The 60829-nt window shown below is 43.3% G+C and overlaps 2 protein-coding genes across 4 annotated transcripts in view; one reads left to right on the top strand and one right to left on the bottom strand.

Moving 5' to 3' along the window:
• Window positions 1-7249, top strand: part of RSPH14 (radial spoke head 14 homolog) — a 76334-nt gene extending 69085 nt beyond the window's left edge. For both annotated transcript variants that reach the window (XM_027661546.1, XM_027661545.1), the window contains exons 5-7: window positions 4317-4542; window positions 5790-5926; window positions 6920-7249. In XM_027661546.1, coding sequence (XP_027517347.1) covers window positions 4317-4542; window positions 5790-5926; window positions 6920-7179 — 623 coding nt within the window. In that variant the 3' untranslated portion in view covers window positions 7180-7249. The remainder of the gene's footprint in view (window positions 1-4316; window positions 4543-5789; window positions 5927-6919) is intronic.
• Window positions 7250-13134: 5885 nt separating this feature from the next.
• On the bottom strand, window positions 13135-41951 carry SLC5A1 (solute carrier family 5 member 1). 2 transcript variants are annotated; one of them, XM_027661646.1, is made up of 15 exons: window positions 40270-40611; window positions 38095-38166; window positions 30208-30312; window positions 27936-27995; window positions 27479-27583; window positions 22951-23056; window positions 22634-22714; window positions 21294-21514; window positions 20278-20413; window positions 19412-19519; window positions 18317-18467; window positions 17571-17739; window positions 16310-16525; window positions 15920-16022; window positions 13135-15138 (listed from the first exon to the last, which is right to left on the bottom strand). In XM_027661646.1, exons 1-15 carry the CDS (start codon window positions 40354-40356, stop codon window positions 14915-14917), a joined length of 1944 nt encoding a protein of 647 aa, XP_027517447.1. In that variant the 5' UTR covers window positions 40357-40611; the 3' UTR covers window positions 13135-14914. The 2 variants fall into 2 exon arrangements, with proteins under 2 accessions (XP_027517447.1, XP_027517448.1); XM_027661647.1 differs by lacking the exon at window positions 40270-40611 and adding an exon at window positions 41859-41951 and having other exon boundaries at window positions 14915-15138.
• Between the last annotated feature and the right edge of the window lie 18878 nt (window positions 41952-60829).

Genomic DNA, 60829 nt, shown 5'->3' with positions numbered 1-60829 from the left:
TCAACAGAATTCACTTCTTTAGGTAGAAGGGTGGATAAACCTGATGGATTTTAGGCAGGTGAGTTCAGATTCATTGAATGTGGTCTGCTCTGCTCCAGACTTACCAGAAAGTTCAGCCCAGTTTTATAGTATTTATAGTATTATATTTAATCTACTCCCTGACACAGCCATAATGCTGGAAGCACTGAGACTCAAATTGCTGAATCTTAACATTAAATTAGCTACTACAAGGTTCTCAAACTGTGCTCTTGTGACTGGTGACTCAGAGATCTTCTCAGCGAGTCTAAAGAATAAACGAATGTTTTTCCATTTAAACAGTTGTGAGCAAGGAGTCACTGGGGAGGGTGCTCCAGAGGAGCTCCTGTGCTCACCTGGCCCCTCGGAGGGGACCGTTACACCAGCACTCACCAGTGTAATAAACACTCTGCTCCCTCTAAAGCAGTGATAAACCACTGCAGTGTGAGCAAGAGACCTGGTAGATCCAGGAATTTTGTCCGGATCATCTGGCTGCTCCCAGTGGGTGAGCTCCCCCGGGGCTGTCACAGCTGGGTGTGTTGGTGGCAGTTTTCCTTCCCATTTCCTCTTTCCTGTCTGGCCCTGCTTTTCTTTTCCTTGTGTGCTCCTTCCTAAGCAGAAATGCCTTTACTGAGCATTGCAAGTCATCATGTGACTATCACAGAGAGACACCCAAGATGCCAACAGAGATTCATATTCTATACAATCTGTGTTTCCATATTATTTCACTGTTATATATAAACCAAATATCCCTTTGTGGCCACACATGAGGCAAATGCTTCAGACTAAAACAACAATTTGGAGTTGAAAACCAGCATTTTTAAGGAAAGGGATTTGTAATGTGATTTAATTGATTTATGTAATTGAAAACCAAAACAAAACACCACTGTTATGTACTATAAATGACTCCTTTGTCTTCTACAAAATTTAACTTGTTTACATGCCCTGCAGCCATCCTGAGAGAATAGAATAAACGGCAACTCCTCTTTGGGCCTATTTGAACAAAGAATCAGGAAAGGGAGGATGAGAGTGGCCAGAGGGTTATGAGAAGAGATGAGTGCTCAGATAAAAAGCAGCCCAAGGGAAGATTACAAGTTCTCAGAAAAGCAGATCAATAATGACGTTAACTATGCAGCTGCAAATGCAACTATTTGCATTTTGAAAACAATTTTCCCAACTACTTCACTGTGCCCAGAGTATCCAGAACACTCTCTGCAACAGATAAAACTCCTTTGAAAGGACAGTACTTTAATGGAAAGTCAAGATCCTGAGGAAGTCACTGTATTTTTCAGTACAGGACTGGAGAGCCCAGCTCACCTTCCCCTCCTACTGCTCACTAGGGTGGAAGGATCTGAGACTGCTCGAATTTACAAGTGACTCCCAAACAAGTTGCCACTGATTTTGTCTCCTCCCTTTTCCCTCTCTAGACCTTTCACCCTGTGGTTCCCCTGGGAAAACCATGACGAATTTCCACGTGGAAATTTCAGTCCCAGTGTTAGGTAGTCTCTTTTTGTTGTTGTTGATGGCCTTTCCTCTCTGCCCTCTTTCTCTTCACCACATTGAGACTCTTGACAAGGTCAAACAATTCATCTTTGTTTCTATATTTATATCTGGGAAGCTCCCTCTAGTAGCACGACATTTCAGCTGGGACAGCTTTACAAAAACAGTAGGTAAGACAGCTGATGGTACAGAGACCTGGCCTGGGAAAATAAAATGTGGTTTTGAAGAAATGAGAACATCCCAAGTGTTCATATAAAATGAGCACCACCACCTACACTAGGATCTGATCCCAGAATAAATAGTACTTCATGGCTGCCCAAAATAAAAGCAGCCCTGGCTAGGACAAGGTATTAGTGGGATCATTTAGAAGATGAGTGAAACACAGACACAAAGAAGTGAAACCTGAATGCATCCTGTCTAGATGATGATATAGCCGAGAGAATTGAGAGAATTTAGCAAGGAAGTCCTGAAAGAGAGGGAATTGCAGGAAACTAAAAAGAAAAATGGAGATGATGGGTTAAAAAATGCTTATTAAGTATTTGAAAACAAGTACAAAAAATAGAAAAGAGAAACGTACATCTGCCAGCACAAGAAAGGGAGAGAGAATGGGATAGCAATGGTGACAGACAGAGGGAAAGCAAAGTTAAATCAAGCAGTGGCTTCTCTGAGCTCAGCCCGAGTGTGGCTGCTGTGTGCACCAAGGGTTTGCTTTTGGAATGATGTGATTCAATGCCTGTGGTGTGACACTGCCCCAAGACTGGTATGCATGTGAATTAAAGCTACACAAAGGTGCTTGCTACAGGCAATGTCAGCTTAAGTCTATCACCTCCAATTCTTGACTCTTCCTCTGAAATTGTACCTCCCAAATTATGATTTTATATTGATTTCCACAGCAAATTTAGAAGTGCACATGATGACTGTGTGAGCAGTCTGGGGATCCCAATTTCACACACTCAGGCCATAGAGTTTCTTTTTGTGAAGAGCTTTGGGAGGAGTTTTAAAAGTTGCCTTGGAAAAATCTTGTCTTTCACAGGCTTTTTCAAAAGACTGTGGGAAGGGTGGCTAAAGCAATTCTGGGTATAATTTATAGCCATCTAAGTCTGCTTTAATCTGCTTCCCTGGGAGCAGTTCACTACTGGCTAAGTAGGGAGTGGGTTCCTTAGTGCCTGGGATTCCATAATGCATGGAGCATTTCCAGACATATTCTTACTGTTGTCTAAGCCCCCAAAACCTTCCTGTCCCTATAACCCACAATCCAAACAGCAGCAATCCTTGCCAAGGGGTGAATGCTGAGGATGGAGTGAGCTGTGCAAGCTGTGCCTCCTTCTCAGGGACCTCTCCCAGAGCAACAGTGCCGGTGTCCTGGATCACGTCCTTCCATGGGGACGGTACAAACAGGCTGGAGCTGATCTTGGACAAATTTCTCCTTTTGTTCCTCCAGGGAACATGCACATGGGGTCAGTTGGGTTTTTTTTTTCACTGTGAAATTGTCAACTCCCCCATGCAGTGACACACAGAGCCACAGCTTCAAAGAACATCTTTTCACTTTCCTTTCCTGCCTTGCCTTTCTGGCACAAGGAGAAATCCTTGTCTGTAAAATGTTGTTAGCCTTCAAGAGTGAATTGTCTGAAACTGGTTTTCCTTATTTATTTGAATTCTTACAGCAACTGCCCTCCAAATGCTGCCCAGGTAGTAAAGCTGTAATAATATCAGCCCAAGCCATTTCTTTGCTTTGGCATTCATAAAGTGGATCCTAGTAAGTCATGAACATAAGAAGTTTCTCAGTGTCAGAAAAACCGCAGAAATATGTACAACAAAATAACCTTCAGATTAGAATCATGTTTTCCACCTGATTGTCAATTTGAGGGATTTCTCCCATGCACAACCAAGGGTCATTAAAATCTCCTTCCCTCTTGTCTCCATTGTGGAGATTCATTTGAAAATACCTTGACGACTCCTATCCACAAAACTTCCTTATCTAACTGTATATGAATCACTTTGAAAGGAGCCACATTTCTCTTAGCAACCAAAGAATCAGTCTTAGCAACAAGACAGCTGGAGAATTTTGTGTTCACATAGTTACTCGTGGACAGTACGTTCTGTTTTCCCCTGGCATTGCTGTTTCAGTGTTGACTTAGTTAAGGGTAAGAAATGGTACAAATCAGGCTCTTGCTCACAGCAAAGACATCACTTGCAGGGCAGATGATGATCTCTCTACCTTTGATGCTGTCTTTGAGGAGCCAGTGCAAGAGCACTGACTGGAAAGTTGAGAATTTAAATTTTTGCTGTGACAGAATTACTACAAAGAAATACATGAGGGACCTGCCAGTTCCCAAAATCTTGACTTCCCCCCACAGAAACCACAGTGGAGAATCAAAGCATGAGTTCTAAAGGCTCACACTGCAGCCTCTCTCAGCATCTGTTCATGCTGAGAGCAGTTGGAAAGGCTGGATAGAAGATGACTTTCTTATATATATATATTTCCTATATTTTCTTTCCAAGGATAATTTGGGGATAAATATTATAGTGAGAGAAACTGGGAACATCAGAGCAATTGCCATGTTGGTTATTACCTGAGCTCAAGATTTACAGGAGTGTTGGGGAAGCTTCTCTGAGGAAACAATGCTAAGATGACATTTAAGAATAGGGCAATGTTGGAGTATTTTCCATTTCTCAATCCCACATCTGTGTAAGGAAGTGAGTTACCATCTGTACTTTGATCCTATTGAGAAATTCCAGGTGCAGGTACAACAGTCAGTGCACTCAGCCCTCACCCACCTTCCTTCCCTGTCTCCTCCCAGGGGCTGCTGGTGTCCTGCAGGCTGGTTTGATTCCCCCCCTGGTACTGAAATTGCAGACTGAGCTGGATGAGGTCCTGGAGCTCATCCTGAGCACCCTCTCCAGCTGCCTGCGCATGGAGGTTTCGGAAGCCCTGGCAACTGGTGCCATTTCTGCCCTGAAGGAAAAGCTCACACACCCCTCAGCAGCCATCAGAAGCAAAGCAGCTCAGGTCCTGCTAGAAATCAGGTAAAGGAAAACAAACCTGTCCATAATGCCAAAGCCCAAGAAAGTCCTCATTTCAGGAGTAAATCCATGCCATTAGTTTACACTGTGTTCCACTGCACATCAAAGCTGCCACATTTCACACATAAAGCACTATCAGCCTGAATGCACCCATAGATAGAAGGCTTCTAAATATCCTAACTGATATAAATCACTCAAAAAAGCAGATGCTGATCAGTCATTCCTTCTCCTTCTGTTTGTTTGCAGTATTGGCAGTGGAATCAGAATTTTTTTCCTGGTACAGCACTGCTGAGAAAAAAATCTTGCATGAAAAATCTTGTAAAAATAGGATTCTGACCACTGTGGAGGTAGAGAGAAGCTCCCTTGCGTTTTTGGACAACACTCTCAGAAAATTAAAGGTCCTGGGAAACTCTCACTGTGATTGAGGACAGAAATAGTTTTCTGACACAGGCTGCTGTGTACGTCAGGGATGGATCAGAAAAAGCAATCTTTATATTAAATTTGTGTATCAGAGAGTGGATGAAAGGAACAACTTAAGTCCACTGCAACCAGAAAATGTAATAAAAGTGTTCAACAGATGTCTAGTTTAAAGAGGCCTGCAGATGATGTAGTTTATATATCAACTGGCACAAAACATTTGCTCATGTCCTGTAACAAAGCGAGGTCTTAGAGGTAATTATCATGAGTCAGAGAAAGAAAGTCAAATGCACCTGGAGTATGGATATCAACTACATTCTAGGACCCTGCAGGAGCTGGGCCACATTAAATACTCCCCTTATTAAAGAGGCTGGAAACAAAGGGAGAAAATTGACCTGGGAGAAAAATGAATTGCAGACCCCTGATTTATCAGGTTTTAAAATCTGTATAAGGTTCAACAGCCAGGTTTCTAACTCACTGCCATTGGGACCACCAGCATCCTTAATCTTACATCCTGTTCCATGCTGCTGCCCATCAGTCTCCAGTGTTCATAAAGAGTTTTAAAAAAAAAAAAATCCAAATATCACCCAAAAATAACCTAAAAAATGGTGAAGCCCATGCACCTGGGTTACTGTGGTATCATCAGGGCTGTACCACATGTAGGTTCAACAGCCACCAGGCACAAACACACACCCCTTTAGTTCCCAGCTGGAACAGTCACTCCAAAGGGAGCAAACAGGAGTGTGCAGTGCTGGTGGCACAAACAGGCTGGGGTGGCTGCATGGTCTGCAGGCACAGTTCAAAAAAGCAACGTAACCATCTTTTCTACACAGTTCTCATCCAGAGGGAAAACTTCCGGTGTGTGAAGAAGAGGTTATCCCTGTGCTGGTGAGCCTGCTGGGAGACACGGATCCTGCAGTCCAAGCTAGTGCAACAGGAGCACTGATGTTTGCTCTTGTCACTCCTCAGGGTGAGAGTCAGAGGCAGTTCTGCTGGGAAACCTTCTGGAAATCCAATTCTAAGGAAACTCAGTAACAAAACATTTGCCTCCCCTATCCCCCAGTCCTTGGTTCCTGACAGTGTTAAAGCTCCTCAAGAAACTGTAAGATCAGGACATTTCTTCATATGTCTTGAACAACTACTGTTACTTCCCCACAGTGCCAGGGGGGAACAGGATATTTCACATATCATTCCCTTGAAGTAGGTCGAGAAGTTTTATCTCCCCCGCCTGCATCATTTCCCTCCAGAGTGCTGCTCCAGAGGGGGAACATTTCCCATTCAAGTCCAGAGCACACAGATCCACATACCTGGAGCTGTGCTGAATCACCAGCACTCAGCACAGGAGCGCTGCTTTCTGGAAACATTTTGTGGTTCCAGGCAGCTTCTCTCTCACAGCTGGGAGAGCAATGAATATTAATAAGGTCTGCAGCTCTCCCAAGTAACTTACATGACACTGAAAATACTAACTGCTAAATTCTCACTGTGATGAATGAGTAATTAGACATAAAAGACTCTTAATAACAGCAGTTGTGTTCCAGTCCTTCTCTGCAACCCTTCCTCTGGCTACCGGAGACAACACGGGAATGGATCTCAGTGTTTGAAGTGTCTTTAAAAATGCAAGAATGGGGCACGTTCTTTAGGGCATCTAACACACCCCACTCACCCCCCCCCCCCCTCCAAAAAATAGTTTATTCTATCATTTGATGCCTCATCTATTCATGGATAATTTGTCGCAAATGAAATCTTAACGTGCAAGGCAGATAAAGTGAACTGGGCAAGATCTTTTTTCTTAAATATAAACAGCTAGGAGCCAGCCTTGGTCTTCAGAAGAAGGGCACGTCCTGCCTCTGTGCACTGCACCCCCGGGGCTGTTCAGAGCTGTAGCGGGGCAGGGAGTGCCGAGTGTCAGTCCAAAAGGATGTTGATCAGATGTCACAACCAAAGCCGCTTTCTTTCTCTGCAGGGAGAGCCTCAGCCATGGCAGCTGCAGCCATCCCACCTCTGCTGAAGTTGGTTGCTGAGGAAACCAGCACAGCCCGTCTGAACGCGATCAAAGCCCTCACGTTGCTGGCTGAGCTCCCCGAGGGCCGAGAGACGCTCCTGGATCACACGGGCACATTTCAGGAGTGTCTGGATGATCCCCGGGAGGTCGTGAAAAGAGCTGCCCAAACCGCCATCCGAGCCATCGAGTGGAAACCTTTCTGCAGCCGCGATCTTTTCTAGAGATCTGTTGCCCTCTGTTGTTGTCTGGCTGTAAGAGGTGCTCGATTATATGAGACCTTCAGAACCAAAACTCTCTTCCTCACTTACTCCTGAGCAGTTCCCTCTGAAAAGTCATTTGCCAACAGATTCACATCTATATTGCAGGTCAGAAAGCAGAATAATGGGGAAAAAGAAAAGTTAGGAAGTCTGGAATTCTCCACTAGGAGTTATTGCCTGAGTTACCAAGATTTTCCTGATATAAGAAACCAGCCCTTTCTGTTTTCTTCATAATGTTCTCTACTTCTTTTTTTTTTTGAAACCTCAGCCTCTCAACCATTAATCAATAACTAATTACATCAGAGAGGTTCCTAATTAACCCCTCCAGCAGTCTTGCCTGTGCTGAGGAATTGATCTGACACAGGAATTTACATGACTTTTGCATCAAACATTTGTTGAACGTGAGATTAGAACCACTTAGAACATCAAGCCAGAAAAAGCAATGGCAATGTCATAGAAGGGCTTCCCCGAGAGAATTAGGAGAAAGGCTTCACTTCCAAGGGTAGCCCTTGGTAAAGCTGTGCTGGGGCCACAGCCCAGGGCCTCTGACAGGAGGGGGGTCTGGCCCTAGCTGGCATTGGTTAGGGCATGGAACAAAAGCACCTCTGGGGTTGTGCTGGTAGTTGGCATTCTGTAGTTCTGTAGACCTGTAATCTGACCTTTGAGTACCCAAATTAACAAGTATAATGGAAAGGTGTTCTGCCAGAACTGAAGAGTTTTGCTATCATGTCTCACTTTTTAGGGAGAAAGATGGGACAAGAGGAAAACTGATCTTACTGTCCTGATCTAATCCAACAGGACCTGGGCAAGATGATCTCCAGAGGTCCCTTCCAACCTCACATATTCTGTGATTAACAGCTGTCTAAACAGAGGTGAGGAGATAAACAGGACAGAACTGAAAATGTCAAGTCCTACTTTGAAAAAAAGTGTTTCTTTGGTTTTTTTTTTTAAATCAACAGTTTTTTAAAAACCTTTTACTTCGTAGAACTGAGGGTAGCATACAAAATTCATGCTGTTTGTGAAAACAAGACCTGACCAACCAGACTTACATTGTCTGGAGGAAATAAGGTGGTAGTTCCTGTGGTTAGAGCTGAAGGACAGTGGAATTAGTGGGAAGTTCAGTAGCATTTTATTCACTCTGAATTCAAAGCCAGTCACTACAGATGTGGCACCTTTCTGCCTCCAGTTCCAAGGGTGTAATTGAAGAGGCATCAACAGGAGTCCTGGGCAAAGAAATAACCCAAGTGAGCAGAGCAAGCCTGGCCATTCTCAGCGACCAAGGATGGTGAGACAGTGCAGCTGACTCCACTTCACAGCAAGTCCCATTTGTTTTCACTCAGGTTTTGGTCTCACATGGTATTTTTACATCTAGAAGTTGCCACGTTGTAGCTACAAAGGGGCTGCACCAGGTCTCTAAAGGGGTTATTTGTCAGGGGTGTTGTTCCATTGGAAGCCACAGTCACAGAGCAAACTGCATTAGCCTTACAGAGGGTAAACTCCTCCTGTAGGAGTGATTACAGTTAAAATGGTTCTCCTCCATAGCCTAACCAAAGGGCAAATTTCCTCTCCTATAAAGATGTGATTTTAAAGTATTGAGTCAGTTGGATTCATTCCCTCTGGGCAGGATCTTGGAGGAACTCTGCCTTTTAAACACATAAGGCACTCATACGTAATACATATTGGTGCCAGAGTGCATCCAACTCAATAGGAGAAGCCAGGCAGCTTAATCACATGCTAAAGGACTGGAGCAGCACAGTGGAGGCTCAGCTGCTCTTACAGAACTGCTGCAGGAGAATGCAGTGACAATCACCATTTTAGCTCAGTTCCAACCTCGTCACAGCCTTCCCCAGTCATTCAGGTATTCACCCTTCAATGAGTTCCCAAAATAATCAGCTTTTTCAAATGTAGAAATAAGACCTCCACACTGAACTGCTCTCACCAGAAGAAATTCAGCCAACTTGGACCTTAAGTACTGCATTCCGAGCACGTGCCTGATCACTGCTTGAAAGACAATATAAACTGTTCCCAAAAAGGCTCTACTTGGGATCAATGTTCTTGTCTCACACACAGAAATGGAACTAAGCCTCAGTTGAACTCTGAGATACAGGCACTAGTGGTGCCCTCCCATGTGTCAGCTGCTGTCTCAGGCACTCTTTGCACAGCTACACCTGACATGACCCAGTACTTCAACCACAACAGGAATTCCCCGGGGCTTTAGAGAACATGCACTGCCTGTGGAAACACCAGAATGCAAAGTCTGCACATGGAACAGCCATAAACCACTACTAGTTGGGGTTTTCAGTTAAAAAGCTGTATTTACTGACAAAAGATTGCAGATCTAATAATTGAAAGTCACGTGCTCTGGTGGGGCCCAGCCTGCAGCAGGTCACTGGCCAGAGCACAGCACAACAACTGCCAAGGGGAGCAGAGTTAAACAGCCTGTGTGAAGCAAAGGATGCACAGAGAGCACAGCTAATGCAGAAATAATCCTAATTATTGCAGAACACTTTTGTAATCTGTGGTGTTTCTAGAGCTGCACTGTCTTGGTGTCCCAAGATGTGCTGTCTCCCACTGGGTCACTGAGCAGGACTGGCCAGCACAGCCTGTCCCAGCCTGGGAGACGAGGGGACAGGGCACAGAGCAGGGAGACATCACACTGATCCTGTAACCCTCTGTATATGCAACCTGAATTAGGGTACATTTTTACTCTACAATATCCTTTTTCCAGGTACATTAAAATGTAACACACAATTGCTCCCACAGTAATATGCTGATTCCTAAATCTCCCTCCTAAAATTAGTTTCTCAGACACAATTCAATATCTGAAATGTCCCTTCACATTCTTCATAAAGACCTTTGAGATCTCAGATGTACCTGAAAGTAGTCAAATAGATAAAACTCCAAACTAAATGTCCCAGTGTGGTCTTTTTTATCCTGGGAAAGATCCTTTTGAATTGCTTTATACACATCACAAATACTTATATTAACATCTCTGGATCTCACCCACTGTAATTAAACTCACTGTTTCAGAGGCAATGCTGTGTGGACAGCAGGTCTCTGGTGTCAGCAATGGTGCCCCCCCAGCTCTCTCCACTCCCGTGGCTTCAGCACCGAGGCAGGTTTGTAACATCACTGAAAGGGATTTGCCTTTTTAGCTTGAAGCCAACAATGATGAAGGCCCAGATATAATTAATGTGGTCCTGGGTCAATACTGGAATTAATTCAGTTACACTTGACATGGATTGAGCTTTCAAACAATTCTGCCCAACTATTCTCATCAACACCAGAAGGCAATTCAGCTGCATCCATGGGACACGAAACCTTCCTGAGTGAGCCTTGTGTCCCACTCAGGTAGGGCTCATTTTGAATTTTTTCTAACAGCTTCCAGAAGGTTAAGGATGTTATGGTGCTTTGTTCTTGCAACCACAAACTCATTTCCCTGTCCCCTTTTCCTTTCACAAGGCCAAGGGTTGGAAGCCATTCGGTCCTGCTCTGGAAAATGGCAGCTTTTCATTCCATCTCTTCATGTTCCAGAGCAAGGAGTAATTTGATTCCCATCACTACATTTTCTATTAAAAAAAAAAATAAATCATAGAGTGAGAGATCTGTCTAAGGACAAAATAGTCTGGGCAAGTCAGATTCGGCTAATTATATTAAACCAAAAGGGCAGAGTGTCTTCTCTGTGGCTACACACAAAGCTAACATGCTCAAAGCACAGAACCTATTTTTAGCAAGACAAAATTTGCAATTTGAATGAATAAAAACCATCTTAATAATTTGTTATAAAGATACTTTGCATCTAAGCCACATTTTTAAAGTTATAGGCTCTGATACCGTAAATAACAAAACTGCACAGAGCAGCCACGAGCTCACATTGCCCTCAGCCTGAGGCACCTCAGGCCCCTTGGTGCTGCTCCAGGCAGGCACAGGGCTCTGGCCTCGGGCACTGCCAGGTGAGCACAGGGTGGGCACAGCAGCTCCAGGGAATTTTCTTTTTCACAGCTGCCCATAGTAGGTGACAAGACGAGCATTCAGGGCTTTTTGCATTTCCCCTCTTTCTCAGTGGTGTATTGCCCTCTTAGCAGATCTGGGCCCCTGGATTTTCAGTCCAGCACAAGGGCAGCTCTCTCTGATCACTGCTCCCTTCCTTGCTCCCCAGAGAACACTGCAGGAGCAGGACACAGGCACCTGCAGCTGGGACATGAGGTCATTAAATAAATTAAAACACTCACAGCCCTGCTGTGACCCCACAGCCTGGGACCAGCCTTTCCCTGTGCAGCCTATCCCCAGGAATGTCAGCTTGAAACCCTCCTCTGGCTCAACACTTCAAACAACTCAAGTGCTCTTCAAACACAGTGACCTGGGCTCCAGAGCTCTCCTCCCAGATGCCAGTCCCCCCTGGTAACACATGGATTTATCATTTACCTTTGCTCCTCAGTTTTGTGTCAGCTTTTCCTTCACACAAACACTCCTGGGTTTGCCAGCTTAGGAAGTGCAGTGAGGATGGAGGCCATCAGCAATCCTGGCTGCAGCTGGGGCTCTGATCACCAGCATCACCTGCAGAGCTCAGCCTCGTGCCATGTCCCAGTTCCCCAGGGACAGATCCTTCGGTTAAAACCAGACCGTGGTTACTGCAGAGGTATTCCAAGCTAAGGCACAGACCTTCCCTCCCCCAGCATTTCAGTAACAAAGAGGAATAAACCCAGATTCTGAGTTCCAAGAACAGAGTGTTCTCATGATCATTAACACTAAACATTTGTGAGATACTTGGATACATTTTTATGGGTGATACAGAAAAATTAAAACATAAATGAACAGTGATTACCCTTTTCCAGGACTTGGCCTAAGAACTACGTAGTAATTCTTAAATGGAAGATATTGTTTAGTGTGTGTTCTTTACAGAGCAGTATCCTAACTGACTGACAGTGCTACCAGGGGAATTTTATGTTTTATTATGTGTAGTTAATTTTAAATAATTCTGTATATCTAACTAAAGTCCTCCAAAATAAGCTGTAACCCTGTACCTTACCTGACAGGATAAGCTGGGATGTCTCAAGATCCCCTGAGGCAGAGCTGTGTTATGCTGTACATGCCATCCATGTACTTTGTGCTGTTGAGCCAGAGGTTTATTTGGAGTCTCACCACTACCCAGAAGTATTTCAAATGTACAGTCAAATGTGGGAGACAACCCTGTGCTCAGGGTTCCCACCTCTAGAGCATGAGAATGCCCAGGACAGCCTCAGCTACTCCTGGGTTTAGTGTGAGTGTCCTAACCACAGCTGGGACATGGACAGAGCTGCCCTGAGAACTGAAGAAAAGCCACTTTATTCCTCAAAGTCATGAAACTGTCTTTGAATGCAACAGCTACAGACCTGAGGGGGCATTTCATGCTAAGCTGAACATGAAAATTTTATCAGCTGTTCACAATATCAGGCAATTTTTCTATGGAATTCTACAAAATGAGAGGAGTCAGCAGCAGCTGTCAAACTTTATGGAAACATTTGAACTCTTCCTTCTACAACATCCAGTTTTCAGACTGGAATGAAATCAGGTTGCTGAGGACGTACAGGGGACATTGCTGGGAAACTGTGGGTTAGATTTTCAAGATTCTGTAGTCCTGGGAAAGAAAATGAAGTGATGGTGCCTGATTAACCAGGAGGTCATCCAAAGGCTGCTCAGCCTGCCAGGAAATCACTTGTGTTATTTGTCTTTATCCAAATAGCTTTATAATTTCACCATTCTTTTTCTTTTTGTAGCAAAGGATGACAAGGAGTGATCTGGGCAATCCTCAGTGAAGTCCTCCTTGTTTGTTTTTCATCCATTACTATTACCCAGAGCCAAAATCTAGACACCAAATGAAGTTTCTCTGTCTTCCATCATATCATATAAAAATCCCATGACTTTGTGGACACCAAACACTTAAAAATATACAAGTACTTTAATACATACAACTCTTCATAGTTCACTAAATATAATTAATTCCATGGTCTTGAAAATACTCTATTATTGTGTTAAGTGTAAGAAAAAAAGGCTTGCACTGGTATTTCTGTAGCATTGATTAGATCTGGCCTGTGCAAAACCCTTCAGGGTACTGCAGGGACTGTGCTGAAGAGCAGCAATTCTAGTGAAGAGCAGCAGTTCTGGAATCCAGAGCATTTTGGGTTAGATTCAAATGAAGCAGAGATGCTGTGAGAGGATTATGAAGTGAGAGTGATTAGAGCTGCAGGAGGCAGCAGCAGTGGCGTGGCACATGTAGGGACTGCACTGCCTTCCCTTTCAGCTGCACTTGTTCCAGTCAGGACCATCCTCTGAAATGCTTTGGGACAATGCAACAAGGAACAGGGAACTGTGGTGCAGCTTGACTAAGCAAACCAACATCTTCTTGTTACACTTGATTCCCCAGGAAGCTGAATGAGATGAAAAGAATATTGCTTTTTGCTTTGAAGTGTTAAATCTGCCTTTTCCTGTGTCCCCAGCTGGTACCAAACTTATCAAGTGCAGACAATCAGCCTGGTTTAGCTGATATCCCACAGCTGTGACTATTCTCCTCCATGAACTGCTAACTCATGCTGCCAGCCAGCAGGAATTCTAGTTCTCAGTGAAATCTTCAGAGAAGGATTTATAGCTTTGCAGAAAAGCAGCACAGAGCCCTCAAATGCATTTGCAAAATGCAGCTCAGCATTCTGTGGGTGTGGGGTTTGTAGCATAGTCCAGAGAGAGAGAGGCAATACACTGACACCAACCTCACAGTAATGAGGTCCTTGACATCCCAGGGTGGGAACTGATCAGTAAGAAATATATATATATATATATATATACACATACACACATAAATATATTTTTAAATATATATAATATATATAGTGCATGTATATAATGTATTGTCTGTGTATATATAATATATGTATTTTGTATAAAAAGCTTCACATTCAAGTATAGGTACATATTAAAATATCAAGAGAGGAGGACCTTTAGAAGTTAAGCTTAAACAGAGGATCTGTTGGAAGCAGAATTCTTATTAGGATCATCGAGAGAGGTGGTCCCCAATTACAAAATGCCATCAATTCAGAGGTTAGTGTTCCACTGATGACTGAGAAACACAACCCAATGGAAAGGGAGAAAAAAGAGAAAGAAGTGATAATGGAAAATTAGATATAGTGTCAAATATATTGATACACATATAAATCCTTTACTTCAAATATCCCATGTTCGGAGGGACAAAAGTGATGTTTTAATTGGAATTTGTAATACAGTCCCTCAGTGGTTGTAGGTTTTTTGTAATCAAATTATCATAGTCTAAGGAAAAAGAAATTTGAGAGATCAGAAGAAGGGCTGAAAATCAAAATAGCATCATCAACCCTAAAAGGTAGTTCACAAACCCCAATATGAAATATGGCTCACGCAGCCTTGTTCTGAACCTAAAATATGAAATGTATTATGAACAGAGAGAATAATGGATGAGAATTCTGAACCTCAGTTAGCCCTGCATTGGTTCAATGTCTAAACAGAAATTCTCTCTCTTGAAATCCCAGTGGCCTTCGTCTTCAGATTGTTGAAATCATGATCATAAAATCAGCGAGTGAATCACCCAGACTTTTTACCAGTGTGGATGATGAAAACATTAAGTGTGTCTAACTGTGTAAATCTACAAGCCATCAGTTTCCTTGGCAGTGCAGCAGTGTGGGGGCTGGGAGCAGAGTTATGCAAAGTAGGCGTGGCAGAACACAGCCACAGTCAGCAGGATGATGCCATTGACATTCACAATATTTCTCCACAGGGGAACTTCGCTTGTGTCCATCAGCTTCTTCTTCAGGGCCTCCTCTTCCTCCTTGCTCAGTTTGGGGCCTTTCTCCTGGTCCAAGCCACAGAACCAGTTGTAGGCTTTCTTTACACATCCAGGTTCCTCTTGGCTTTCCTCGTTAACTGGAAGGAACAACACTCTGGTCATGGCACATACAAGGATCACGGCACACGCTGGGGCTGAGGGCAATCCTATATCAACAGAGCAGTTCTGATGTATGGCCACAGTTAATGGAAACACATTGGTACAAAACAGTACAGGGATCAAGTTAATACTGTGTTTTCACAGCTCACCTGGAAATGTTCCACATGTTCCACGGGAGCCTTTTGCAGAAATCACTTGGGCCTTTTGCAGCCCAGAGACTGTGCCTGATATTGGAGAAGCAGACCAGGCTGCAAAGCTTAAGCTCAATTTTTTCAATAATTTCTACACTTTTAATTAAAAGACGAATAAATGAATTTTATGAGGATATTGATTAAAAGAAACTTGGAAGCAGAACCAAAACCCAGTAAAGAGAACTGGTGGTTTTGCAGTTTGCTTTCATGGTGTCTTCAACTACAACCCACTGTTTCCAGGTGAATTCTCTTGGAATGCTGGAGGCACACACACTGCTGCCAATGCCTCTGACCTAAAGCACTGCCATTGGTTTAGCCCTAGAGCTGCCACCCAGCTACCCTGGAGAGCAAGGGCTTCTCCCTTCAAACCCCCTTCACTTCTGATTTACACTGAGTGTGACAGATTGGTAACGGCAGCTCACAAATCATTGAAATACAGGGAGGGCTGAGGTTTTGTTGTTGAGAGGGAGGATGTCTTTTGGATATCAAGTATGTTAATGTTTCTTCAGGGATTTTCACTCCTGATACTCAAATACATTGGCAGAATCTGTAGATATTCAACAGTTACCTGATTCCTCATCTTTTTCATCAGCCTTGTCCTGCTCCTCATCTGCATCAATATCAATCCGTTCCTCTTTGCTGTGCCGCAGGGACCAGCACAGGCGGTAAAGCTGCCACGGAACAAAAGGACTTTAGTGGATCTACACAGAGACAAACCAGCCTGGCCAGCACATGGACCAGCTGTAAGAGCACGGCACCCCAGTGTCTGTCTCAGGTAATTAGGAGTCACTGAAGATTTGTGACAGATAAAGGAAGACAATTTCCTTGGCTTTCTTACAAGAACTGTGTGCTGCAGGCAGCTGAAATGTGGAGAGGTAGTACACCAAGTACCAGGGCTTAAAACTAGTGGTTTCATTGTGTTCCACTTCTTGAGCAGCAGGACTGCAGTAATACTCACATGTACATCAGGAATGGGCTTAGTCACGAAGGAGACTCCCAGGATGACGATGGCGGTAACCCCGAACAGAATCAGTGCAAAGTAAAGGTAGTGAATCCCACAGATGATGAAGGGGCAGTTGGAAGGGCTCGCACAGCTGCCAGTTCCATAGATAAACTCTGTAATCATCCTGCTCAATCCAACCAGCAGCCCAATAATGAGGCCCCAGAAGGCACCCTGCAGACAAGGGTGTGACAAGAAGTATCAAAACGAGTAATTCCAGGCATGGAAATAAGCTCTCCATAAGTTGCTGAAGTAAACGTGGAGGTAGTTGTATGTTATGTTGGCTTTGGTACAGGGGTACCTTCCATGACCTTATTTATAGCTCAGTGCATTAGTACAGATGAAAGGGGCAATGAACAGCAGCTCAGAGAAAGAACATGGAGGACACCCTATCCAGCCCAGTTCTCAAAGTCCAGCTGTCTCCACACATCCTCTCCTACAGGACAGGCTCCAGCCACAGACTGCACACCCCAAGGGCTGCTCTCATGTCCTTTTACCTTAGAGGGCTAAATCCCTGACAGCTCTGGCACGATGGAACCAGCCAGCAGTGTGTGTCATCCTGCCCAAAATATGTGTCTGGTTTATCTTCTAACAGCCCTGTTAGTAATTAGTTAAAAGCTAATTCTCAGTACTGTTGGTGGATGTTTTGCTGCCTGGTGTACAGCACTCCAGCCAAAGCATAACAGACACAGAGACCTTTGTCTGGGCACAAATTGAAATATGGGAAATTCTCTTTAAACATAACCTTTTTTTTTGTTGTTTTACTGTAAGGGTGATTGACCATTGGAACAGGCTGCCTACAGACACTGTGGAGTCTCCATTCCTGGAGATATGAAAAACTCAACTGGACAGGACAGGTAAAAGGTGATTTGTTTGGTAGAGCAGTTTGGTGACCAATACCCTAAAAGATTACTTCTAAAGAATAGATTTTCATAAATTATCCATTTTATACTCTTCTTGGCAAAGTGATAGGTAACCTAAGCTTCAGAGCTATCTAGGAATTCCTGGGTGACTGTTTATCTATCAGACTACCAAAGAACTTTCTCAAACTCATCTCTGAAGCCTCAGGCCCTGGGTTATGGAGACACAGAATCCCTGGGCCATACCAGGATCAAAATAAACAGGAAGAAGTTGCTCATAAAAGACAGTAAACCAAAAAGAGCAGTTCTCCCAATGCCCAAGGAACATGCAGCATTCCCGCTTCCCGGTGGGCACTTACCGGCTCATTGACACGCTTGCAGAAGATGCCAAGCAGGAAAACAGCAGAAATGGGAGGTCCCAGGTAGCTGGTAATGGACTGCATGTAGTCAAAGAGCTGCCCACTCTGAGCTGACTGAACCACGGGAACCCAGGCAATGCTGATGCCAATTAAGAGTAACATAAATGCCCTGTAAACACAGCCAGACATTCAATTAGCCATCTGTTTAGAAGTATCTATGATCTATGAGAAAGAAAAAAAACCCTAGCAATTAATCAATAATTTACATGTTCATTTTGTATTTCAGCTAGTGAAATCAATTATAATGGCCAATTAGCACTGAACAAACAATAGAAATCCAAGCTGGGTATTGTGTAGGTCAAATATCCATCAGCACACAGCAAAACATGCAATCAAAACATAGAAAATCACTTTTTTTCCTGTGTTTGTTATATCCAGAGTCAAATCAATAGCATATCAACTAGAACTAGTTCACTGATGCTGCAGCATGAAGCCTGGGAAGATAATTAAAAGGAATTCCCTTTGAATAGTAGTGGGAAGCACTGAGAATTAGTTTGGCTACTTCATGGACAGTCGATTCCATTGGGATCAGTCTGTTTTCCCAAAAGGGGCCGGTGCAGTGGGACGGCAGCTCTGGCCACAGGAGGCCACTGCAGCTCTGCCAGGCAGGCTCCGCCCGGCCCTTGGGAGCTGGGAGAAGGCAGCCGGGAACCGTCGGTGCTGCGGGGAAGGGCGGCCGCGCTCACCTGCCAGCCAACATCATCTCCTTCTCAGACGCTCGGGTCCGGATTTTGGTGTAAATGTCCACAGTGAACAAAGTACTGGCACTGTTAAAAATGGAAGTCAGGGAGCTCATGAGGGAGGCCAACATGACTGACAGCATCAGACCCCGCAGACCTGGAACACAGACAAAAGGGAACTGGGATGAGCATTTCGTGAAGAGCCTCAGGACCTCCCCATCCACGGAGCTTGGCTGCCCCTTCCCAGCCAGCTCTGAGCGTGTGGGGCAGATTCCCGTGCCTGACACAAACCCCTGCCTGACACTTCCCTGCAAAGCAAGCAGAGCAATGTCTGCTGAGCTGGGAAAAGCTATTTAAAGCAGTGACAGGGAAACCCTCGAGCTTTTAGCACATAGGTACTTCTTTAGTGAATGCTGTCTGATTAAATGCTGGAATAAAAAGAAAATAGTACTAAGCAGACTTTTCCCAAGAGTTATAAAAATAATTTGTCTTGTTTACAGGTCAATGCTCATTTGCTTGCAGTATATTTGTGAACCAGGTGTTTGCCAAAAAAAATAAGTTTCCTTTACTATTTTTTAACCAGAGTAAGCCACTTTTCCAGGTGGTGTGGTCTGGTCACACAGTGTGGGGAAGTACTGCATACACTGCTATGAACAACAGTCACCATAAAGTGCTAAAGCTGTCAGAAAAGTGCCATGGTCTGCATAGGAACATAACCTGTCTCTTTGGCCTTCTGAGCCAGCACCCACCTCTGTGGGGTTGGTAGGAGACTGCAGGTGTGGGCCTGCAACTCAGAGGTCCTGCCACAGAGAGTCTTTGATAAATCACTGGTAAAGCAGGTAACTTTTCACCTTTACAGAAAGGGAGCTCAATACTCATCACTCAGTATTTTCCAGCTGAGAACTGACACTGTCAGTGTGGAGCTATTCTCCACCCACAGCTTCAGCTAAAACAGACAGCCCCTCTGCTTAAGAGTACATCGTTCTAGCAACAATTTTGGAACTAAATACAGGTCTTGGACTCCTCTAGCACTTGTTTTTACAGTCTGGCAGTTTCCCCTTTCCTAAAACAAAGAAACAACAAATACAGACAGTGTCTTACCATTTGGCATGAGCTCCACTACCATTTTTGGATAAGCAATATTTGTGCAGCCCACTGCAGTGCCACAGTACTGCTTACAGATTTCAGGCACAACACAAGCCACCACATCTGAGGAGAGGATAACGAGGCAGTTAGACAAGGTCATGTAAACAACAGATTGCTCCCAAATTAGTAGAGCTTCTAAAATGTATCTCTGTGTCGAACCACCAGATTGACATGTTTGGTATCATCCTTGGTTTGCTGGCAGGCAGGAAGGTGATTCTAAGCCTCTTTCCTTCCTTTCCTCTCTAAAGGAATACTGAAAAGTGCTGCAGGTCAAAATAAAATCAGCACTAATTGGTCAGAGCAGGACTGAACAACACAAGGAGAGCAAGGAGAAAAACAAGCAGAGGAACACAAAGCCCACTCCCTCCGACCTGAAGCTCTCTCCTCTGCCTGCTGCCAAACCCAGCCCGACCCTCTGCTGGTCAGAGATGGGCAAAGGGCATTTCTCCACACTGCCCTTGAGACTGGCCATGGCCCAGATCCTGCAGTCTGGGACTGATGGTCCTGTCCCTCTGAATGCCAGCGGGAGTATCCAACCTGGACAGTATTTCCCACTCATTCAGTCAGAGTGGGGCTGTAACAGTCGGACAGCTGGAGAGGGACACTAAAATGAACAGCAATAACAACAGTGGAAATCTGGGATCAGGGAAAACAGCAAGACTTGTGGCTTCTTACAGTGCAGTTAGTTTTTGTGCATACAGGTGCCTGGACAATTTGGGTGACAGATGACAATCTAACAGGTATTTTGGAAAGGACAGAGAGGTTGGCAATGAAAGGTAGGCAGCAAGAAGAAATGTGCATTTCTGTGTCCATGTGCATACCTGTGTACAAAATTCGGCTGATCATTCCAGGCATCACTATGATAAACATGGGCAAGAGTTTGAGGTATCCACACATGATACAACCAGCCTTCACATGGGACATGTTCTTGCCAGAGAGACATCTTTGGACAATAACCTGTCAGTGAGACATGGCAATTATAACATTTCCCTGATCACACCATGCCACTTTCCAGATACAAGGTGCTCCTTAACCTCTATGACAGCAAAAAAGCCTATTTAGCATTTCTGCCACCAGGAAAAATAAAAACTACATGAAAATCAAAGTATATATTTGAAATAAGTAAAGCAAAATATCACTTATCCAGTGTATAAGAGCTCAGACTTTTCTCACAAGAAAAGCAGACAGACTAAAAAGGCAGAAAGGAATAGCCTGAGCAATGGATACAGTTACATTGGGGGGTTGTTATTTTGTTTAGAAATGGTGAAGATATCTTTCTGACAGTTCAGGATGCAGACAGATCACTTGCTAGGGCTGGTGCAGGAGCACACTTTTCTCTACTCATGTCAGTGTGATCTCTTGGGGAAACTGGACAGTAGGTTTTAGGGAGAAGGAAGGAAGATTGGGGAAGTATCTCCAGGCTGAAAGACCTTACATATAAAGAACATCTCTCCAAGACTGTGCATGCAAAGATAAAAGCTGTACAAATAGGAAACAAATTTGTCTTACTGAAAGGGGAACCCTCTAATAAAGGTCATTTGGTGCGTGGTTTCCTAATCAAATGTTCACAGCACAAACTCTCTGTGTTTGCACACATGGTCACATACAAGAAATGAGAAAGGAGGAGGATGTGCTGGGCACAGGTGTGTAGGAAGACTTGAAAAAACACCCTTTCCATTTTATCACATGTCAGAGGGGTTTAGAAACCAGGAACTGGAAAGTCACTGACCAGTCTTGAACTAACGGCCAGTTCTGTGGCCCAGCTTTGCATTACAGGGGAAAAGTCACACTGCAGTTGTGTGCTGGGCATTCCCAAGGCATCCTGCCACCACATTACCTGATCTGTGCACCAGTACCACAGGGCCAGGACACTGAGGCCAAAGACAAGCCCTGGCCACGGCAGGTCTCCAGTGACGGGGTCTCGGAAGATGTGGAAGGCGTCCTGCCGGGGGGTGTAGCACTCAGGATCAATGTCAGTGCCCCCATAGGAGGTGTTGGATGGAATTGCTTCCATGTACTTCTGCACGAAAGCCTCATACCCTCCCACTTCCTTAAAGGCTGCAAAATAGAAAATCAAATAAAAAATAAAAGTAGCGCTAAAGGATTTATTACTGAAATCTCAAATGGAGCTTGAGAACGTGAGAAAAACCTCCTTAATATGTATGTAAAAATTCCAACCTGCTGACATGGGCAGTGTCAGGAAACACACACAGGGGTTTGGAAGTATTCCCACAACAAGAACCAAAGTGACCTTTCCTGTCAGGTTTCTGCAGAGCTCATAAATGCTGGGTTGGGCTCTGGTGTCTCTTTATCAGGCCTTGCCAAGAGGTGAATTGAAGATACATTTTTTCCACGCCTGCTGACCTAGGGAGAACCTAAGGCAGGGTCTTCCCAGGTTAGGTCAGTCTGATGTTATTTCTGTTGTAACAGTGGTGGAATAATTTAAATTCAACAAAAGACCTCACCAGGGGAAAACCAAGCACTGAGTAACTAGAAAGATAAGAAAGGACACCACAAATTCATCCCTTATCACTACTTCTTTCTTTCTTATGACCCCCTCCTAAATTCAGTTTAACGGCATCATTTCTGTTTTAAAATGCATATGGTCTTCTGGACATACACATTGTCCCACCCATAAACATTCCATTTGTGTCTCTTGTCCGCCTGGTGCTAAAGTGACACCCACGGATCAGCTGCAAAGCTTCCTTAAAATGCTCAGGTGTTTGGGTTGTTTAACACAAGCTGGAAACAGGAAGATTCATGCAATGTGACCAACAGCTCTTCACTTTGAATCAGGAATTTTCATGCCTTAGCATCTGAATGTCTATGAAACTATAATCTTATTAAAACAAGATACTCTCTGAACTTCTCGAGAGTATCATCATCATCTGCAAACAACTCACTTTCACCTCATTAGCCATCACAAGTCCTGTGGTGTCATGGGATGCTGTTTATTACCCTAAGCACACCTGTGCTTAGGAAACAGTGACTCAGTGACTAAAGGGCTTTGGCAATGTGCCTGTTTTTGGCAACATGCCTGTTTTCTTCCCTGATAAATAGATATATGAACTGAAACCTGCCAGTTAAGGTACCAGTTTCACACTGCAGGATTCATTTCCACAGCCGCTGCAGGATTTGTGATTGAACACTCCAGTTTAGTTCATCTGATTTACTTACCAAATCCCATGAGAACAAAGGATCCCACTACCATGATGAATGTTTGTAAGGTGTCTGTGTAAATCACAGCTGCGAGGCCACCTGTTGGCAAAGAAAAGTCAGGACAGATAAGTCAGGACAAATAAGTCAACCCTGTGCAAATGCCTCAGTGGAATTTTTTTTTTTTACACTTTTCCCACCACCTCTCTCTTTCAAAGACCTCTGTAAATAATTCCCCTTCCAGGTTTCCATTTCTCCTCTCCTCCCCATCTTCCCTCTTCTCTTTTTTGCTGACTCCCCCAACTTCTTTGCTGTATCAGACTGCTTGGTAAACTCACCTGTGATGGTGTAAAGAGCAGTAATAGAAAGCAGGATAATTATGGCCACATACAGATTCAGCCCTATGGCCAGCTGGATAAATACAGCTCCAGAGAATATATCAGCCTGGAAAACAAAAAATCACAGATGAAGCAACATTTAAATTCCTGATAATGACATATTACACAGCCATGATGAGGGCACTGAAATACACAACTGTGCCCCTGATAGTCCTGCACACACAAATCAAAAAGAAAACAGAAGCCATTTCCATACACCTGCCAGTCTCCCCTCAGGGCTGTGGGAGTTCCAGTACAAGGGGTGTGACACTTCTCAAAGTGTTTCCAGACCTTTCTGAACAGATTGTTTTCACAGACAGAGTCACCTTGCTGCTCTGTGCTTTGGGACTGACAGACAGCTTAGTAAAAAACTGCTTAAAACTGAGGCCACATTCACTGCCCTGTGCAGGGATGGACTGTGAGACACCTCCAGGACACAGCACAGTTCTCTTCAGTCAGTGCTACTGCACAAGTCTCTTCCTTCCCTTTCCTGCTCACACACATGCGCTGTAGCTTGTCCTGCTGGTTCAGGACAAATGGTGCATTTGCATTAAAGGCAAACATCTTGTATTGTCTCTATTTTTAAGTTCCTGTCAGAAGAACTGACATCAGTTGACTAAGGGAAGAGACCTTGAGCTCTTGTGTAAGAAAGGAATTGTTCAGGTTTCAGAGTAACACAGGGATGTTAATCACATTAAATCAGTTCCTGATTTAGAGATAATTTGCATGAGTGTTTTTTATACAAGTTTGCAATCAGACTAATCTGCCCCAGTGCACTTGTGATGCATTACTGTAAATTATGTTTTCATTAGAGGCTGCTCCTGAGCATCCAGTTCATGGGCTGCTCTCCAACCCCACCTGCCCACCTTGCTTTGTGTCCCTCACCACTGTAGGAGGGCTCTACCCTCAGTTAACCCTGCAGGTCCCGGTGGGGTTCAGGAGCCTGAAACAAAAGACCAACAATGGCTGTGCCCTGGGGCAAAGCCTCCCACGCAGGAGGGAGGTTCCTGAGGGCAGGCAGAGCCTGGGATCCCAGAGCAGGCACCAGCACTGCTGCTGCCTCAGCTGGGCACACACACTGTTCTCCAGCCTGGCTACTGGAAGATGCCACATGGAGAAACCCTCTTCATTCCAGAGACATGGAAACCTCACCCCTAGTTCCAGCTGAGGAACGAGGAAGAGGCCCCAACCTCTGCAGCCCCACTGCCCTGGCATGCAGGAAACAACTGTGGAGCAGAGTGTGAATCACAATCCCACTCCCAAGACTCTGCCTCTGGAGCAGATTTCTTATAGACTTTAGTTTGGAACCAGGAACCGGGACCTTCAGCTCTCCCCTCAGTGGCTGTCAGACCATATCCTTTGCCCCTTTCTCTACGGTAATTTTTTCCCTATCTCTTCATACCACAGGTCAGCCCATGTCCCAGACCTTTCTTTTGTTGTTCTTGGCTTTAGCCTACATATCATTAAATATTAATGGTCCTAAAATGACTCCCAGAAAGAAAGGTATAGTTAATTATTGAGCATCCTGAGTAATGTATGAGCTTCTTCAAACTGCTCAGTTATCTTCCAGCTCCACTGCTCCTCCTTTCCAGTTAGATTATTGCCTTCCAATACTTCCTTATTTCTCCATTTATGCTCTTTTGTAGACACTGTTAATCTTTATCTGACCTCTGAATAGAGTGACTTTTTCCTTTACATTGCAAGCTATCCCTGCAAAGGCACACAACCACACACCAGCTGAGTGAATCCAGCTGCAATTGGAATGTGGGAGTCAGGGCAGGGGCACCTACTCTTTAACTGTGCAGTCCTAGGAGGAGGTTTTCCTTCTCTTCCTCTTTCCAGTGGTAAGTCTACACCAAACATTTACTACTGGAATTATGCACAATGAATGGAAAGAAAATGCTGCAACAGATTTAGAAATTTCAGTTTACAATTTCTGATTTCTTCAAAAGCATTCAGACCTTAATTCCCTCTGGTCATGTCATAATTTAGTCTATTACTGTCCATCAAGATTTTATTTTTACTAGACCCTTCCCTTTGGTGTAATGTATCAGCAACTCTAGTGGCTAACAAGCCTCTGAAAGCTGCTGTGGGACTCCTCTCAACGTGTTGCACGCTTAGGAAGCACGGACAGGTGAGGCACCTGAGTGACAGAAATCCTCTGGGCTCAGAGAGCACATGTGTCCTGATCCCAAGGATGAACACCTCGCAGCATGGCCTTGGCTGGCAAGTGGCTGATTAGCCACAAAGCAAGGTAAGAAACCAACAAAAACCACAGCAAATGTGCAGGAAAAGAGAAATGGTGAGGACCTTGCAGAGGTGTGCAAAGGGACTCTGACCCTCACATGGTGGCACTGTGCCAGAAGGAGCAGGGCAGGAGTTCCATGACCTGGTGTGTGACACTGTTCACTGGAAAGTACCATAATCGTTACATTATTAAGTACAGGACACGACATTTTAACACATCCAGGAAGCAGCACACAAAACGACTTCCCCAGAAGGAAGATGCCACTCTCCTACAAGGCCAAGGGCAGTGAGTATCACTGCAGTCACACTGATGGGTGTGACCTCCTGTTCAGGGCAGGGCAGGGCAGAAACCCATCCTTTTCTATCACATCGCAGTGAGCCCCAAGGATCCCAGGGGAGTGTTTGCTAAGGCAGCAGTCAAGGAAGTAAAATGCAATGGACTGGGTATGTTTGGACACACAGTGTGTCTCTGGGAAGAGAGGGCTGTGCTATCTCCCTGTGGCAGGCACCTCTCCACACAGCACTCTTGGAGAAGTCCAGGATGGAACAGCCCTTCCCTTTCTGCTTCTGGAGCTGGTTCCTCGGGGACCACTGGGGAATGTCATTGCATAGCATGGCATAGCAAAACCTGCTCTGAGATCCCCTGACACCACCTGAAACCTCCAAGGACTGCCTGCTCTGCCCATTCTGAATAAGATACAGCAAGTAGATTAGTCCTGGGCAAATCCTGCACTGAATACAGTGACATAGAGACCTGTTTGTCCCTGCTGAACCTGAGCCTCAGTGTACATGGACAGACACTGTCAGAGTTGCTTGAGGCGGGGTGGGAACAAAAGAAACAAGAAATTGTGCACTAGATTTTCCTTTGCACAGCACAGAGACCCAGCTCCATGGCACCTCCACACACACACCTGGAACACATGGGGTGATGGGAAGCTGTGAGGGGTCAGTGGTAGAGTGGGACCCAAGGGGGATCCCTTGGCTATTGCTTTGTATCCTCATAACAAGGACCACAGGAGCAGGAGAGGGTGTGTTCAGCCTCATGACCACACTGAGAGCTTGAATGCAGAATCTGTCTTTCCTGGAAGGACACCAACTGAAATGGGGTAAAATCCCATAATCAGATACCTGGAATGGCCTAGGCTGGCACTCAAAGCCAGAGAGTCAGTTCAGAGCCCAGGGAGCACCTCAACACAAACACGTGTTCCCAGTGGGAATGTGAGTCACCAACGGGAGGAGTTTCTCTGTGCTGGAGCTGCCAGAACTCTGTGTTATACCTGGGACTTCTGATTATGATGGTTGAGCACACCTGCAGCAAACTGTGTAATCCTTTTGATACATCCGGAAATCCAGCTCTGAGTCCCACTCCACAGCACCAAGCTGTTTAATTTATAACCTCCCTAAGGATCAGTTATCACGAAGATGTGAGAATGAGAGCAAAAGGTCAATCTTTTAGCTTAAATTGCACTATTATCACTTAGCTCCCATTCAGAGGGCAAAGAGTAATCTGCCATGGCAATTTCTGCAAAACAACAGATTGAGGATTGCCTGAACTGTGGACTTCTTTACAGGCTTGGTAGTTTTAAGATATATGGGAAATAGCAGCTCCCTTCACTACTTCCCACAAACATATCCATGTACTTAATAAATATTAACTTCATAACACCTGAAACTTTACACCAATCATTTGCCCATTAAAAGAATCTCCACTTCTCTCCTTTCACCTCAGCTGTTACAATTTCCTGCTTCTGCATTTCCCACTCTTCTATTTTCTAATTCCTATTATTCTTTTTTGATCCATAGCCCTCTTGCTCTTTTCCCTCATCTGTATTACTGATGGCATGTTCAGTGCCATTATCGGTGGATAAATATGAAGCCTAAGGACAAAAATTCCTGCCATAGATTTCATGAATGCCTAAGATAACAGACTATAATACAAGTTTCCCTCCGCTTTGACATTTCTAGAGGAGAGCATAAGTAGAAGTGAACTCTAAAAAAGAAGGATAAAGCATCAAGAGACATTGTCAGGAAGGAAAAAACTTGGATGGCAGCACAGATCTGGCTACAGTGTCTCACTGGACAGAATAAAGGAAACACAAAATCATACTTTTACCATTGCTAATTCAACCAAGGCCTCCGAACCAGAAATAAATGACCAGTTGTGTGAGCAATATTGTAAATGGGGGTTTGTTTTCTTCAGATCAATGTAGGATAGAAGAAATGCTGTAGAAGTTTCACTTACTGAGATCTTTGTGAAAACATACAGGATCAGGGAAAGGACTGACAGGTAGACTTGGATCCGTTTCCCACCAAAACGCTTCTTCAGATACTCCGGCATTGTGACCACCTGGGGAGGGAGAGAAGGTTTCAGACCAGGGGGAACAGGTTCAGATCAAATCACAGGAAGATTTTTTGTACTCAGGTACTGTGAGAGTGGGGCACAAAAAGGGGGGGAGCTGCAAATGCAGTTGCAAGGAAGAGCAGCTCCAGGAATCAAGGGAGAACAAGGAGGAAGCACCAAGTACTCCTCAGCTCAGGTCTTGGAACAGAGAATCCTCATTTTTCAGTTGCACAGACATAATGTAGGCCTGTTCTGGCACACTCAGATCTCATGCCATTCATCATGGCTTTCCAATATTCCAGATCTGGTCTGCAAACATGAGCAGCAAAGACAAGTGTAAAGCACTGTTTGGACTTACCCCAGCTTTGATGTAGATGGGGACAAAGACCCATCCCAGAATCACCACAAATATCAGAGCCTGCAGCCAAGACAAGAACAGCTGAATTAGCCCCTCTCTCTAGACACCACTCCCAAAGACCAGTTATCAGACCCAGCAGAAGGTGGAGACCACTGAATCCACATAAACCCAGGTATTGCAGGGGAGTGAGGGAGGATCTGCTCTGTCCTTTGATTTACCAATGGCACCAGACTGTCCCAGCCCTCTTCAGAGCAAGCCCAGGGAGCCTGGTTTAACAGTGGTTAAAAGGCAACCAGCCCACAGGATTACTATTCTGGGAAATATTTAGGAAGGTGAACCCTGATACCTGGGACCTATTTGCAGCATTTTGATCCCAGAGCCACTAATGCAGGAACTTTCCCACTCCCAGTCAGCTCTGCTGCAGTGCTATGTCCCAACACCTGCAAATGGAGGTACTGTGGAGAGCAGCATTTCTTCTGATCATCATTTTGATCATTAATTACCTTCTGCACAGGGTCTCTGTGAGATGGATTGTTTTACAATGATCTCATACACTGTACAGGATGCACCACCTGCAATTTGTAAAATGTTTTGTATGTCCACACTCCCATTTAATGATATATTTTGTGTTACCGTGTGTGTTCTGTGAACTACAGATCTTCCAGGATTGCAGTGCCACAGTTTGCTGATGTAAATGTTTAGAATGCTGTCTGATATACAGCTGTGCATATGTAAATTGATAAGTACAGAACAAATTCCTGCTGTCAGAACTGCACTCAGTATTTATTCTGCCCACAGGGCTTAGAGGGCCTTTTAACTGTACCTTTTAAATTCTGCCCCTAGATAAAAACAGTAATATGGACAAGAAATACCTGGTTGGCTTCTGCTGTCATACTGATACAAATTAGAAATAATTTCAGTGGAACACAAGGATGGTAACAGTCAAATTTAGTGGTACTTTCAAGAGGAGAATCAGGTTATACAGTGAAGAGCAATACTTCCCCCGTGTCTGTTAACCTGCCCAGCACTCCCACTGTGTCACAAGTCAGGAATATGCAGAGTCTGCTCAAACACACACATGTACTGTTGCTGCTTCCTAAACAACAGTTGTTGTACCCTGTGTATTGATATGAGCACAGAAGGAATCTCCCAGGAGATTAAGTGTTAGAGGGAGAGATGTCTGAAAAAGGATAGGGGACCTAGAGATTTGTGTTCTGTTTTGTTTTGCTTTGTTTTGGTAGAAGAAGAAGGGGAGTAAGGTCTGTTACAAGCCTAATACAATCAAAAAGAGAAAGCTGACAGATTAACTGTGCACATCTCATACAGTTAATTTTAGGCTTTATCCTTCTCCTTAAACATCTGTATCATACCAGTACTTAGTATTTGCAACAACCATCTCCTTGCTAAGGAACACAAGCCAAACCCCTCAGGCTGGTGTGATTCTTTCACTGCTTAGAATTAAATGCAAGGGAAGTATCGACCTGTGCAGGCTCATTAAATCCTTTGTGTCATGGCCTAATCCCTTCCCCGAAGGTGAATTAAGCAGAACAAGGACATTATTACCCACACCCACAGAGCCTGAGAATACAAGGAAATGGGCTGAAGTAGCTGCTGTGAATCCCTGTGCCTCTGCAGTTAACACTGCCCCTGGTACTCCAGGCAGCTCATTTAAAGTCAGCTTGGATACCTCTACCCTGTAGTGCAACCCTGAGAAAAACACACATGTAATTAGAAAAGGAGAGAGTAAAGAGGAAAATGTTTTTGGAAAGCAGGTGCTTGCGAGGGATGCCCAAAATTTCTTAATAGCCTGTGAAGAAATCAAAGCCCCTTCAACAACTCCTACATAGCAAAATGCTGTAAAAATTATCATGGATTACAAACCTGATAAACTCTTCCCAGTATCCTGGAGTCTGAAAGGGTTCTTCATAAATAGAATCATAGAATCATGGACTTAAATCATAGAATCAAAATACTTTAAAAGAAATCAAAACATATGCACAGAGAAGAGAACCCACTGACTTATTTGGTTCAAATGCTCTCTAAAAAGCCTCATTCAACAGAAAAGAGTCATCTTTTTCCAGTGGCTTGGACAAGGTCCAAGGAGGACAGGCTAAACAGTAGATTATATTGGCTCTTACAGGTCTGTGCAGAAAACAAGTGTTGCCAAGCACAAACTCTGACAGTCTTAAATTATTGGGCAATGTTATTTTGGATAAGCTCTGCAGATAATCCTCACATCCCAAATACATCCACTCACATAAATGGCACTTACATTCCATTCATACCCTCCGATGGCAATCCCGCTAGCTGCTGCTGTTCCTGCTATTCCCACAAAGTGCCCACTGCCAATGTTGCTGGCAAACAGAGAAGCACCAATCTGCAAACAGAAAGAACAATAGTTGGCAAATAGGTCCTATTATGGTAACTTTAAAAAAAAAATAATCTTCATTTGGCACTTTGTACTCTTGCCTATCTGTGGTCAGAATGTGATGATGAGAATGACTGACAACGAACTTCCCTGACAACTTTCAAGATTTCCACTTACTGTCCCCCTGAAACCTGGGACTCCAGCCATCATATACATCTACAACAGTGAGAAAAAATGGGATGTTGCATGAAACATCTTCCAGTTGAGTCAAAAAGGGTATTACACCAATACTTGCAAAACTTGTCTAATTGACATTTGGATGATACCCAGACAATCAAGGGAGAAGACTGTGATCTGTCTTGTTCAAGGAGGAAAAGACAAATGCATTCCCCCTGTCAAACTGGTTTCATATAGTGCAGTCTGTGGATCTAAACATGCCACCAGGGAGAGCTATATTGGTTCACTTTAGCCAAAAGATATTCAATTACTGAATTAAATTCTGAAAGCTGCATGGCAGAAATACCTGCTGAGAAAGTGCTCCTGGAAGTTACAACCAACTGCAAATCAAGGACTTATATTTAAGAAGTGCTGGATCTCTAAGACCCTCAATTATTTCACTGATCAAACAAACAGAACAGTGGGGAGAACACGGGAATTGATGAACAGGGAGAGATTAAAACAAGGAAAGGTTCCTGTTGGATTACAGACAGGCAGGAGCCATTCACAAAGATCTAATTCTTAATTAAGTAGCTCAAACAATAGAAAAGATGAAAAGGAATGAGCTTCATTTCCTCAAACTGAAAACATTAAAGGCAGCAGAAATACCCAGTGATGATTTACAGGGTCAAGTGCTGAAGGATGCAGGGTGAGAACTTGAGCATGAAAAGAGGTTGGATTGGGTATGGTGGGCAGAGGACATGGGAGCAGCTCCGAGATGAAAAGATGCGAGGGAACATTTTTTTATTCATTTTTGTTTTTACCTTATGTCCTCTGAAAGCCACCAAAAAAAAAGAAGAAAAAGAAACAGAGTTAAAAAGAAAAGAAAATCTTGCAGAAAGTAGGCAAGAGAACCTCTGTGACCAGCTTCTAATGCTCTCATTTGAATCATGGAATATCCCGAGTGGGAAGGGACCCTCGAGGATCATCCAGTCCAACTCCTGGCCCTGCACAGGACACTCCAATAATCCCACCCTGTTCCTGAGGGCATTGTCCAAACACTCCTGGAGCTCTGGCAGCCTTGGGGCTGTGCCCACTGCCTGGGGAGCCTGTTCAGTGCCAACCACCCTCTGAGGGAAGAACCTTCTCCTGAGATCCAACCTAAACCTGCCCTGACACAGCTCCAGCCATTCCCTCCTGTCCTAATGCAGTTCTCCCATGTTGCAAGATTCCAAGGTGCTTAAAAATGGGTTTTTAGATATAGGAACACAGGACCTGCAACCAGCACGTTCTCCTCATGTAATTGCCAAGTACAGGTAGTTAGAATGGAGTAATTTTACAAAAGGGAGAAGTATTCCTTGTCTCCAGCTCACTGGGAGATTTTTAGGGTCCTTAAATACATATAAAAGGAATAGTTACAACTCTCCAGGTCTGCAGTGGCTGAAGTGAGTGCTTTGAGCAGCAGCAAATATTACATCAATGTTTCTGAGAGCACAGGAACGATGACCTGAGTTTCAGAAGGATAAAGGATTTCATCATAGAAATCCAACTCTGAAGAGCAGATTTATTCTGTAGAGCTGTGCCACAGCCAGAAATAGAAACCATGCTCTTCAACTCCCAATCCTGATCTCTAATAACAAATAGATTATCCTCCCCCATTGAATATATGCAACATACAATTACAATTCAGAGGATTCCACTCGTTCTTTTCCACTTTCTTCTCCTTTCCTCAGTTTGATCTCCTGGTTTCTCCTAGTCTTTTTGCAGAAATGCTGTTCTTTTGCTATCACGGGAAATTTACGTCTCTAAGTTCACTTGGTTCTGGGTTTGGGGTTTTATACATATTTCTAGAAGTCAGTTGTGCCCTACAGGACTGTAACCAGTTTGTCATATGACATATTTCTACAGGAATGATAAGTGTTGCAACAAACATTGGCAAACAAGAGACCTCTGTCTCTTCTAACCTCTTTGTGACAGCAACAGTGTTTTCCCAGCAATGATGGTGAAGGAACAAATACCATTTATACCAGGCATTAGCACTGTTGTCCAGTGCTTTCTTTGGAGATGAATAATTAAACTTAAATCTAGGTTACTAGAAATGCAATCACCAGAAAATATTAACCACATTAATCTCTGAATTTATTTAATGTGTTCCCTCTCCTGTTTCAAAAGCTTAAAATGCAGGCGGATCCAAGGAACAAAGGCAGCTAATGAAGAACTTTAAGAACTGACAGTCAGAAGCTCTGGCTGAGTGCCTGAAAGCCCAGGATACACTGTAGGACACACTGATGATGCTGTGTTCCCAACTTTGCCCAAAGTACAATTGTATTGAAAGAAAAATACAAATCCAAACCAAAGCAATGCAAAATTACCAACGTATTTAGGGCCAGTGCAAGAACAAAACAATGGGAATGCAGATCCCACCTTCACTATCCACATTTTCCTCTCTGAATTAGGGAACATCCAGTGCAGCAGAACTGGAAGATCAACACATCCTAATAATGGGTGCAATTTAAAAAGTGGTTTTAGTCATGTATACATGGAAAGGAAGAACGTGGCTTCATAGCTGGGAAAATGCAGGTTGCCCTTAAAGCTGCAGTGTGGTCACAGCAGGAGGAGTGTTGGCCAAAAACCCTCACACCCCCTGAGCTGCTGATGCCAGAGGGGACCGAGAAATTTCCCATCTGCCATATTTTAAGGATGAGGGAAGAAGGCAGATGGGCTCTGGGCCTGAGCTGTGTTACTGAAGAACTTACTGCTGAGGTATTTCTGTGCTGGAAAGGCAAAGAATTGTTGGAATTCTTGATTTGCCACTGGTAGATGCTGCTGCACACCTAAAGAACCCTGGGCTGAAACTGGGGAATGGCAGTGGGAAACAACCTTCTGGCAGTGTTATCTGTTCTCAGTGAATGTGTTAGTGAATTGATTTTAAAGACAGATCTAGGAGGAAGAGTAAAGAAGAAAGTTGATTGAAAGAAACAAAAGCTGCTAAGAGGGAGAGAGGACAAGACACTGAACTAACCTGAGGCAAGTGTGGAACATTAACTCTTTTAAAATATATTATGAGGTCAGGTTTTAACAAGAGCACTCTGTTCAGGAGAAGTACCAGCACCCTGAGGCAGATGATGATCACTGTGTTTTTTCATGTTATTCATTAACTGTTTCACCTTGCTCTCCTCATTAACTTGAGGATGCACCCACATCCCAGCACTGGCTGTTCCAAACCCTGTGCAAGTCAGTGATGGCTGCAGTGACAGTGGGCACAATTTCCACCCTATGGATTCTCTCCCTCCCAGGACCTGCCAGTACATCTCCTCTGCCCCAGTGTCTGCCCTCCTGGTGGAAGGTGTTAGTTCAGTATCCAGCCCTTTTCCCACTGATCCCAAGCTCCCTGTGGCCTTTAGGCCATCACAGAGAACAGCAGGGGCTCCTCCTCACCGGGGGTCACCTGCAGAAGCTGCTTCTTAAATCCCTCTTCCCTGACACATTTCTCATTCCCTGGATCGAGAACTACTCCTTGACACAGTTAATGCTTTTCTTTTACTCGCAACTCTTCCCTACAACATGTGACTTTACTCTGATACAAAGACGTAGCTTTTGGGATCACCCTCAGCCACTTTGGAAAAATCAGTACAATGCTACAATGAAATATTACTGCCACACTTCTGAGGCTCTGAGACCCAAAGAAGGAAGTGTAGGGGTTTACTCTGCTTTCCCAATTAATCTGTAAAGTCTATGCATTGCATTTTTGCCCAGCCAACCCCATTTATACACTTCCCAACTCACTAAGGCAGGAGGTGGATACACAACACACATCAAAAGGGTCTCTGTGTTCCAATGAGCCCGATGGCTCTTGGAACAGCACAGGCACAACCAGGTTGATCTGATGCCTTCCCACCTTCACCCTCTGAGACAGGAACAACACCTCCCAGCCAGCTGGAAAATTCTGATGGATTCTATAGAAATCAGTTTCACTGAAGTTTTCCAAAGCTTTGCTTGGTGTATTATTCTTTTTACCCTGAAAACTATTTTTTTTGCATGGAACTTGACAAAATAAGCTAATTTCTCATTCTACTTTACCTAAGAAAAGGAAATACAACACAATGGAGTTGTCATTGCTGGTCCCTTGTAGGTGTGTCAGATTCAGCAAGTGGGGAAAATTCTGAGAATATGTAAAATTTAGCTGGCTCCAGAGATCAGAGAAATCATACCCATGGTCAGTTCTGATGGCCAGGGAGATAAGCCATGCAGAACTGAAGCAAAAATCTATTGGGGTTTTTTTCCCTAATTCTTATCTGTCTCACAAAGATCAACAGGTACGTGACAACAAACAAGCTGAGTTACATTTCTGTTTGAAGTGTGGTATGTCCTTGACCTGCATCCTTCCTACCTACCATCCAGCAAATCTTCCTAACCACAGCTGGCCTTCAGATGCCCAGCAGATACTCTTTGTCCTATTACCACTCATGCCTCAGGAACTGAGGTAGAGAAGGTAACCCATAATTTTTTGCAGACAGCTCTGTCTGCAAAACTACAGAAACTGAAGGAAAAAATCCCAAAGCAGGAAAGCTTCCAAAGAGGATGTTGAGGTTTTCAGTTGTGCATGACAGGCTGATAATCCTGCAAGAGTGGCTCCTACCAAAGCTGACTGTTCTCCAGGAATGGATACTTCATTTCCTGCAGTGGTAGCAAGTATTTGGCTCACCCCAACTCCTTTTCCTGGCAAAGGGAGCTCAAAATGGGTTGGCAAGGCCCCTTGCTACAAAATTGTCACTTGCCCTGAGCTTCCCTGTGTCTTTTTGGGAAAAGCAGAGCTGGTTAAGAGGATTTAAAGAGCCATATGAGTCTTTCCCGAAGATATTTCCCTCAAAGCCCAAGAGATCAAACCCAGTTTCTTGAAGATTCTTCTCTCAGTTTCTATAAAAAGACTGTGGAAAGGGCAAGCATTTCATGCCATTATGATTAACCAATGACAGGTTTCAATTTCTGGTAATCTGTGAGAATGTAATTGTACAACTTTAACCCTAATGAACTACTGGAACTACTGAGTTGGCTCATCCACAGCACAAGGGCAGTGATTTCAGTGAGCTGCCACAGAAGGGACCTATCCCCTCAGCAGAACAGCCAGAAATCTGTGGGCTTGGTTCTGCAAAATACCGAACAACCTTCATGGGCTCTGTGGAACAGAACAATCAGAGCCAAGGCAGGACAGAATTTGGCCCAGGATTAATGTCTTGCTCCTACTTTATACCTTGAGAATTGAATCATACAACAATTTGCCAGTGACAGACAAACATGTAAAATCCATACTAAAAGTGGGAGTAACCTCTAGCCTTGGTTACCAGGGTCTCCTCCTATCTACTAAATCACAGCTATTATATTGTTTCAGTGAACAGAATAGAATCCCTTTCCAGATTGTCAGTAAGAGATCCTAATACACTGCAAATGAGCCTCTTCCCCTGTGGGGTCAGAAAACTCACTTGTGGGTGCCCTGCAGAGCACAGAACAGAGCACAACCGCTGAAAAATACACTTACTGTGAGGGAATTAAATTTATAACAAGTTTGTGGAAGGATTTTCTTTTCTTCATTTTTCTCTGTTCCAGAAAGCAATGACATGAGGGTCATTATCCTGAAATGGCAGGGGAGAAATCCCACAAACAAGAGTCCTCTTGCAAAACAACTCCCACACCCCAACTGTGGGAATGTGCTGGGGTTATCAGGAACCACTCCGGGTCAGCCCTGACGTGGCACAAATGAGAAGTCAAGGCACAAAAGTAAAACATCACACTCAGCTCTGGCTGTGGCAGAACTGAGATCACATCTCTGTCTGAACTTTCTATACTTTCATTGGTTTCCTTGTCCTTTCAGCCCAGTTTGCAGTGGGTGCTGGACATCCCATCTGCCTGCTAACCTGTGGGAATTGGTGTTTTGGAATCTCTTTTGATCCAAGGCAAACTTTCCACGGTGGTGCTGCTGACATAGTATTTAGTTTGAGGGTTTAGAGTGCTTGCTGTTTGTTTATTTTGAGTGATACAAGGAAGAAGAGCAAGAAGGGTTTATTTTTATGGCACAGGAAGACACTCCTGGCATTCCAAAGGGAAGGATGGAAGGGGAGATCCAGGACTCCAATGGAGACCAGCACTTTGTCCATGCTGAGCTCAGAGTTTGGGAAGGGGTGATCCCTGTTAGCTTCCCTCTGGAGGGAGGGAGCTTGCTGGATCTCTTGGGTTTGTGTTGGCAGAGGACTCCTGCCAGATAATCTCCCCCAGGCCTCAGGGCAATCATTAGGAGTTCTCAGTGCCACTGCAGCAAGACACAAGTCTTCTACGGTGAGTCTTTCCTGCCTTGCTGCTTCCACCCTCATTTACATCTGCATAAAAGGATATTCATGTTCCCCCTGACAGGCAGACAGGATTGCACAAGGTTCAAACCAGCCCACTGATTTAACTGACAGTTAAGCAAAGTAATCTGGGGGTTTTTTCTCTACTCCTAGAATTATGAGGTTTATCTTAAAATAACTTGGAAACTTTCTCTGCCTTCAGTCTTACAATAGGACCTGAATTTTCTTAGATCTACTACAACAAATGAGGAATCCTTCTACTGTCATTGACCTTTAATCCTTTCATGTCCCTAAAGAGAGCAGCTCTCTGAAGCACAAGACTGAAAGGTGTGTAGGTATTTCTGCAGCCTACTTTAAGACAATTCCTAAATCCTAAATTTTTGGACAACAAATATTTACTCTCACTGTCCTGGTCCTGTAAATGAGTCAATGTGAGAAAAGTCTTAACCCACAAGTCTTAATGAGGTGAAAAAAACATTTATCGAGACTGAATGCAAGATCAGGAATGTTGTGGAATTCCATTCAAGCAAATGGAAGCATGTACAACAGAAGTAATACAGAAAATGCACATTTGTCTAAGTTTTCTGCTTTTCTAATGAGTTACATTAAAAAGACTGTATGGTCTGGAAGAAATAGATAATTGTTTCTAATATAATTTCTGCCAGAGGCCTGATGGATGGCTAGAAACACTTTGTGTCTGTGACTCCTCTATCTTGGAAGATAATACAGAGCCACAGAAGACAAACAGTGTAAGTCACAGATAATCTTTAAATAAATTTAAACTATATTTTACCAATAATGTATCAGAATATTTCCAGGATTTTCTCCTTGCATAGAACAGCACTTGTTATGAAAAGTGGAAACAATAGAGCAATAAAAGGGATAATTTCAGTAAATTAATTCCTCTCTGTGATAACCTCAAAATGAGCCAGCTTCTTTGAGTGCAGTGAAAGTAATAGATTCACAGTATTAAAAAGTTTTAAAGTGGGCTGAAAGGCAAAGAACTGGACTTCTCTGCATTGACATTACCAATGTATCAGTGTTCAAACAAAGGGGTCACATAATCAAGACAAGCTCAGAGCAACTGTCCCCAACACTTTTCCCTGCCTATCCAGTGGCTGAGGTTGTGCAGTTTGCCCTGTGACACCACGGCTGGAGAAAGAGGGGGGTTTGCATCTTCACAACAAAGCCACCACAGTCTCAACAGCACTGTGGAGAAACTTAATATCTAAGGACTAGAGCCCTTATGGATAAGACTTATACATAATGTTATAGTCCAATTTACAGCACTCACCGGCCACCAAATCATGCTCCGTCCTGCCAGGAAAAACCCTCCCACCGTCCCTCGGTTGCTTGAGTACATAGCCTGGAAAACAAGGAAGGAAGAGAGTTTTAATCATATTTTAAGTGTAATAGGCACCATACACAGACTAAGAACAAACAGCTCAAATGAAGGGATAAAACACACAGGGAGGGTAAAGTGAAAGGGCGACTAAAAAGAACAACCTTATGATGAAGGAAATAATGAACAATGATTCTTTTACCTAGGTCTACATTAACCATTCAAGCTTCATTGCTTCACCTTTCACATAGTGTGAAACATTAAAATAAAATGAAATTTCACAAAAAAAAAGATCACTCAAATAAAAGCTCATATGAACTATTAATTGGGGTAAAACACCTTTGAATTCAGGCATCAAAAAAGACTGTAAGGTACAAGTTTATTAACAGAAACTGTGCAGCTTTTTTAACTTAATAATATCCAGCCCCTACATATATCTGTTTTCTTGTTGTGATATCAGCACTGTGCCTGCTTCTCTCTGAAGTTCCAAAAAAAGAAGCCAGCTAAAATTTCCTTTTCAGAAACTCATTTTGTATTTGTTAAGGGATGGGCCTTAGAGGGAAGCTTCCTCCAATTTTTGTTAATGACCCTGAGGCATTATTTACTGGATTCCCATTGTCTCCTCTGATGCACTTTGAACAGGTAAATAAGAAAAAAGACTTAAAAAAATTAGCCAGACCTTTTCTTCTGATGCTGAAGAAAGGAAGTAAATATGATAGATTTACATTTAATTACACACGGCAACTGAATAAGCATTTGCCCAATAAAGAGGACATTGTGGCTGGAAAGAAACAGTTCCAGGGATTAACTCAGCACACATTGGCCTGAGAAGCCACAGATCAACCCTTTATTGTCACAGACATTTAATATAAAGTTCAACTACAGCAACTGCCAGACTTTGTAGCAAAGACCCAGCTCCCTCCTGCCAGATCTCGAGGTGTTCTGCTGGAGTGGGGATTCAGATTTTTTTCTATTTTGGCCTTTACTACCATGGTGGAGAGGCAAAGAAAAGGTTGTGTCCATTCTGTGCAGATCCTAAATTTTTGGTGCTCTTCGAAACATTGCCAGGCTACTAGAAAGGGAGGTTTGTTCTGCAGCTGGCTTCTCTGCACTGTGAAATGTTCTTGGGATGCTCCTGGAAAGCAGAGGATTCCTGAGGGGCAATGCCTCCTCTCTACTGGTTAATGGTCAAGTGTTCAGGTGACCAGGAGAGTTTGCCCCAAGGAAACTGGAATTCAGTGACATTCCACTGTTCATGCCTTTGTAGCTCAGAGTATTGACCCATTCTCTTCAAAACCTTCAGCTCTGGGGTCACAACCCTGGGATGGGCCCTGCCTCTCTCCCCTGGCTGTGTGAGCACTGGGCTCTGTTTGGGATGAGGCTCCAAGCTGCCCTCACACACCCGGCACTGCTGGCTGAGGGCAGGAGGCACCACAGCGCTTGGATCACGAGCAGACAGGCACTGCCAGCACTTCCCACCCCTGAAACTCTTCCTGCCTCACACTTTCAGTGGCACTGCACCCTGGAGTCAAGGATCTGATGGCAAGAAACAGCCACAGCAATGCTTCCCTCAAATGGCACCTACAACCTGGACTCATCCCTTCCTTTGCCCTCCCCATCTGTGACAGTCACAGAGTTACTGTCACCCCACCTCACTGCCCTCCCCGTGTGTCCCAGCACAGCTGCAGTGTTACAGTCACACCACCTCACTGCCCTTTCCCCTCTCTGCAACTCCCCCTCCTCACCATTTCCTCTGGCATCCCCTCACACCATCAGTTCTCCTGGCAGTCCCAGTGCTCTGTGCCAAACCCCATCTCTGCCCTCCAGCCTGTTTCTCCCAGGGACCCTGGCTGGCCTTGTCTTTACTGATCACATTTCTGAGCCCCATCCCACACAAACCTCATTACTTCACCTTTCCCACTAGTCCCATTCATCCACCTAAAGGGATGCCTCCCTGCGTTACCAGCTCCTCTACAGCAAATAAATACCCACATTTTGCCCACTGTGCACTTGCTAACTCAATTAAGCACCAAAATCTTTATGCAATTATACATTTTCATTTACTGACCCATCTTCCCAACATTGTACTCATTAAGTAAACCCAAATAAAATAAAATCCCAACGTACCCATAGTCCCACTGCCAGAACTAACACAAAATAGATGACAATAATAGAGATGTCTGCAGCATTGTTGATCTTTACGGTGGATTCCATCCTGGCTGCTCCTCTGGCTTTCTTCTTCTTTCTCTCCTTATGTGCTTCTTGCAGAGTTCAGGTTAATGATGAACTGCTGTCATTCCCTATGCCTTATATAATATATAACTTCAGATTCACTTGTCTCCCATGGGACACAAATTGAAGCTGCTGCTTTTCCCTGGACAACAACTCCTTCCCAAATAGTGTTCCTGTAACAGGTGCTGCAGATTTCAGAGCTCAGCGCTCCTGCTGAAGGTGCTCGTGGTTTTAACATCCACGAGCAGATGTCAGAGAAGGAATGACAGGGAAAGGAGTGGCTTGGCAGCAATAAACCTGCATATTTACCTCACTGTGGGTGAGGACTTTTTTTTTTTTAAGTGGTTGTACCTGTAAATCTAGTCACGGAAGATGTAGTTCTTTTAGATGATGATGGTAAGCAATTACCTGTGAGGAGTGACCTCACACTTGGGGAAAACCCAGGGGTCCAGGATCTGGGACAGCCTCTATGTCACCTCTCAACTCAGCAGCATTACTCAATGGAGAAACAGCCCTGTGTTTCTGGGAAAGAGACAACTTGAATCTGCTCACACTGCTCCCATGGATACAGGTAAAGATGCTTGTGAACATCAGATTTGGACCCAGGACCTTACTGGGCTTCCATGCTTCCATGCTTTTTAGACCATGATGTTGTTGGTTCTCTATTGTAGCTACTCAGCTTCACATTTGAATAAGTTCAAAGTTCATCAGAGCTTGGGTCTGCTCTCCCTTTATTTGCTCCTCTTTAGAATTAAGCTAAGTAAAACACCCAGTCACAAACACTGGGTGGAACACACTGATTACAGACAGATCCTCACAGCTCTGAGTAAGGGAGGTTCCCCAAAGGATGCCTGTTATCCTCTGCACTAGAAGAGGCCAGAGAAATCCAGGATATTTAAAACAATAGATACAGGTGCCAGGCACATTTCTGGGCTCTGGGGATACCTGAGAGTCCTACTCTCTGCTTGATCCTGGGGAATCATTATTCATTTACAGCTGCCTAGGCTGCCTTTTGGGAGTAAAACATGACCCTGAAGTTACACTGAGCAGAACAAGCAGTCCAGGACATGGGAAGCACAGCAGGCCTGGCTGATCTTGCAGGTGTTGTTTCCTCAGGAGATGAAATCGAGGTCTGGCTCTGTTGGTTTGTAATGATTTTTTCCTGGGTAAACTACCCTTTGGTAATTGTGGCTAAGAAAGGCAGTAAAGAAGCCATAATACAGTGATTACTTATAAGAATAAAATTAAAATCTCTCTGTTGTTTGAGCACCTATACTCTTATAAAATATTGCTATCCTCTGATAGTTTAGGGATCTCCCCCAAAACACATTCTTCAGTTTGTCCTGCAGGACTGTGAAATGTTAGCTTAAAGTCCCAACAGAGAAAAAATTAACCCTGGAAGCTGCTGAGCATCCAAAATTCCCATTGGCTGCGACCTTCCCTGCTGTGTATTTCAGTGGAAAATAAAAGACTTATTTACTAACCTTAATTATCAGGAAAGAGTTTGCCTAAGATAGGCTGCAGATGGCACTTCTTTACAGAGATTGACGCAGGGGTCCTTGCAACTCACAAAAAGTTTGGTTTTCATGGATTCCATTTCTGTGTCAGTCTACAGAGGCAAAGCAAAGAAAACATTAGTCAGGAACTGTGTTCTCAGCAAAAGAGAGCTCAGAGGCTGAGAAACACCTCGGCCTCCTGTCCACAGCTCCTGCTGCAACCACAACGACGAGATTCCAAGGTTTGAAACAGTAATGGAGAATCAATGTCTAAAAGATAATAATCACACAATTCCTATCTTTCTGTACAGTAGACACAAACTTAATTGTGCTCTATTTCTGTAGGCCACAAACACAAACCAAGCATCATCTACCAGACTGTCAGAAGAAGAGGCAGCTTTGTCAAGGCTCTGAATATCTCCACATCCTTATATCCACAGCCCAGAGAGAAACCTGGAAGCTTTGTACTGGGAGGTTGTTGGTGTATCCAGTGATTCACTTCATGAATTCAGTGCACACAAAAGGTCTCTGAAAGGTCAGCCAAATCTTCAGATTTGAAAAAGGCTGAATCTTCCTTTGCATTAAAGCTTTCAAAGATAAGCAGGAGTAAAGCTCCTGATGTGATGAGTGAATGTGGCATGGACACAATGACACCTCTCCTCACTCACAACCAGCAATGTGCTTTGGGGGCTGCTCTCAGCAGCCTGAAAGGTCTGTTCAAGCAGGTTTAGGGTTCCAACACTAGACAAATTGACAGATAATTTGATACATTGAGGAAATGTCTCTCCCCTTCCCTGTGAGCTAAGAGAGATTTTAATGGGAGTGAGAAAACCAATTAATTTAAGTAACATAACACAGTGACTCTGATCCATGCCTATAATGATTGCTCCCCTCTGGATTGAGCCTGATGACATTCAGCTTATCAGGAACATTTCTGTTCATACCTGAAAAACAGGGAATGGACTGGAGCACAGATAGCTACAAATCAGTGAGTAACTGGTTCAAAATCCACCCCAGACTGGGATGGAGCCCAAAGAGAATAATGTCCTGGCTCTGCACTCCCGCTGTGTAACCGCAGGGCTGACAGAGGCCCCACTGTCTGACAGGGCACAGGGCAGGTAGATCCTCATGATCTAACAAAACTGAACACTTTAAGGACTAATTTTCTGATTAGTATCTCTACAGGACTAGGCAGAGACTGCAATTGCTCTGTTGTCATTAGAAAATGGAACTGAAGCACAGAAAATTACAGAATTACTGCCACTTAGGCTGGTGTCTGACAAAACTGTGTGTACGTCTTCCTCCTGAGGAGGGCAAATGATAAAGCAAAGAGTAAAACAAACAAACTACAAACAAAGAGAAAGATGCATCAGCATGCAAAGTGCCTCCCACTGAGGAACTCTTCTGATCTTTTCTCTGGCATCCCTCCAAATTTCTTGATAAAGCAAGCAGAGCTCTTTTTCGGGTGCTCTTCAGAAATGCTAATTTAGACAGTATCCTTTGTACAATTAATAAAAGACAAAACCAGACTGAACTCTGCAGTTCTTTTTCTTGCAGAAGGTCACATACTTTGTTAGTAAATTCTCTACCCTCCTTTTATGGTTTCTTAGCCATGTAATATGAACTTGGAAAAGAGCTCATATTTACAAGTGGACAAAATATAAGTTCAAAGGCTCTCAGCACAGTTTTCCTAAAATGGTTCTAATAATAGAAGGTGGCAGTTAGAACAGGAGACAAGAGGATTGTTAACACCTTGTGTTTGATGCCACAAGTCCTTTTTCTCTTTCTGCAATTTTGATTAAGTGAGCAAAACTTGGGTCTAATTAGAAAACTTAGTCACAGAAGGAGGACAAAAATGTGGAAAACTAAAACATGGAATCAACTGAAGAGGAACTACTGAAAGGAAAAAAGATCCAAAGTCCAGAAAGTATAATGTAGGTAGAAGAAAAAAAATCAGTAGGAAAACAGGTGCCTTCCTAAAATGTTATCAGATGGAAGGCAAGGTCACTCTATTCTTATTCACTAAGAGGATCAGATTAAGAAATGTGAACAAAACCACATATTTATCAAGAGACTAAAGAGATAAAAAAGGAACACTTTCAGGACTAATTTTCTGATTAGTATCTCTACAGAGGAGAAATATCAGAGGACATAAAAAGAAAGGTCTATATGCAGATAGACCAACAGAAGTGAAGCAAGGAAATTTATTCACTTCTTCAGCAAGTGATTCAATTATCTCTGTGTGATCACTAAAATCACTCAGCCCTGAAGTATCTCAGCATTGCCACTGTTAGAAAAACAACAGTCTCAGGACTCTGTTCTTCATATGGGATAGGTCAAGACAGCAAATAATTTAATTTATTTTTGTTTTATTAGTATTTTATTAATTCTTATAATTCGGGAGATTAATAGGGGAGGACTAATGGCAATAGATGGGTTTGAATTTCCACTGGCACTAAAAAGTTGAAGACTAGATTAAAAATTACTCCCCAGAACCAGTGTAGACTGTCACCAGGTTTAGCCACCTGACAATGGGGCAGATTGTTCCCCACAAGCAACTTCTTAATTGAGTAGCATTCTCATTAAAACAGAACTACGATTATTATCTCATAAATAATAGGCTAAGTAGCACACATTATTTCTTATTCTCATGATCTAATCCATTATACTTTGTATATGTTAGAGGCTTGCTAATCCCTCTTGGGAGTTTCCTACTTTTCCCCTAAAACAATGTGTCCAGAAAAATATCTTTTAGAGATGGATACTGAGGGATGCTGATCTGCCAGTTCTGCTATAGCTACAACTAAATAATGGAAGGAATTACCCAGATGCATGAACATCATCACAACTCTCCCAAATATTGTTGCCACTCATGTTTTAGAAATGCTTTAGGGAAAACAGTATCTCCACTGCATAAAATGCAGGAGAGAAATGAACAGGAGATGAGCTGTTGATGCCCCTTCCACTGAAATAATTCTCCAGTTTTTCAGGTGACCCAGTGAACACCTCAGTTGCTCATGTTCTATTTCCTCAAAATCAGTGTAATCCCTCAGGAACAAGGGATAGCCTCAGCCCTTGTGGGTATGTTTTCATTGCCCTACAGCAATAAGCAGCAACAAATACATTATTATTATTTATTGTATCTGACAGGTTAATTTGATTAAAGAAATCTAAGTGGAAGAGGGAAAAGATCATAATCTGCTAATGTAATAGCCTAATAAAAATGTCCAATTTGCTCTACAGGGTCCCAGGGGCTCTTCAGTTAAGCCTATTATTTGTACAGTGTTTGGCTGGAAAATTAAATGAGGACAAAATCTGAATAATACTGTACAAAACACAATATGAAGATTCTTGAAAATGAGAGAAAACAGAAAACATTGTTGGAGAGAACCCAGGGGAAACATTCTTTAAGGAATCCGGGCTGAAAGAGATCATATTCATATTTGGCATAAACGCTCTTCGCTATTGGAGAATAAATTGGTCAGAAAGGGAATAGTGAAACACAGGAACCTCTGGTCAGATAAAAGGGAAAAGAATTGCCTGCAAATCCCTACTTGGGGGAAGGAAAAACCAACAAACAAACAAAAAACCCCAACCAACAACAAAAAAGATCATACATGGATCACAGTTGGGAAAATAATGAGAGAATTGGAAATAACAAACATGAAGAGTGCAAAAAATATACTAATATTTTCTGAAAACAAAAAATATCGGTAAATTACCAGATACATTTGTGCAGAGGTATCTCCCCCAAAATCAGTGTGAGGCAGTCTCTGGATAGATTTTGTTAGTTTCTAGGAAGTTGCACATATCTAGAAGGATTTATAAGTCACAGAGCTGCGAGATGAACAGTTTTATCCATTAGATCTGTGTTGTTTCAGTCGGTGGGACACTTGTTTACCAGTGCATGTGCTGTATTTCCGGGAGGTTTCCCCACGGGTGTCAGACCATGGGGACAAGAGCAGGGATGCCACTTGAAGGGTGTGGGTGTTTCCAGGACTGTGGCTGAGGCACAAGCCAGTCACTCACATTCTGAGCTGAGTGTTTGCTGCCAGCAGCACATCAAAAACCCCCGCTGGTTCCTTACAGGTGCTGTGAGCTCTGTTTCCTCACGTCGTGATGTAAGAGCTAAACAACACAGACAAACTGATAATTAAACATAAGACTCTTTACAGGAAGGAAACTTTTGCAAATGTCCACAGCTCTCGTTAAAACAAATCAGCTCTTCCAGTTTTGGCACTGCTAAATCCCCCCTGTCCACGGGCTGCTGATGTTTCAGAGGTCACGTTTCAAACTGTGCTGGGGGCGCTTTGCATTTGAAGCGGGGCCTAAAGCAGAGGAGCAGGCAAGGAGCCATCAGCATTCCCAGAGTTATCACCACCTGCCCATCCTTGTTACAGGGGCACAGAGGGTGATTGCTGCCTAAGAATGCACAAGAGGGAAAATATTCAGGAATACACTGCTTCAAAAGCTGCATCTTTCCTGTTATCTGTCAACTCCAAACCCCCAGGAGGCCCAGCGAACTGGAAGAGCAGGTATTCCCCAAACCAGGTGCTCCCCAAAGCACTACAGAACTAGGGAATACAGGGGATGAGAGTGGTACCCATTTATGGATCCTCTCCATCAGAAGAAATGTTCTTCAGGAAGAAAACCTCCTGGAACTGTTTTGTGCATTCCTGCCATCCCAAGATTAGCATAAAGCAACTAAAAAAGTCAGCATTGTAGCCCTCTTTCTTTCTCTTCAGTGGTGTCAGGCTCCTGCTCCAAGATTTGATACAAAATTATCATTTCTACCAAACCCAGTCATTAGAGGAATATTTTTCATTCATCCAATCCACAGCACAATGTGTAGCTGCAATCCAGAATACACATTTACATTCATATAGCAAATTATTCAGCTCAACAATATTAAATGAAACACTGACACATCCATGTACAAGACAATGATACCAATACTGAAAGGAGGGGAGAGAAGCCTAATAGCACTTTTAGCAGCAGGACATATCAACTCCACCTATTTTTCAAGGAGTACTGCTAAAAGGAAAAGCTCCTGTGGGCTGGGAGAGCTGTTGACAGCCTGTTTAACTGCCAGGAAGTTCAGGGCCCAGCAGGATCTGTCGTGGATACATGGAATAGGGCAGAACTACATCCAACTTGTTCAGCAGCTATGTTCACTCCAGTATTTACACCTGCAAGAATAATTCCTATGGTTTTCCCACACACAATAACACAACAGTATGTAAAATCCACGTGTGTTCATCTATCAGGGAATAAAGCTTTGGGCAGCCTAGCAGATACTACAGAGTGTGAATGTGAAGGGGGTGGTAACTGGGCAAGGAGACAAACACTGATGACAGGTTCTCTGTCCCTGTGCACAGAGGAAGGCTGAGCTCTGCACTGCCTGAACTTTCACAATCCTGCAGGTGTGGGACTGCTGTGATTCAGCTGCAGTTGCACAGTGCAGTACACTGTGTTTAAGAAGGGTGTGTAAAATTTGGAACATTTTTCAGCATCAGTTAAGAAGTTTCATATCATCAGGACATTCCTTATTGGAAACTGTGTTGAGGACTGTAAGACTCAGCTGTGTAGATCAGGGTGAGCACTGACGTTGCCCCGGGTAAGAATGCAGCTTCCATCTATCCAGACAGAGGGAATACGTAACACTGGAATACAGGCTAACAATCTACTCTCAGAGATTAGTCCTGGAATAGCAAAAATCTCTTCTAACTCTTCAAATGTGGGTGATCCTCATTTAAGCTCATGCAAAAGAAGTGTAAATGTTCTGAGGAGATCATGCAAAGATCACAGATAGAATGGGATATTCACATTCCAGAATACTCCAGGTGTAGCCCAGAGGGACAGTTAAGAGTCTGAACTTCCATTTGTGCTCAGAGATAAAATCTGATCTGATTACTTTAGAGAGCAAGCAAACCACACATTTATTAAAAAAAAAATGATGACTACACCAATTAGGCCCTTTCAGTTGTCAGAGAAGTAGCACTGTGTGTTTGTTGGAAAATTGTGGATTTGTAACTTGTTGGAATTCTTTCCAAATCCTGAAACATTCATTTTTACATTATATTGCCACTTTGAGAAATCCTAAGAGATTTCCTATGTATCAGTGATAGGAGTTTCCATAAGAAAGCTGAGTCTCCAAACTAGGAAACACGTGAAAAGCTGTTTTTACACCTTCATTCATTAGAAATGACCTCACTTGACTGAAATAGTATTTAAATTGTACTTTCTCCAAGGAGATCACAAGGGGCAGAGAATAGTAATCGTTCTTGTACAATCACAGGACACCAAAGTGATTTATGGTGGCTATTATTTTACTACTTGTTAATGATTCCTTAAGAGTCCAGACAATTGGCAATAATAGAAAGGGGACTCATTTTACCAGGTAAGACTTTTCCTCATGATCAGATGCTTCAATGAATCCAACACGGGGCCTCAGACCAGTCAGAACTGAGGTGACCCTTATGGGCAAATCACTGTTAAATAACATCCACCAGGACATACTTGTTCAACATTCTGGGGACAGGAAGGGACAACCTTCATTGTCAGAGGTAACAACAGTAAAGCCAACTCCCTAAAGGTACAGGCAGGAACCTGCTACTAACACCTGTGCATCCACAACAATGGGCCAAGAAACTTCCACATGGCTGGTGTCACCTCCCAGGTTGTGGTGGCAGGTTTTAAGTCCCAAACCACTTGAAAATAGAGCAGTGGCAGGCCCAGCTTTCAAGGCTTCTCTTCTCACTGCTCAGTGCCTGCTTGTCAAACCATGACATTGCTCCATGCTGGTTGCTGTTTTGCCAAATAAGCATTGGGGTCCCCACCAATAACAGAAGTGTTGTCTCTCCCATTCCAAAATCCTGGAATCCAAAAACCCATTCCAAATCCACAAACTGGTAGTTTCAGTGCATTTGCAGAACAATCCTGTACTTTGGACTAAGACACTGTTTAGATGGACAAGTTAAAGCCCTTCAGGCTTGATTTGCATGACTTGTCAGCATCTGAAAAATGTCTGACAGTGCGTAGCATCCCACCCTAAAGGGTAAGGGAGCAGCCATCCCTTTCCATCTGTTCCACTGTCCCTTCTGCCCCTTTCTCTCTCCTAGATGTATTCTGTGGGGAGCAGCAAGGTGTATCCTGAGCAACAGCCACCTGCCTGCAGCTCTGCTGCCAGCTTCCAAAGGGAAAGAGTGGCCTGGAAAACAGCTCTTTGGCACTTCAGGCTGCTTTTTGCTACAGCAAAAAGTGTTTGAATGGAGATCAAAAATGGGACAGGAGCCAGGCACTCAAGAAGCACAAGTGTCCTTATGATAGCCCAGTGTTTTTCCTGACACTGAACCTGGAAAAAGCTCATATCAAAGAATAAGTTTCTCCACAAACTTCCACACTATACAGTTGTCCTGATTTCTTACTTTACAGAGGAAAACACATGGATATCAGGACACAGATAATTTGAGGACATCCTTTTGTACACCAACAGCACAAGTACTGCAATGGCAGCCTCTCTGTGAGGGCTGAGGGCACCCAGGGCTGCACCAGCAGAGCACAGGCAGCAGCCAGGGCAGGGAACTCTGCTCGTCTTCATGAGGCAGCACCTTGGACACTGTGTCCCACCTGGAGCCTTTCATCACCAAATGGATATTGGTAAGTGGAGAGAGCACAGTGAAGTGCTGCACCATGTGGCACGTGAGGAGAGGCTGAGGGACTGGGTGTGTTTAGCCTCAAGAAGAGAAGGTTTGGGAAAAGAAACCAACTGCCATCATCAAATACCTACAGGGCAGTTACATGGAGGACAGAGCCACTGTTCTCAGAAGCAACAGTGCAAGGGCAAGAAGCAATGGCACAGATTGTGGCAGGAGAAAGTGTGAGTGGATATACAAGGGACAAAATACAGTGTAAGTGCTTAAGCCCTGAAATAGGTTGCCTAGAAAGACAGAAATCTCTGTTCTTTGACGTTTTCAAAATCTCATTGGACAAGGCCCTGAGCAATCTGATCTAACTTTGAAGGCAGCCCTGCCCTCCATGGTCTCTGGAGGCCCATTTCAAGCTAAATTATGTTATCTGGAGATCTCTGACATGTTTCCTTTTCTTCAAAGTCCCCCTTGGTGCACAGGCTGTTTGACAAGCCCATCTCTGCATTCAGGTGTGCTGTCACAGCTCACAAATCAAGAGTTTTGACGCACGTTCTCACGACTACACCAATAAAAAAGTCAATAGAGTCATAAACTCGTTTTTTACTAATCACTCACTGCCAAATCCTTGAGGTTGTTATCAGGCAAAGTCCCATAAAACCCTGGAGAAAGCAGAGTGCACTTCAGTGCCACACCAATCAGAACAGAAACTGCACGTGAGCTGAAAGCACATTAGTGCTGTGGGGGCAAAGTCTGGGAGCTCCTAATCACACTTTGGTTCCTACACAGACCTCTCAGGAGCTGCAAGGGAGGTGCCCAAATAAAGTCTGAGCAAAGCTGGCAATGGACTTCACCAAGTGACTATAACTGGTTCATTGCACTGAACTGTCAGGGATGACTTGGAGTTCGAGGCTACATGTCCCAGGAGTGCACCAGCCTCACCCCACTACAGCAAATTCAGCACTTCTTTCACACAGCAGTGTTAACTGTCCTCTTTAACACAGAGAGGACGGTTCAAAATCAATGGAATGGGTGAGAATAAAGGGCAGGAATGGCCCTGACTTCCCTTTGACTCCTTGATCCCAAAGCTGAACACCCGTGACTGCAAGGTCCCAACACTAACTCAGGTCAGCCTGACCTGACTGTCTGTGGCCCTGGACAGCACAGGAGTGTCAACTAACAGTTTAGACCTGCCAAAAACTGAGCCCCATTCACTTCCCTCCTCTTTTTTTTTTTTTTTTTGCTAGTAGTAGTCCCGAGAACACAAGCACAGTGAAATTTTGGCAAAGAGTGTCTGTGTAGCTGCAGTGGATTCTTCACAAGAAGTTTCCAGGTGCTTTGCAATATTAGTATGACAAAAAGTAACAAATCCAGTGTAATTCCTAAGAAGAGAAGGATGATGAAGAAGAAAACAGTTTCTAGATTTTAAGAGCAAATTGAGATTGACCTAAACAAAAAAATACAAAATGCCATCTATAACCTCATTTTGTGTTAAACTCATTGTGAGCTAGCTAATTGTAATGGAATATTCATAACAGAAAATCCAGAGAAGTGAAATTTAAAATTACTAAGATATTAAAACTGAAGCCAGTGGAAAATACTTCATCATTTCCTTTTCCCACTCCTAATTTTTATTTTCATATTCCAAATAGGCCTCTTGGAAAATGTAGGTCTGATCTTTCTCTGCTTGGCAAAGGCTTGCCTTTACTGTGATTCACAGTAACACGAGTAGGATAAACAGGTGCTCAGTGGATGATCAACACAGGAGAAGAAAACAAAGCCAGTCCTGCATTCCCATTACTGTGGCACACTTAGAGCTCAGTGAACTGCAATCCCTTGTTTCCCATTCTCATTTCCCAGTTGTGTCATTCCCATTAGCTGGAGACTGCAAGGCTATTTCATGTTGGGTTCATGGCACTAATGGAGAAAGTAGATGTTAATAGCTAAAATTTGGGTTTTATGAATTATGCTCCTAGGGCTTAATGGCTTATGTTTCCTTGGCAACAAACACATTATGTGCTTTTTAATAAGGTTTGCACATGAGCTGTGTACAGGACCAGGCCAGAGATCCTGGCTGATAAGGTTTCTGAAACATTATGGATTCAGGAGACTGGATCTACCCTTTGACAGAGTGAGGACCACACTGGCAGAAGAGCAAGAGCCTTCCCCAGTCTTTACAGAACTGCTCCAACTGCAGTCTCCCAGTTTCAGTATCTGTAAGGTTCAGGCTTTATTCATACAAAGACCATCCTCACTTATTTTACATCAGTAAATTTCATTAACTTCTTGGTTATCTACTTAAATATTCTACAACGAAAAAAAGCAGGATGATATTCCAGAAATTAAATTTGTCCAGTAAGGCTGCACTGTGGCTTACCCTGAAGAAATCCTGGAGAAAAAAGAAAAAGCTTATTTTATTTCATATTTTTCTGCGGAACAACTTGTTACAGGAAACAGACTGCAGTCTTTTTAAGAACTTCAGCATGCTTTGGGAAACCTTCTCAAGATCACAAGAGGGTGTCTCACATCCACAGAAAAGAAATCCTCAACTACACAAACTACAATGATGAAAAAACAGATTTCTGATGAATATGCACAGGCAGAGGTGACTCCTGTGACTGAAGTCAGCACAGACCATGACGGTGCCACTCTGAGGTGCCTTTAACATTCTGGTTTACTACAAAAATCAAAGCTCTGTGTACAACTCTGAAAAGGTTTTACTGATGGGAGATGAAGGCTGCTGGTCACAAAAGGATGTGGATTTTACCTCTTGAACAGACACTGACCAGAAACACTCATTGTTTGTACTGTTTGGAAAATACTGATAAACAGATCACTTCACTAATTGGGCAGTGACTCCATGTATTTCTAGACTTTCAGCCTGAATGAAAGTGAAAGGCAGAGAATTCCACTTTATCATACACAATCCAATGCCTTCTGACTGTGTTATAGATTCCAGAAAAGCCTCATTCTACGAAGAGTTCACATCACTCAAAGATGTTCCCACCAAGTTTGGGTTTCCACACAATCACTGTTTGTTCACCCACACAAAATGAAGGGGTTTTTATCAAAAGGATATTTGAATACTCTGTGGAACAAGGCATGCATTTGGAAAGAAAGAAGCATGGAAGAACTGTGCAACTCCCCAGAAAACTAAACTTATGGTTATAAAGAAGAAAAAACCAGCAAACAAACCTTGTGCCAACACTGGTCTTCAGCATGGACTGAAGGTGGGAAATGATGCTGAAAAGGTCCTTTTTTTTTTTTTTTGCTTATCATGTCCATAGAAACAAGAAACATAATTAACACCATGTAAATCACTGCTGGCTCCAATCTTCCTACCACTGTAAAAACAGCAACAGGCAAAAGGGAGTGGAACACTGAACCTCTAACACAAAGTGCCAGGTAATTAACTTGTTTATATCCTTACACTCTGATGCAAGTAGTAAAGAGTACAACCATGTGATCAATAAACACCTGAAAACATTTACTGACAGTAATCCATGCAGTCCTCAGAGTTAAGGGAGGCTGACATCCATTGGCAACAGGACCAAAAATATTAGGAAAGAGAGCTCTGCAGAGTTAGAAGTAGCTTCTGCATTCTGCATCTCCCCTGCCAGCCTCACACACACAATAACCAGATCCCATTAACTAAGGTGAAGTTAAGCCTGACTTAACAGCCAGCTTAGACAGACTCCTGAGCTTCTGAGTTTCCCCATGAGTCAGGGAGAGGACAGGAACAGAAGGGTGTTAATGAGCTGATGCATGGTGAGAGTCAGGCTTATCCTACCAGTGCTGCTTCTAGAGCTTCTATGGAAAGCAAGCAGATGGAATTTCCAGGGCTCCAAAATCTACAACATGAGCAGAGAAACCCTAATGCAGTTCTGAAGACATACGCTGGCACAACATGGAGAGGCATGAAAATAAAAATGAAGTTGTTTTTTGTGCTATAAAACTGCAGAGGTTCTCTGGGTCCTGCTGAACACAGCTCACTGACAGTCCTGAAATGTTCCTCAGAGGAGAAAGCACAAATCCTTTCTTTCCCCTCCACATTTTGTCTTTGTTATCAGCCTTCATCTGTTTGGTTTGTTTATCTAAAGCAATCAGAAACTTCAGAAAGAAAAAATTCCAAACCTAGAAAAGGAGTGCTCCATTGTTCCATCTGAACCAACAGACACAATGAAAGGATTATTAAACACGTGGAAACAGGATCTAATTGACAGAGAGGAAGAAAGAAGGTGGAAGTAGCACCAAAGCATACAATGGAACAATTAGTATGAGAGACATGTCTACAAATCAGATTGAACAGAACTGATATTAACAGATAAGGTGTGCATTGAACCACTACAGGTGGCACAGGGAAGAAAAGAAGACAGCAAAACTCATACATCAGGCAAGCTTGTGTAAGCAGAGAACCCTCTTTTGTTTCCTGTCCTCTCATCACATCAGGCTCAGTCAGTGCAATCAGGACTCCCTGACTTCTCTTGCACCAAGCTGAGCATCACCGAACATCAAGAATGTTAAAACGAAATGCCCCTGTTTGCTACTTCCCAAGATGTAATGGAATGATACTGAAAACCAACACTGTACAACAGAGCATCACCAACCTGCCAGACCTCAAGGAATGTTTGGAAAACACTCTCAGGCACATGCTGGGGTTTTCGGCGTGTTGTCCTGTGCAGGGCCAGCAGTTGGACTCGACGATCCTTGTGGGTCCCTTCCAGCTCAGGATATTCTACGATCACAAAAGTGTGGAGGAGGCAACTTCCATAAAGCTGGTAAACTGGGACATCAGCCACAGTCTCACCAGTGAGTGTTGCCATCACTGCATCATTCGACCATTGGAAATAAATCATTATTCCCAGTTCAACAAAGCTTCCAAGGCACAGCAACTTTCTGCTTCAGACCAGAACAGCTCTTTGCCCTATCAGTGACACAAGGGGTGAGGCAGTCACGAACCACCAGCTGCAGGGCCATTCTCCAGGAACTCAGAAGTAAATCGATTGCCATGACTCAACTGCTCAAATCAATACTCACCCCTCCTCCTGTACACACACAGACACTTTTCTCCCTTTGAAATAAACAACATTATCTCCAAATTTAAGGAGCATTACTGTGCTTAACGTGGTACAAGTATGTTTTTCAGGGGAAAACATTTTTAGCCTATTACTTTATCCAGTGAAAAATTTGTTGTTGTTGTGAATCTGATCACAGACAACTGTGGTGCAACCATTTTGTATTCATTCTCTTCACCTGCTGGGAAACTGGTTCTGAAATTTTATGTCAATTTATGTTTTGAATCACATTTATCAACATAACAGCCCAACACCTCTGTGTTTACAATCATAAGTAAAGGATGTAAGAAAACATCATTTCCCTGGGATTTGGCTCTGTCCAAAGTTACATCACACAAGAGGTAATTAAGGCCACTTTAAGTAGATTCCTAATGAAAATTAAATATTGTGAATTGGCTAAATACTAAATTACTAATAACTTTCTGAGAAAACATTTTGAAGCAGCAAGAGCAGGTCCATTAACAAGGGCAGTAAGTAGCTCCACCTCAGTTCAAAGGTAGCAAAAAGCAATTAAAGGCCCTGGTGCACAACTTGCAGGTGTGAGATCCAGCCTGCTCAGGTACGTGAGCCATAAAGATCCCGAGGGTCAAACCACTCCAGGGATGAAAGTACCCACATCAGCACTGGAATGTGCTCCTGCAGGGGCATCCTGGGAAAGGCACTTCTTCTGCCTTTATTTGCCTATATAACAATGACAGCCTGGGGTTTTTAAACTTCAAGAAAATCCTCTTTATTAAATTACAGCTTCAGATCTTGCTGCTCCTGCCAATGAAGTAACAACACGAGGACAGCAATAACTGCCCAAGGTTTTCCCTCCAGGCTCTACATGACTTCTTAATCTGCACATGCAGCTCATTTAATCCTACCCAAAGATAGCTGCTGATGGCTGCTGAGGAAAACATGAATTATTGGTCTCCACTAACTATGGATTTTGGACACAGGCCATAGTGTTCCCACCATTCCCAGATTCCTTTCCCACATTCTCAACACCCAGAGCACAATATATGCTGCCTAGAAGTACCGAGCTGTTTATTTTCAGAAAAGCACATAACCACCCACACAGGGGTTCAATTTACCAACAAAACACAAAGTGTCATCAGTGGAAGACACCCTGAACTATTTTTCCTTGGCAGTAGAAGAACAAATGCAAAACTGAAGTCTGTATTTCCTACTACTCTCATCATTTTAGAAACACTAAGCCCCTAAAATCCATCCCTGTTGGTGTTTGGACATTGTTCCAGCTCCCTGCCTTAAACCAAAGGGCATTTGGGGTGGATCCTGCACAGTGAAGTCCAAAACCCAAGTACCTGCCCTGACAAGCCCAGGGAATATCCAGGAGCTGGAGCTGATGTGTTCTGGCGGTTGGTTTTGAAGGCACAAGAGAAGACACTTATCACAGTGAAATAATGATCCCAAAGGCCACAGGGCTGCAGAGATTGCAGGTGGGCAGGGCAAGGTGTTCTGACTTTCAGTCCTTTTTGTCCTTTACTGAATGCATGTATTTAAATAAATAAATATAGCTCATTATGTTGTCTTCATATAGGATTATGTTATTTAAAAAAATCCACATAGTTTATTTGAATTCCTCTAAAATTATTCTTTTAGTACATCTAGTCTTATATGTAAGCTTATAACTTTCATATATACTTCAAAATTTACTTCATATTTCAATTTAAAATTTATATGTTATAAGCATGTTTTATTTATTTGTAATGCCACTGTATCAAGTCCAAAGGTGCTCTGATATTATTACTTTTAACAACACTGTCATAAATAACAGTAGCACAGAACAAATCCTATTTATTCTCTATAAATTTTATGGTTTGGGTGGGGGTTTTTTTATTTCTACGGTTTTCCTACAAAACTTAATAAGAACAAAAAATAATACAAGGATAGAGCAACCATTTTATGGTGTCATTTCAAGAAATTGTTGGATTTGCAGGAAAGAATGAGACAATTGCTCATTAAAGAGAGAAAGGTGGGCTGGGAAGCACTCTGTTAGCTGGGCTCAGCTGCATGTCTCTACACACAAGTTCGTTCCAAAATTCTCAAGTTTACTGCAAACAAGTGAATTTCAAAACTCAAAAATCCACTCCAGGAGTGCAGATCCTGATGGACCATGGCCGTGTCAGGAACACTGAGTGAACTTTCCAGTCCCAATAATAAAATACACCCTGTGCCAACGGACACCTGCCCCCTTCCTGTTTGACCACCAAGTTCTCCAGCCTCTGCAGGCTCTTCCTGAGAGCACTGGTGTGAGTCATGAGTCACAAAACAGCCCACTAGGAAGGTGTTTGTAGAATCTGTACTTTAATTTATATTACTACTGTGTGAGGTACTATATTTTAGAATAAAACATAAGAGTATTGATTCCAGGTAGGCAGAGAGTGACATCTTTCAAATGCAAAGCTACAGAGCACGTTACAGCATTTTCTATTAGCTACTTAATATCACAGAGGAATTGTTTCTGTCAGAGTAATTAATGCTCACTAAATCTTTGGGGGTTAATTAACAGGATTTTTTTGTCTCTCCCAGTAAAGACTGAACACTGTGTGAACACAGTTCTCCAGCAGATGGAAGCACCAGTCAGCAAAAGCTGAGCTCCCCCAGCTCCCAGCACAGGAGCTGCCTCCTCTACTGCTCACAGAACTCCATGCACAGACCCCAAGGGGCTGACACTGCTGGAAAACAAGTCTATAATCCTGTACCAGTGTGAGATCTCCAGTATTGCCCTGCCATAGCATATAACTATTATTTAAGTATCTACAGAAACCTGATGTGGGTGAAAGATCAGAGGCAGGGAAAGCTGCCTCAAATACAAATCATGAACATGTGAATTTCAAGTAAAATTTACCAAAACTCCATCAGCTCAAACAACCTTTTCCCACACCTCCCTGACAGCTGAACACAGCCCAGCTTCTTGCTTTCTTTCTCATTTTTTACCAATAAATGTGATCCAAACGTGAATGTTTAAAATTTACTTAAATGCAATAACCTTAAGTTCCAGATGTAGTGCTGAAATCAAACAAACCCAAGTTCAGGAGTCACTCTGAAGCTCAGTTAACAGGGAAAGTAACACAAGTGGCCATTAAGTAGGATTAGATATCCCTTCAATCATGAACTCAACAGTATCCCAGACTAGTAACTCCAAGGCTGTTCCAGTCCATGAAAGCCCAGGAAAAGCCATGGCTACAGACACATATTTTACAGGGATGCAAGTCACCATGACCGGAACAGCCTGATTTGCAAAGCCCTCCATTGCATGTTGATTAACTAAACACTGTCATCAAACTAGAATTTAAGAACTCACACACACGTCTGAAACACAGCCCAGCTGACAGGTCTCACCTGACTGCTGGGAGCTCCCAACGCTCACTGGCTGCTGTTTTCCACCTCCAAGAGCTGTTTTGTTCCTTGCCATCTGATCAGAAGGAAATTAAATTACTTCAGACACGAAGAACAACGTTCTTTTACAGTTACTCTGGTACAGGGGCTGAGATTGCTTTGTGCAGTACACTGAATAAATAAATAGCCAAACAAATAGTTTTTGTAAAGCATGAGGAGGGGAAACTGAAATAAAATTCTAATAGAAGGATTTTATGACTTCAAATGTGAAAACTCCCAACCCTTATCCCTTTGCTACCCTCCATACCTAAGTGGAAACTCCGTTCCCTACCCAATGAAGTTACATTCTCTTACAGATTTTTCTCCTAGTTCTACCAAAACTGAGATTCCAGCCTTCTCCCAACATTTCAGGAGCCCTGGATTTCAGTCAGTAGTTCAGGCACTCCAAAACTCCTCAGTTACCTGGCCTGCCACCACCACTCCGTGTAGTTTCTCTGACTGCATCCTTGTTTGCAGTTCCACAGGAACTGCACGAGTTTTATTCTGGATTTTGATTTTCAGCTTGCGGAGGACCAGACCCAGGGGGAGCAGAGAAGGGTTCATGTCATGAACTTCAGTAGGAAGTCTGTAACTGGTTTCTCGTGAACTCCAGAGCATCTGCAGGGCACTGAGAGCAGAGACTTCATTTGATATGTGGAGACAGTCACACATATAATTTGACTAATATGCCTTAGACATGTAATTCACTCAAACTGCACAAGTCTGGAAAAGCTATTTTCATAAAAGCTTATTTATTTATCCATAAAGCAACTATATGTATGTTATATAAACACAGAAAATCTATCAGAGCTACAGATCTGCCCATCACACACAGTGCTAACCACTGTTTACATTCCCACATCCTCACATGAATCACAGTTTACACGTTGTTGTACACACTCACTAAACTTGTTCTTGTGTACCTTACTTGTCTTTAGCAGCTGCCTCCAACTTTTTATTTAACCTCTGCTTCACCTTTCATGTAGGACATTTCTGGGAACCCCTGGAATTATTAAAACAAGACAGGTACGTGTCAGCAATGATGAAACAGAAATTGGGAAAGGCAGGAAAGAAGTGGAAAACAAATTACAGACTCACACAGAGCCTGGTGCAGATGAAGCAAGCTCAGCTATGACATTCCCTGTTACTGTACATCTGCTGGGATAAATACTGGGCTGGGCTATTTATCTCAGAAACCAAAGGAACCAAACAGGACAGATCAAACAGCAACAGAAGCTGCAATCCCATCTGACACAGAACCACAGGACAACACAGCTTTTCTCCATTTAATTGTGGCTATTTAATTAATACGTTCACAGTAACACTGAACAGCAGAAACAGGTGAGCAAGATCCCACAGCCCAGAGGCAAAAGCCCAGCCACAGCACATTATCCCAGAAAAACCAATGGGGTCTTTGAGTCACAGGCAGCCCTCCCTGGAACATAAAAACATAAATATAAATAAAGGTTTCTCCTTTATTGCCATTAATGGGAACATTTCCTGGCACTGGTCAGATGACAAACTCTTTTTCCCAGTTCCCTCAGCCAACTCAGTAACCATGGCAACTGTCTCCAGTGCAATGACATCATATGGTTTCCTAGGCAACTGTTCCCAGTGCAATGACGTCATGTGGTCACCATGGCAATGCTCCATGAGGCCAGGAAGAAAGTATTTTAAGTGGGAAGATAGGTCAGAAAGGACAAAAGAGGGCTCAGGGAAGAGCAGGATGAAAGATAATGGAGGTAAAAATGTGAGTTTTACAAGAAGAATAGATGCAAGGGAAAGGAATGGATGGACAGATGGAAAAAGAAAAATCTGAAGTAATTTAAACTATTATTGGTTTAAAAAAAATCTTAATTCTATTATCTATAATATGTTATTTAGGTCAGAGATGCTGAAGCACAGCATGGTCACAGGAAGTTTGAGCATGGCTCAAGCGCTGAGTTAGTGGAGGGACTTTGGACAATCCAGGAGAAACTGCCAGAAATCTCCAGAGAGACACCAAGGGAAATCACTCTATACAGAATACTCTAATACAAATACTCTAATACAAGGTACATTTTCTAATATATTTCCCTTCTCTGACTGATTACCCAGGGCTCTGTCACAGCAATGCCAAGAACCAGGTGTCACTGCCATGCCTTACAGGGCTGGAAAAGATTCCTTTGCCCTCTTCCTTCTGTTCTCTGTACTTGAAGACATGATAACAATAACCTGGCCAGCTGACAAATGAAAATGGGTTTTCCTCTGACTGAAAGCTCCTTCAGCACCTCATCAAGGTGGAAGAATGTCCCTTCTTTTTAATTTTCTAGATCTTCTTCCAATTCTATTATACTCTCAAATGCTTGAGTTTGCTGAAGATAAATATCCTTTCTGCATTCAATCCTGTTTAATTCTGGACAGTCTCAGCCAGTAGACAATCTCACGACCAGCTTTATGTTAAATGGCTATAAACCCCCTGGGAGAAAGCTTCTTGGCAAGGAAATGCTGGAGTTATTGATACCCAGTGTTTTATCCCCGTGCACTGAGTGCAAGATAAAGGCACAGAAAGCAGTGCCCTCTGAGGACAGCCTGCAGGTTGCAAGCCTGGGGCCACGTTCTGGAGGAGGCTTCCAAGTCTATCACACAGTACTTTCCTATCCAGCAAGGCATCTTCACATTGTGTCTCTTAAGCAAAGCCTTAATTTAGTTTAATTAGCCCAATATTTGCCCTCCGCCACTCATTTCAGAAGGAGTTAATGTAGAACCAGATGTAGTGATTGTAACACTGAATTCAGCAATGGGAGGTTGTAGCTGCGACTTCTTCAACCAAAAGTGATTCAGTTTTTACACTGAAGAGAAGATGAACCTCAGC

This window comes from Corapipo altera, unplaced genomic scaffold, assembly GCF_003945725.1.
Source record: "Corapipo altera isolate COAL_440 unplaced genomic scaffold, ASM394572v1 150, whole genome shotgun sequence".
Classification (NCBI taxonomy): Eukaryota; Metazoa; Chordata; class Aves; order Passeriformes; family Pipridae; genus Corapipo; species Corapipo altera.
The sequence above is the reverse complement of the archived record's forward strand: the minus strand, read 5'-3'. Positions and strand labels throughout refer to the sequence as shown.

Coding starts and splice junctions, on each gene's coding strand:
- SLC5A1 (XM_027661646.1), bottom strand. CDS start 40,356: ATGGAATCCACCGTAAAGATCAACAATGCTGCAGACATCTCTATTATT. Junction 20,414..21,293: donor GGTACTGGTGCACAGATCAG/GTAATGTGGTGG, acceptor TCTCACTGACAG/GTTATTGTCCAAAGATGTCT. Junction 16,526..17,570: donor GCAAGCGTGTCAATGAGCCG/GTAAGTGCCCAC, acceptor CCTTGTCTGCAG/GGTGCCTTCTGGGGCCTCAT.